This window comes from Tachypleus tridentatus, chromosome 12 (genome assembly GCF_004210375.1).
Source record: "Tachypleus tridentatus isolate NWPU-2018 chromosome 12, ASM421037v1, whole genome shotgun sequence".
NCBI lineage: Eukaryota > Metazoa > Arthropoda > Merostomata > Xiphosura > Limulidae > Tachypleus > Tachypleus tridentatus.
In genome coordinates, this window is record NC_134836.1 from 100,948,893 (window position 1) to 101,009,840 (window position 60,948).

At 35.0% G+C, this 60,948-nt stretch overlaps 2 protein-coding genes and 1 non-coding gene across 3 annotated transcripts; 1 reads left to right on the top strand and 2 right to left on the bottom strand.

Annotated features, from left to right (window-relative positions):
* Nucleotides 1-10,086: 10,086 nt before the first annotated feature.
* Nucleotides 10,087-10,158, bottom strand: TRNAY-GUA (transfer RNA tyrosine (anticodon GUA)). The gene has a single exon. It is a non-coding gene; the product is annotated as a tRNA-Tyr (tRNA).
* Nucleotides 10,159-15,073: 4,915 nt separating this feature from the next.
* LOC143235705 (uncharacterized) lies at nucleotides 15,074-16,774 on the top strand. Its single transcript, XM_076473917.1, has 3 exons — nucleotides 15,074-15,208; nucleotides 15,945-16,428; nucleotides 16,467-16,774. The coding sequence occupies exons 1-3, from the start codon at nucleotides 15,191-15,193 to the stop codon at nucleotides 16,772-16,774; spliced, it is 810 nt and encodes a 269-aa protein (XP_076330032.1). The 5' UTR covers nucleotides 15,074-15,190.
* A 27,867-nt stretch (nucleotides 16,775-44,641) lies between these two features.
* Nucleotides 44,642-60,085, bottom strand: LOC143234163 (uncharacterized). The gene is made up of 3 exons (XM_076471291.1): nucleotides 59,752-60,085; nucleotides 58,181-58,338; nucleotides 44,642-45,098 (listed from the first exon to the last, which is right to left on the bottom strand). Exons 1-3 carry the CDS (start codon nucleotides 59,807-59,809, stop codon nucleotides 44,892-44,894), a joined length of 423 nt encoding a protein of 140 aa, XP_076327406.1. The 5' UTR covers nucleotides 59,810-60,085; the 3' UTR covers nucleotides 44,642-44,891.
* Nucleotides 60,086-60,948: the final 863 nt, after the last annotated feature.

Sequence of the window (60,948 nt, forward strand, 5' to 3'; positions counted from 1 at the left end):
ATTCAGTGCTGAATAGCTGACAGAGAATGATCTCGAACTTATAAGTTTTCAAGAACTTTCTGGAATGTTGTAGAACTTACAATAATTTTCTAGAATGATGTAGAACTTACGAGAATTTTCAATAACCTTTTAGAATTTTATAGAACTTTCCATAATAATGTATACATGCAGGAGTTCACCACTCACCACTTCAGTTTAGTTCAAGCTGCCTAAGCGAACTCATAGACCTATATGATTTTATCAGAGATGGCGTTCTCCAGACGTATTCTGCTATGTATGTGGCCAATTTATAAAGACAAGAACGAAAAAGTACTATGTGACAGCATCTGTTAAAATATGTGAAGCCTACAAGACATATTTCGGCATGCCTGTCGGGGATCAAGACAAACCCTGGGGACCTGCGAGCACTGCAAAAAAAAAACTCTAGAAGGTAAGACGGATAATTTTTGTCTTCTTGAATAGCAAGATTTTATATCATACAAATTTTAGACTTTTTAAAATTCAAATATCTTGTCATTTTTTTTAAATTGCCAATAGTATAGAAAAAATATCATATATAAAATATTTGTGGATGAAATAAATTTATTCTTTCTAATAACAATTTTATTTTGCTCTTTTGCAGGATGGTACAGAGGGGAAAAGAGAGCCATGAAGTTCGTTATTCCAAGAATTTTGCGTGAACCCACTGACCACTCAAGCAATTGCTACTTCTGCATGGTGAACCCTTCCAAACGTCGGGCTGGCAAGAATGCATCTGCTATCATGTATCTGGACCTTCCATCATCCATCGCCCCAGTGCCACCCTGCCCTGAGCTCTCTGTATCCACTCCGCCAGAAAGAAAGCACCCATCCTCAGAAGAGAGCAGCAAATTAGAAGAGATAAACGTTGAAGATCCAGATTACAATTTCAAAGGTGCATCTAGTGAGAGAAACCCGTACTACCCTAACCAAAGAGACCTCAATGACTTGATCAGAGATCTTGGTCTAACAAAGTGGGGCCTGGCATGGCCTAGCGCGTTAAGGCGTGCGCTTCGTAATCTGAAGGTCGCGGGTTCGCGCCCGAGTCGCGCCAAATATGCTCGCCCTCCCAGCCGTGGGGGCGTTATAATGTGACGGTGAATCCCACTTTTCGTTGGTAAAAGAGTAGCCCAAGAGTTGGCGGTGGGTGGTGATGACTAGCTGCCTTCCCTCTAGTCTTACACTACTAAATTAGGGACGGCTAGCACAGATAGCCCTCGAGTAGCTTTGTGCGAAATTCAAAACAAACAAACAACATCTAACAAAGTCGAATGCCGAGACTATATTTGGGGGCTGATACGTGAAAATGATTTACATTATAGTCGCAAGTCTCGAAAAACAACTCACTTCTAATTTTTTGTATAACGTTAGTATAAATACGTGTAAATCTTGATTCATATGTTGTTTTATTCAGACCTTATGTAAATAAAAATGTGCAAATTTGCCCATTTTTAAACAGAAAATAGGTTATTTTCTAAATTTCATTATCCAGGTCACAAAAGCAAAGTTTGAAGGAAATAATGGCCATTTTCTGTACTTTTACAACATAAGCAATTAAAGAATAACACATACTATTCATAATGTTATTTTTCCGTGTGCATTGGTTGTCGATTGAAATACATATAACACAAAATTCAGTTGCGTAAGTGTTCTTCACCCGTATTTCCTATCTACCTTAAGAAGATGTTCAACTTATTCTTACGGTTACAGAGCATTAGAGAAGACGACAAAACGTTTTGGAATAAATCGAAATACCATTATGCGCCAAAGATGTGTAGAACAGTCAATTTACATGCAAAATCCATTTAGTAACAGTTAGTTACATTCCTGTTGTTCGAGAAGGAATAGAACCGACATGGCAAGGTTGCGAGGGAGCTCGACTCGTAACCTGAGGGTAGTGGATTCGAATCCCAGTCGCACAAAACGTGCTCGCTCTTTCAGTCCTGGGGCATTATAATATTATGGTTAATCCCATTATTCGTTGGTAAAATAGCAGTCCAAGAATGGGCGGTGGGTGGTGATGACTATCTGCCTTCATCTAGTCTTACACCGCTAAGTTAGGGAAGACTAGCGCAGATAGCCTCGTGTAGCTTTGTGCGAAATTAAAAAAGAAACAAACAAACATCAAGAAGGAAATATCTTTTAACGTAGATTATTATGTAACCAAACCACTAAATTAGTAAAAAAACTACAAATATTTAGCTGATGTTATTTTGCAAATTAAAGATACAAAATATATATTACCTCGAGGTATTCTATGTTTCGCAAAGGGAAAAAAAAAACATGTATTTTTTCCCTCTGTTTGCTTGGTTTGATACTTCCTTATTACGACTTTTCCACTTCTAGGAAATGTTATGTAGTTCTTCAAGCAAAAAAACATCTTCTGAATTACTTAACTAGATAAATGAACCCATATTTATTATTACCACGTACTGGCTGTTGTCATTGTTATTAGGATAACGTTCTGTGAGGTGGATTTAGTTGGGTTATGATTTATACAACCTGTTCAAAAACAGCAGTAATGTATGAAGTGATGACTCAAATAAACATTCATGCTTTCAGGTAAAATTTCGAACAGTAATTAAAAGAAAATCACCTAATCAGAGTTGTTTAATTTGTTTATTTTTCAATAAAACGAATATTAATTAAAATAAATTAACAAATGATTTAGAGATTGAAGTAGAAATGTGGTTTTTATAGTTCAGCAATTTTACGATACGCAATTTATATGTAGATCTTACGGTCAATGCACAGAGAACATTTAATGACACAATACTGGTGTAAAAGTGTGAATTGTTTGCATTAAATAAGAAATACAGTTCTCAATTCTCTTTCTTGACATAAACATATATATATATATATATATATGTATATCACCTTATGATTACAAACGTTTCAACTGGAATCTCATTGTATTTGTGTCAGTTAAAAATATTGAGGCCAGAAGCACAAGGTAAGTGACAGAAGCGGTCACCCCTCCTTCTTTTGCCTTGAAATTCTTTATCAGTATCAGTCATCGTTTTGTTCTGTTTGATGCTGTAAGAAACCAGAGCACAGTTTGTTTAAACTGCCCGAGGGAAAGTTCAAACACCTTCGGAGACATAGAGTAAAACGTCACTCCTCGTGCGGACGTTCTATTCCCTTTTCAATCTCTAACAATTTTATTAGACACTAAAGGCAAAGACCTGAAGAGTTCTTATTCGATGTAGAGTTTAATTAGAGAAGTGACTTTTATTATGGACGTTTGATATCACGTCTCTTGCGTTTCAATATCTTAGTTCTAAAAACAGTGGGAAATTTATGTAAACATGTGGCATGGTAAGAGAATAGTAATATAAAAAACTGATGATACGTTACAAAGTTGGAGGCTAAGTTGGAGTAATATTATTCATATAAAAACCACATCAATAAACACAATATTGTGACAACATAATTAAAAATACAGATAAAAATATAAAAAGTTCGAATGTCAATATGTTTAACTCTGACCATTATCACCCAAGTGAGCTATGCTACGCCGAACCACGAAAGTTAAAACGCAACAGATCATAAAGTGTAAGTAAACAAGTGATGTCTTGTTACGTTTTAACGTTTTTGTATGGTTAAGCTCTCTCTCTCTAAGTTGGTGCTGCTGTTTTTTAACATAAAAATTAACTTGATGAATGCTTAAAAAGCTATTGCTTTGTATTGATAAATAAAATATATATTTTTTTAGTTTAATGACAACTGTGGATCGAAAAATGAAATCAAACCACTGTAAATCAACTATGCTTAAACAGTGTCATATGTCAGCACTCTTTCCTCTTTCCATAAAATCTTTGGTAAATCTTACAAACAGTTTATGCACTAATAAGCCATAACAATTTCTTTCACAGAATATATTCCCCCTTCAGAGGTCGCACGAAAACACTATATTAATAAAATCACTAACTGGGTGAAGATAAAATAAATCTTTACACATAATGCAATTATTTTATAAATGTGTATCTACACATATAAAGATATCTTACACATGAATACCGCTCAGAAATGTCAATATTAATGACACAATAAATTAACTTTCTGCAGTCCCGTTAAGAATCAAATAATTGAAAGTCTTTTTTAATAAGAGAAACAAATAGGCATTATTAGATCACGATAACTAATTCAAAGAAAGACTAAACCTTGAAATTAGAGCTTTCGAAACGGTTACAGCGTGATAAATAGTTTATACGATGAAGATACATCTCAGAGTAAGCTGATTGGATCAGAACAAAAAAAAAAATAAGTGTGTTTGTGAGTGTTTTCTTATTGCAAAGCCACATTGGGCTATCTGATGAGGCAACCGAGGGGAATCGAACCCCTGATTTTAGCGTTGCAAATCCGTAGACTTACCGCTGTACTAGCGGATGGCTCACAAAAAAACAACTACAACAAAAAACCTTATGTTCAATAAATCTAAATCCAAATTTCTTATCTTACGACAATGTCTTAACACAGGTGATGTAAAGGAAAAACTGTTGTCATGTAACAGCGAATAATTTTGTTTCGTTTCAGAAATTCATTTAAAGCTATACAAGAACTACAAAGCTGTGCCTTATTTTGAACTCGTATATTAGAGGGACTACAGATGGTCAATAACACACACCGACATCTCTTTGGCTTTTCTTGTCTGATTAAATACTTAGACTTGGCTGCCAATCATATAACGCATTCACAACTCTGAAATGGGAGGCACGTTCTTGCGACAACGGGTCACAATCATAAATATACTGATTCATAGTGTAGGCATGCTAACCACATGGTCATGCCCGGCCCCTGTGACTGTGAGCTTTCCACAATAACCATTTTCAGTTGCACACGTAGTTTGAGGACTAATGATACTAAATGTTCTAAGAATGACAAAAATTACTGTATTGAAAAAAAAAAACAATGAACAAAAACATATATCACGTGACGTTTTAAGATATGTGTAAGGAAAAATAATATATGGGACAAGTGGTTCTCATCAAACCGTTGATGATAGATATGATATGTTAATTACCTTCGATTAAGAATATCTTAATATAATGGCCCGGCATGGCCAGGTGGGTTAAAGCGTTCGACTCATAATCTGAGGGTCGCGGGTTTGAATCCCCGTCGCACCAAACATGCTTGCCCTTTCAGCCGTGAGAGCGTATAATATGACGGTCAATCCCACTATTCGTTGGTAAAGGAGTAGCCCAAGATTTGACGGTGTGTGATGATGATTAGCTGCCTTCTCTCTTGCCTTACACCCCTAATTTACGTACGGCTAGCGCAGATATCCCTCGTGTAGCTTTGCGTGAAATTCCAAAACAAACAAACATATCTAATTATAACTGTAGGAAAATTAGCTGACTTCTAGATGTCACAAATACAATTATGTACCACAGAATAAATCAACACGTTTGTTTTGATTGGTTTTTTATTGAACACAAAACTACAAAATGAACCATCTGTGTTCTGTCCAACTCGGAAATCGAATCGCAAATTTTAACATAATAAACGAAACTAGTCGTACTTAATAATAATAATAATAAATTTATTAAGCAATAAATTAGACACAAAAAATCAAATATCAATATAAAACCATCAACAAAGAGTTAACTCGTCCTGTGATGGTTAAACACATAATAATGTAAAATCAAAACTTACAAAATCAATATAAAGTTCCCAGAATATTATCATCAGTATTTAAGATCCATTGTTTTAAGTATTTCTTTTGATTAACACGATTAATAGAAGATCTTATACTATAAGGAATAAAATTATGAATACGAGGTGCCAAATAAAGATATTGATGAAGTGTAACTGTTTTACGTGGTGTGGGTACATTAATTGGAAAAAAAGATTGAAGTCGTGTAAAATATGAAGTGACTTTAAAAGGCCTATTAAAAGAAACATGCAATGTAGATAAAGCTAAAAAATATAAATAAAGTTTATCATATGAAAGAGGGGAGTTAAATTTACTGAAATCAGTATCAAGCCTATGAGTAAAAATAAGAGAGAAAACACTTTTTTGCAACTTGTGAATAGGAATTAAAAAAGTCTTATATGTGCCACCCCAAATTGAAATACAATATTGTAAGAAAGATTGAAAGAGAGCATAATATACACTTAACAAAATATGATAAGGAGCACAATGACTAAGTTCAAAAATTAGCATAGAACTATATTTTAATTTATTAACTAAAGAATTAATATGAAATTGCCAATTTAATTTTCGATCTAAAATAATTCCTAAATATTTAACAGAGGAAACTTGAGTCAATTTGGGACACTTACAATTAGGGTAAGTATAACAATCACTAGAATGACACCATAAAGGTTAAACTGAAGAAGAAAAGATTTAGATATATTTAAGGATAAGTCATTACAGAAAAGCCAATTTTTAATTTTATTAAGATCACTAGAAATAATGGCTTCATTAATTAGATTTGGCTTACTATAAACAACAGCAATATCATCGGCATAGGCTTGGATATCTCCAAAAAACTGTTGGTAAAGAATATCATTTATATAAATGAGAAATAATAAAGGGCCCAGAACAGAACCTTGTGGTACTCCAACATTAATTGTAAGCCAATCACTATAATTATTATGGATACAAACTGATTGCTTTCTATTGTGAAAGTAAGAAAAAAACCAATCAAAAACAATGCCTCTAAAACCATAATAAGATAATTTATTTAACAATATTTTATGATTAACAGAATCAAAAGCTTTGGCTAAGTCAAGAAAAACAGCAATTGGATGAAGATCAGAATCTAAAGCTTCTGTAATACTTCCCACAAGTTTAGCAACAGCAACCTCCGTTCCAAGCCCAGGCCGAAAGCCAAATTGAGAAGGAGACAAAACTGAATGTCTATCAAGAAATGATAAAATTCTAATCTTCATAGATTTTTCAAATAGTTTAGAGAAATGTATTAATAAGGAAATAGGTCTATAATTCGTAAAATCAGAAATATTACCAGATTTATAAATAGGAATGACCAATGATAACTTTAAAGCATTAGGAAACTTCCCTTGAGTAAAAGATAAATTAATTAAAAAAGTCAAAATTGGTGCAAAAGATTAGCATTAGCTTTCAAAATCTTAACCGAAACACCATCTACACCATTAGAAGCTGAATTTGATAAGGAGAAAATATTATTCATAGTTTCAGATACAGTAACAGGATATAGGTAACAAGAAGAAGAAGGAGCAGGAGGCATGCCCTGAGAACAAAATTTAGGATTGGAGCAAGTAGATTTAGCAACATTAACAAAAAAATAATTCAAATCAGATAAATCAGTAGTACCAAAATTACAAAATTTCTTATTTTTTTTTTAACATCAATAATAGAGTTAACAATATTCCAATTCTGTTTAATAGTTTTAGCATTCTTAAACAGGTTATGATAATAAGTCCATTTAGTCTTACGGGTCAAGCTAACAACATAATTCCTTAAACACTTAAATCTAATCTTTAGATAAATATCATCAGGAAATTGATGTACTTTCTTTTTAACTTATCTCTTTTAATCATTAACAAAACCAATTCACTGGTAATCCATGGCTTAATTTTTCTAAACTTTCGTGACACAGAAACAGTAGTAGTACAACTTTGAATACAATCAGTTAACACTTCAGCAAAATTATCATAAGCAACATTAACATCAGAACAATTCATAACACAGGACCAATCTGAAAAATTCAAACAAGAACTCAATTCATTAAACTTAATCTTTTGAACATTTGAGACATGTTCTAGATCCGATAAAATGTCTATACATAAAACAATTGGAAAATGATCGGTCAAAAAACTCTCAACAATATAAGAATAACAATTTTAATAGTATTTCCACTAATTAAAAATGATCAATACAAGAATTAGTAACATTGGTTATCCGTGTAGGAGAAGAAATAATAATACGAAGATTGTTCTCAGACAAAAACTTAAAATATGCATTTTATAACAAACATCATCAAATGCCAAAACATCTATATTAAAATCACCAACAAGTATATTAATATCATATTTGTATAAATTCAATTCTAATGAAAGCTCATCAATAAATTTCAATACAGGCAATCTAGGAGATCGATAAACAACAAAGAGATTAAATTTCTTATTTTGAATCATACAAAATAAAATTAAAGCATCAGACTTAATGTACTGCACTTCTTTTATCATAGTCAGTATCTCAAATTTAACAAAACTGCCACTCCACTAGCCTTATTTAGACCAGAAGATGAAGAATAAAAGGAGTAACCTGGAATCGAAAAGGAAACAAATCCATCCTCAACAAACCAAGTTTCAGAAAAAGCTATTATATGAAATTTAACAATGCTTGATTGTAAAAAAACAAGAAACTGGTCAAAATTTTGAGTAAGACTTCGAATATTAACATGTATTAAATTTAAATGACCAACAGAAAAACATTTGGTAAATCAGAAAGAGAAGACAAAGTTGGTGTAACACCAACAATATCATCAAAATCATCAGCCATTGCAGTATTTATAAATTATTAAGATCAATCAAGCAACGTAAAACAATGGGCTGAGTAGTTTCTGATTTCCTAATAAGAATATTACCATTCGATACCCAAAGAAATTTATAGCCAAGATCTTTCTGTTTTCGTTTTGCTTGCATGAAAATATCACGATAATATGGGAGAGATGTTCGTTAACATAAACTGGATAAGATTCATTACAGACCTTAATATCATTAGTATTAAGAGAGCGAAATTTAGTTTTCTTAAGTTTAAGCAGATCAAATTTAATTTGCTTACGACAAAACTTAACAACAATCTGTCTCGGACTCTTATTTTCAGTTGTTTTCTTTCCTATACGATGAACAGTGTCAATATCTGTAGGAGCACAGTCAACCCCAAAAGTAGTTGTAATCTTCTCAACAACTTCTTGCAAATTCTCATCAGGCTTCTCTGGAATACCTCCAATCAAAACATTATAGTTATAAGAATATTGTTCCGCTTCACACATCTTCCTCCGAAAACTTGCCATCTCCTTCCACAATTCTTCATTTTCATGCTTTAATGTTTTATTTTCCTGTTTACACTCCTTAACTTCAGCTCTCAAAGTTGTGATATCCTCACTCATAGTTTCTACCTTCTCTGAATAATATTGAAAGGAAGTCACTAATTCTTCGACCTTTACTTTAATTAAGTGAAAGTCATCAAGTCTTGACAAAATTTCAGTAACTTTTGTCTTAAGCCACTTCATATCTGCCTCCCCCCATATTTAAATCAAGCTCACTATTCTCAACAAGATTAACTGTCTCCCCCTCTAACGAAATGGACACAGTCCTTCTTAATGGAGTTTCACTATTTAGGCTTAACTTTCTTTTTCTCATACAAAAATCACATTCATAACTTTTCCCAATTTCATTTAAATATTCCAAATCCTGTTCAGTTAAGTTCTTACATCTTAAATGATACCATTTTTTGACACTCACCAGAGCAATGAAGGGCTTTATCACCAACTTTAATATAAACTTTACATTGAGCACAAAATCTACGTGGCATACTGTACTGACATTTCAGTAAAAGCGTGTGCACCGATAAATAACAAGACATATCTTTTTACTTTTGTTTCTCAAATAATGTTTGGAAATGCTTAGGAGTGCATTTATAACGATTATCTCATAATGGAAAGGTTGTTATTTGTCTTTACTGGCTTCTTACCAAACGATATGATTTTAGATATGACGCTCAAAATATTAAATAAACATTAGATGACTGTAAGGAAAACATGGACAATTCTGTGTCGGACGGTTTTACTTGTTTGTTTTTGAATTTCGCACAAAGCTACTCAAGGGCTATCTGTCCCTAATTTAGCAGTGTAAGACTAGAGGGAAGGCAGTTAGTCATCACCACCCACCGCCAACTCTTGGGTTACTCTTTTACCAACGAATAGTGGGATTGACCGTCACATTATAACGCACCCACGGCTGAAAGGGCGAGCATGTTTGGCGCAAACGGAGATGCGAACCTACGACCCTCAGATTACGACTCGCACACCTAAGTATGCTTGACCATGCCGGGCAGAAAAACCGCAATAATCATACAGGTCCCACCGAGATTTGAACTCGGATTACTAGATTTACAGTCCAAAGTGATAACCATTACACCATGGAACCGATTAATTTATTGTTCAAAAACTTTCACGACTACATTTTATTCCTTAGGGTATTGCTTAAGTTGACTGTAAACAACATTAAGAGTATTGACTACTAATAGTTTATCTATTGAAGTTATTATTATAACACATAAAACTAGTATTAACTGTGTACCAGTTCTGTATGCAACAAGCCTTTAATTTAGTTACATTAGTTTTTAACTGTTTTCTTTATAATATGAACACCTCTCGTATCTGTTCTCATTGTTTGTTGTTACTTCTACAGTAATTTCTTTTCATTATGTTTTCTCTTCGGCTATTACAAAATAATAAAGGCCATATATTACTTCCTGGAGCCAGTTCTACACGTTTGTTGTAGGGTATGGTAAGAGAGGTAAAACTTAAACACATCACACACTTTGTTTAACATGTTACTTCACTTATGTTAGTTTTAAGATTGTTACATTTTCAGCGAACGTTCAAGTATTAGTTTAATATATATATATATATATATACGAGGTCTGTTCAAAAAATACGCGGACTGTTTGAATTGCGCGGCTCCAGTTGGTTCCAGGGGAATCCGCTTGGTGTCGCTAGGTTTGCACAGATCAGCTGATTACGACGCCATTTCCCTATTGCAGATATCTTCATTTGTGTATTAGCTACGTGGTTTTAAGTAAAGTTCGATTTTTTCGTTTGGCGGATTTCAGAATGAATGACCTGAAGGAGCAACGACTTGCTGTGAAATTTTGTGTTAAACTTGAAAAATCTGCGACTGAAACTTTTGATATGCTTAACACGGCTTACGGTGATGTTGCTATGAAGCGTACGGCATGTTTCAAGTGGCATGAACGTTTTAAGGATGGTCGACAGTCCATTGAAGATGATGAGCGTCCTGGACGTCCTTTCACGTCAACTGACGTCCCACACGTCGACAAAATCAACACCCTGGTGCGGGCAAATCGACGTCTGACTGTCAGGGAGCTTGCTGAAGAGTGTGGGATATCAGTTGGATCTTGTTACGAGATTTTGACCGAGAAATTGAAGATGCACCGCGTTGCTGCGAAATTCAGCTCTCAGAACTCGTGAGTTTTTGGCCAAACACTCGATCACTGTTCTCCCCCCCCTACTCACCTGACCTTGCTCCTTGCGATTTTTTCTTGTTCCCCAAACTCAAAAGACCCTTGAAAGGAAGAAGATTTGAGACGATTCCCGAGATTAAGGCAAATGCGACGAAGGAGCTGGAGGACATTACAAAAGAAGCGTACCAGGACTGTTTCAACAAGTGGAAACACCGTTGGGATGAGTGTGTGCGTTGGGGAGGAGAGTACTTTGAAGGGGTCCCAGACCTGTAACTTCTAAATAAAGTACATTTTGTTTTATGACGTCAGTCCCCGTATTTTTTGAACAGCCCCGTATTATTTTGTTTCATCATAAGCGCATCAGGTTTTAGTTATAAACAGAAAACATTACTGTTACTGCACCAAATAAAGATTTCACGCTCATCTCACACCGGACAGTAGGGCTGGCTTAAAAAGGTTTCTTTCGTCAAAAGATGTGCTTCGGAAAACTGAACAAAAAAAGCAAACAGAAACGGGTATGGTATATTAAATTCCAGTTTTTTTAATCGAATACATTCTACAATATTATTTCAAGTAGGCAGTTAATGTTTCTGTATGACCCTGCATGGCCAGGTGGGCCAAGGCGTTCGACTCGTAATCCGAGGGTCGCGAGTTTGAATCCCCGTCGCACCAAACATGCTCCCTGTTATACGCCGTGGGGGCATATAATTTGACGGTCAATCCCACTATTCGTTGGTAAAAAAAGTAGCCCAAGAGTTTGCGGTGGGTGGTGATGACTAGCTGCCTTCCCTCTAGTCTTACACTGCTAAATTAGGGACGGCTAGCGCAGATATTCCTCATGTAGCGCGAAATTTTAAAACAAACAAACAATGTTTCTGTATTCTCTAAGTACATTATACGATTGTTACTTTCATTAACCGTATTGGTTATGCTATCTAGCAAATCGAATGTTATTACTTTTGAATTAATGTTTATTACTTTACTTTTATTTTAAACATTTTTGGCAGTGTTAGCTTAATATATCTATTTAGGAGTAACCTAATTCTTATGTCCAGGTGGTTAGGGTGCTCGACTTGTAGTCTGAGAGTCAAGGATCGAATACCCGTCACCACCAAACATATTCCCTCTTTCAGCTGTAGGGGTATTATTATGTTACATCCAATCCCAATATTCGTTGGTAAAAGATTAGCCATAATAATGAAATTCATTTTTTAACATTCTGTTTTTATCCCCGTTGCACCAAACATGTTCGCCTTTTTAGCCGTGAGGGCGTTATAATATTACGGTCAACCCTACTATTCATTGGTAAAAGTTGGCGGTGGGTGGTGATGACTAGCTGTCTTCTCTTTAGTCTTACACTGCTAAATTAGGGACGGCTAGCGCAGACAGCCCTCGTCTAGCTTTGCGCGAAATTCAAACAAAACAAAACAAAACAAAAAACTGTCTTTATCTTAAAATATAACATAAGAAAAATTGCAATAATTTGTCTCGAATGCAACAAAGGAATTACCGGTATGTGGCTCGAACACAACAAAACAATTACCAGTATTTGTCTCAGACACAATAAAACAATTACCGGGATTTGTCTCAAACACAACAGAACGATTCCTACAATTTCTGTCGAGCACACAACGATAAAAATTAAAAGTACTTGTTTTAAACACAACAAAATAATTCCAAGAATGTCTCGAAGACAATAAAAAATAACGGTATTTACCTCGAACAGAACAAAAGAATTATCAGCAGATGTACTGAATATAGCAAAAGAATTATCAGCAGATGTACCGAATATAACAAAAGAATTATCAGCAGATGTACCGAATATAAGAAAATAATTACCAGTGTTTGTGTTGAGCACACCAACAGAATTACCAGTATTTGTCGCAAGCATAACAAAATAATTTCCAGAATTTGTATTGAACACAACAATAGGTCCCTCACTGATACAGCAGCAAGTCTACGGATTTACAACGCTAAAACCAGGGGTTCGATTTCCCTCGGTGGACTCAGCAGGTAGCCCAATGTGGCTTTACAATAAAAAAAAACACACATCAATAGAATTACCAATATTTATGTTGTACGTGGCAAAACATTAACAAGTACCAGAGCGAATATAGCAAATTTAAAGTATATCTCTTTAGAAGGAAAATATTTCTACACGTATTAAACGATTAACAACTTTACTATAGTAATATTTAGATTGTGAAGAACAAGTTGGTTGCTTCAGTGGGTGTTTTTTTCTTCTTATAGTAAAGTCACGTTAGGCTATCTGCTGAGTCCACCGAGGGGAATCGAACCGCTGAATTTAACGTTGTAAATCCGTAGATTTACCGCTGTACCAGCGGGAAGCTGTTTATTTTAGTCTTGAATATATTTAACGCTTGTCTAATTTGTGCATTTAACGAGAGTTTTTGAAGTATTCGTATAATATGTAATACAAAAGTTAATATGGTTTGTTTAACTACCAGGCCCGGCATGAGCAGGTGGTTAAGGCGCTCATTTCGTAATCTGAGGGTCGCGGGTTCGAATTTCCGTAGCACCAAACATGCTTGCCCTTTCATCCGTGAGGGCGTTATAATGTGACCGGCAATCCAACTATTCGTTGTAAAAAATGTAGCCCAAGAGTTGGCGGTGGGTGGTGATGACTAGTTGCCTTCCCTCTAGTCTTACACTACTAAATTAGGGACACATACTGTAGATAGTCTTCGTGTAGTTTTGAAAGATATTCAAAAATAAACTACCACCACAGAAATGGATATGATTGGATTAAAATATGATGATGAACATACTAACATAATTATGGAAAGTTGGGTCACAATTAAGACCCACGGGGCCTTATATATGACAATCATTCTCACTATTCGTTGGTAAAAGAGTAGTTTAAGAGTGGGCGCTTTCCCTCTAGCATATCACTAGTAAACCAAAGACTTATTGGTGTTTTTGTATGATGTCAGATTAATTATATATTAAAAATATCAAGGTTATTCTATTTTTTTTGTGGAAAGTTACTAACTACAGTTTTATGTTAATAAAAACTTTCGTGTTGGTTTATGCGAATGATAACCAGAGATATTGTTAAATGATAAGTAATTTAAAAATAACATCCAGAGATTCAGCGATAAGCTTAAAAGCTTTTAAGACATTTGATTCCTGCTTAATACAAACAAATTAACAAGATATTCAACGTACCTGATGATGACAGATGACAGTTTGTATTATACACAACATGGCTATAATGTGGCATGTTTATGATACTAGCATGGTTTATAGAAATAGAAAATTTAAAACGTTGTAGCTACTAAGAGATAGTATACGTTTGAATTTCCTGCTCATGACAAAGTTAAGCTAATTAATTACCCAATAATGAATATTTAATTTTGTTACTCGTTGAATTCACAGTGTATTACAGGTCGTGTATTAGGTGATCGAAACATGACATTAGTAATTATTTGTTTAATTATTGATGCGTAATTGCAGAGACGTATCAGCTCAGCGTTTCTCTGGTCCCTCTAATAAAAGATATTTCCTACTGCACAGATGTTCATGTTTGCGGACAAATATCAGACAAATCACCCAATTAAAATCATACGCCTCTTTTTAAAACGAGTCCGATGCACTTTAAAAATCATCCACGTGAAACGAGGTCTTGTTTTTTTTTTGCTTTTGTTCTTTTTCTTCTCACATCAGATTTTTTTTTCGAGGTTTACGTACAAGTAGAAGACACTGGGAATACGTTTAGTTACCTGAGTAAACTGGAACATCGGTGACTTTCCGAGAGCGTTACTGTTCGTCACGTGACTTTCCAATCTCCAGCTATATAATGAGGTTTCGGTCATCAGTGAAACACATTGCAGCATTCTGTATACATTTTACACACACGCACACAATTAAATCAAGCCAAGTAAGCTGCTTTGCTTTAAAATTTAAGTGTGAAACACGTGGAAACATAAACCACGTAAAACGAATAGAAATATGGGAATCAGAAAGTTGGTAAGTTTGGACGTTGGAGAAGGAACAATGAACTTACTACATTTGAATAACTAGTTAATTTAACCATATAATTAACTCGTTTTGCGGTGAGTTTTCCAATTAAGCCAGATGGTATTATAGCATTTTATCACAGTCATTTTGTAGAAACACTATTTAATCAGAAAGTAAATTGAAAGGTTACGCCTTCGTATTACTCTGCCCCATAAAAGTATTCTTTTGTATTTTTATTAAATTATCAGTGTTTTATTCGAAGTTCGTCACTAATATGTTCTAACTGTATCGATTCATCTATTAAAAGTTGTTTTTATCTAAAATTCAAATATGTTAAACTTTTTGTATGAGAATTGCCCTTTGCTATACTAAGATATTATTAATAATACCCTAAGGGTTTTGAGCATAGTTTCATTTGAACTTTTTGCAATTTGAAATCCATAAACATATAGTTATCTTCTAAGCTGACATAAAGTTGTATGCTCTTAGTTTGAGTTTTATGACTTATGCTTGTTTAAGAAATTTTATCTGTAGCCTGTTAATTAGGTTTTCGTTGTTTTGTTTTTACCACTATGATCATAGTGAAAATAGATACCTAGTGGTGTTACTAATGTCTTAAAAAAATAACTTGGTTCTGTTTAAATCCTTGTTTATCACGTGTATAACATGTTATAAAAAGTGTATGTTAATATATTTTAAAGAATTATCGAAGTTGTTTGTTAAACGTTAAACTTTGTTTGTTCAGGTGAGAATGCACTACCTAGCAGTTTTCTGTGCAGCCTTGACACTTACGCGATCAGAGGAACTGACAGCTGAAGCCGCTAATTTAAAAAATGATTTAACCTCTTCAGAAACAGGACAAGGATACAGCACCAGTAGTGGTGGCTATGGAAGTGGAGGACTAGGAAGTTTTGGAAGCGGAGGTTATGGAGGTGGCGGCTACAGTGGAGGAGGTTATGGAAGTGGAGGGCTAGGAGGTTATGGAGGCGGTAAACACATTGGAGGAGGTTATGGAAGCGGAGGATTAGGAGGTTATGGAGGTGGTGGCCATAGTGGAGGAGGTTATGGAAGCGGAGGATTAGTAGGTTATGGAGGTGGTGGCCACAGTGGAGGCGGAGGACTAGGAGGTTATGGAGGAGGTTACGGAAGTGGAGGACTAGGAGGTTATGGAGGTGGTGGCCACAGTGGAGGAGGGTACAGAAGTGGAGGACTAGGAGGTTATGGAGGTGGTAACCAATGGAGGAGGGTACAGAGAAGTGAGGACTAGGAGGTTATGGAGGTGGTGGACACAGTGGAGGAGGGTACGGAAGTGGAGGACTAGGAGGTTATGGAGGTGGTGGACACAGTGGAGGAGGGTACGGAAGTGGAGGACTAGGAGGTTATGGAGGTGGTGGCCACAGTGGAGGAGGGTACGGAAGTGGAGGACTTGGAGGTTATGGAGGTGGTGGCCACAGTGGAGGAGGGCTTGGAAGTGGAGGTCACGGTGGAGGAGGCTACAGTAGCGGAGGCTATGGCGGAAGCAGTTTTGGAAGTTATGGCAGTGGAGGATATGGTGGCAGTGGTGGCTACCACTAAATTGAAGATACCAAAAACTTTCATCCATTTCTGTTGTACGGAATTAGAAGTGTCATTGTATAAATGTATACATTTCGAGAGTCACGTAGAAATAAATGCATTTTATTTTTTGTGTTGCTAAAATAATTATTTTTTTCTTTTAATTAAATCTAGGCCTACCAAACATTTAAAACAAGAATTCTTTTACACTCGCTTTTACTAACAATTCACAAAATTGCACAATGTAGTTTCAAAATTCCAATAATTCGAAAGTTATGATTTTAGACACAAATACTGGTAACTCTTTTATTTTATTTGAGACAAATTCTGGTAATTCTGTTCGATACAAACACGGAAATTATTTTATTATGTTCAGTTCAACTGCTTTTGTTCTGTTCGAGATAAACACCGGCAATTATTTTGTTGTGTTCGAGACAAAAGAAAAATATAACAAAAATTATCCACAGTAATTTATAAGTTATATTTTGTTCTTCTATCCACAGTAATTTATAAGTTATATTTTGTTCTTATATCTACAGTAATTTATAAGTTATATTTTGTTCTTCTATCCACAGTAATTTATAAGTTATATTTTTTTCTTCTCTGTTTAAACAATACAATATTTTGGTGCAAGTAAATACGTTATTTTAAGAAATTTCAGCACTAATCATAATTTAGAGTATAAAAAAATAAATAAATTTTTAACCGAATTAAAGTCTTAAATGCAAATAAAGTGAATAAGGTATTAAAATATCTAATTCTTCAAACAAAGAAAAACTACAAATATATCTTAACTGAACCCTGATCTTGGGATCAGAGTTGATGTTTCTATTTATATTTGAAAATCAGTGATTAGGATCGTTTTATTAGTTCTTCAATACTGGTTTCAACGAATATGGGAAATGTTATCAACCATATAAATGAAACATAAATGAAGAAGTCATTCTAATGTGTATGTTTATCATTCATGTCAACCACACTGGGATTTCAAAGACTGACAACATACGTAGTCGTGCATTTTAAGGACTATTATTTTCCCCTAGATTTCATGTTTGCTTGAAAATTGCAATTTTCAAAGGTTTTTTTTCGTTGAAATATGTCAATAAATGCGTTTTAAACGATTTTTAAAATGCAGTCACAAAACAAACTTAAAATAAAATCGAAGATTTTTAATTGTTATAAAATTTCTACAATAATAGAACCTGGGACTAGTTTTGGTCGAGGCCCGGCATGGCCAGGTGGGTTAAGGAGTTCAACTCGTAATTTGAGGGTTCGAATCCCCGTCGCACCAAACATGCTCGCCCTTTCAGCCGTGGGGGCGTTATAATGTAACAGTCAATCCCACTATTCGTTGGTAAAAGAGTAGCCCAAGAGTTGGCAGTGGGTGGTGATGACTAGCTGCCTTCCTTCTAGTCTTATACTGCTAAATTAGGGACGGCTAGCACAGAGAGTCCTCAAGTAGCTTTGTGCAAAATTCAAAAAACAAACAACAAACAGTTTTGGTCATTTTTACTCTCCATTAATTTGGAGTTGTATCGAAATACTGAGATTAAATAAGTACAGTAATTCGTGATGACGAGAAAACTCACTTGTAGGGAAAAACATGTGTTTAAAAACGGCTGGTGTGGATTGAGAAAATTTCTCAACCCATACCAGCCGTTTTTAAATATATAAGTACAGTAATTGTCCAGACAGCTTTTCATGAAAGACTAAATGTGTAGTTGTTGGCCAAATAAGGGTTGAAATTATTGACGTCAATGATGGCTCAGTCGGTACATTATGTAGCTATGCTGCGGGAATAGTAACTATTGGCCAAGGCAAGTACTCAGTTCCAGGGAAGATCCAAGTAAGTATACCACATCAGCCGTGGTAAAGTACTACAATGATGAATTGGGAGGAGCTGACTCATCAGAATTATAGTTGCACTTTAAAGGAAAACAAAATTGGTAATGGATGACCTCTAATGATAAATGGTTTAAACATTGTTTTCGTGTACTGGCTGACGATTATTGCAAATTTGAAGCTGCACAAATGTTATTCAGAAGAATTTTCGTAGAACATTTGTTCAAATCATGATAGTTAGCCATCTTCAAAGTCCTCTCAAGACCTGTTCCGTCTTCTATAGTTCGAACAGATAACAGCGGTCATTATCCAGTTCAAGTATCTGCTAGACGATGTACATACTTTAAGAAAAATTGTCACGTGAAGTGTATTAAGTGAGAGAAATCTTTCGCGACCATCGTGCTTCCAAATTTTTAATGAAAAGTAGTGAGTAATATAACCTGAAGGACAACAATGAGAACTATTAGAAACATTGATCTGCGGGTTTCGTTAGTTTCATAACTTTGTTACAAGATGCAGTAGTTTCTTTCAATATAGCAACACGAGACGTTGTACCTTACCTTTACTTGTTTTGTATTTAGTTTATGTAGGGATCTGACCAATGACTACATATGTATTTATTTCTAGAAACCAAGAAGAACTTAAGTGACGAAAATGAAATTTGAAACACTTGATAAGAGTCACAATACATGAAACTGTAACAAATATAAGGGTATTTAGACTTGAAAAACATAGTATGTTGAGCGTTTCACTACCATGTGAATGGTAACATGTTGAGAGAAATTTATCATGGCTTATAACAATTAGTAGAGGAAACATACATAAAAACTAGAAGATGAAAACGTGGATATAAAGAACAAGTAGAAGACTGGAAAGGAACATATACAGAACATATGGTTTTTATCTGGGTTAAATATATAACGAAAGTTTGAAATATTTTTCTCGATTAGAACATATTCAAATCCAAAGACTTAAAGGCAAAAACAAAATAGTTAAGACATGAATCTTAACGCAACCTAGTTTAAGGCTCAAAGGAAATTTGGCAAATTAACAACTTTAACATTGTTGCCTCGACTAACTGTCAATATAAACTGGGCCCAGCATGGCCAGTTGGGTTGAGGCGTGCGACTCGTAATCTGAGGGTCGCGGGTTCGAATCCCACTTGCACCAAACATGCTCGTCCTTTTAGCCGTGAGGGCGTTATAAAGTGACGGTCAATCCCACTATTCGTTGATAAAAGTTGGCCAAGAGTTGGCAGTGGGTGGTGATGACTAGCTGCCTTTCCTCTAGTCTTATTACACTGCAAAATTAGGGACGGCTAGCGCAGATAGCCCTCGTGTAGGTTTGCACGAAATTCAAAACAAACCGATCAAGACAATGGTCTATTTGATGTCACTATTTTTTCTTTTCCTATTGAAATAATGAAAGAATTAGAAGAAACAAACATTAAAAAACAAACTCCATGATATGTGTTATTATTTATTCACTTAATGCTCCTAGTGGCATAGCGGTATGTGTAATGAGCTCACATTGCCAGAAATCAAGTTTCGATACCCGTGGTGGGCAGAACACAGATAGCCCATTCTGTAGCTTTGCGCGAAATTAAAAACAAAACAAAATAAACTGTTAAGAGTGACTTGTTTTCCATAAAAATAAAAGTAGTTTTTCATTATTGACGCTGTATATATTTTTTTTCAAATAAACACGTTTATTTATTTTAATGAGGTAAAAAATGATATCAGTTACCAAAAAACGACAAAAAATGTTTGTTTGCTGTTAAACATAAAGCTACACATACTTACACATACATCTGTGCGGTGTCCACTGCGGGTATCGAAACTCAGATTTTAACGTTTTATATGATGAAAAGAGGAAATTCATTAGCAAGAACCTTTGTTTTTATTTTTTTTCTCGAAACACTTGATATTAATGTAGGGTAGCCATACATTTCCGATTTCTTGGCGGAGTCCCAGAGAAGAGTGTCACCGAAAGTGTCCCCGGTTCAAAGTAATCCCTCCAGCAATACGCTTATATTCTATTTCTTATATTATGAAATCTGCAACAGAAATACATTAGAAATAAATACACAGACGGATTATTATTAACAGTTTCAGGTATAGAATCTCCATGTGACAACATAGATCTTGTCGCCATAATATGCCATAAAAGATACTCCATTTTTTTTTTAGAAGTGGTGGCATGACATTCAGTATGTAGTTGAGTGAACTGTTAAAAAGTAAATATGACATTGGTATTACTGTTAAGAAGTAAATATGACATTGGTATTGCTGTTAAGAAGTAAATATGGCATTGGTATTGCTGTTAATAAGTAAATATGACATTGGTATTGCTGTTAAGAAGTAAATATGACATTGGTATTGCTGTTAAGAAGTAAATATGACATTGGTATTACTGTTAAGAAGTAAATATGACATTGGTATTATCGGAAAAAGATACATGTTACTTGTATCTGGAATTATGGTGAGTACAGGAATATAAGTATCTTCGAATTTTATTTGAAAAAAAAAGAGGATAAATTTATATTTATCACACAATGGTAATACAGTACAAGTATAATTGAAGTAATAACGCAAGCCTTCAAATTTAAACTTCATAAAAGTAAGTAACTTTGGTTTTAATAAACAATTTTCAATAATCCAGCTGTGCAGAGTTCGTTTTTGGAATTTCGCGCAAAGCTACACGAGGGCTATCTGCACTAAACGTCCCTAATTTAGCAGTGTGAGACAAGAGGGAAGGTAGCTAGTCATCACCACCCACCGCCGCCAACTCTTGGACTACTCTTTTACCAACGAATAGTGGGATTGACCGACACATTATAACGCCCCCACGGGTGAAAGAGCGAGCATGTTTGGTACGACGGGGATTCGAACCCGCGACCCTCAGATTACGAGTCGAACTCCTTAACCCACCTGGCCATGCCGGACCTCGACCAAACCTAGTCCCAGGTTTTATTATTGTAGGAATTTTAGAACAATTGTACGATTTTATTTTAAGTTTGTTTTGTGATTGCATTATAAAATTCGTTTAAAACGTATTTATTGATATCTTTCAAAGGAAAGAAACTTGTAAACTTTATTTAAAATTGCAATTTTCCAGCAAACATGAAATCTAGGGGAAAGTAATAGTCCTTAAAATGCACGACTCCGTATGTAGTCTGCACGACTGCAGATTACGAGTCGAGCGCTTTAACCACCTGATCCAAAAGATTACGAGAGAATTTGTTATCGATTGAAATGTGCTGCTGTCTGGTATTAGTTGTGTGCTTATAGACTTTAAAGGACGTATTGTTAATAGGGTCATAAAAATAATAATATCCCAAAAATATAACGTAAAATGTATACTTTAATTTTTGCATTACAATAAGTTCAAATATAAATTACATATACACATATTAGTGACATTTAAGTATGGATAAGAATGCTATTTACAAATCCAAAGAGAAGAATACTATTTACAAATCCAAAGAGAAGAATACCATTTACAAATCCAAAGAGAAGAATACTATTTACAAATCCAAAGATAAGAATACCATTTACAAATCCAAAGAGAAGAATACCATTTACAAATCCAAAGAGAAGAATACTATTTACAAATCCAAAGATAAGAATACTATTTACAAATCCAAAGCACTTATACTTACATTTTCTTGAAGTGTAGTGATACATGTAAGAATTCACGTAATATTGCTGATTGTATTATTCTAAAACTTAAAATACAACAGAAAAAACTAGAAAAACGAACTAGCTTTTCAGTTCCTAATGGTTATCTGGAAACATTTTTAATGTCCTTCAATTGCATACTCGAGCTATCTGTTAAAGTAAATTCGTTTAACAACAAAGAACTATATTTAGATCTAAATTCGAAAAGAAAATGCTGAAAATTTATCAGTCAGGACATGAAACTTTTAAACAATATTTATCTCGCTAACAGTGAGAAAAGTGTCCTCATAATCTTACTTATGAAAAATACATATAAGTGCACGCTATTCTTGTGAAAAAAATTTATTTCTTATAATACAAAGGGATTTTGTGCATAATATTAGTATACAGGTCTTCATAAGCTTTGATCTACAGATTGAATATTAATGTTGATTATATATATATTTATAACTGTGTTAAATGCTGTTATTTTTCGGCTTGTAAAAACGCGATATAACAGTTTTGTCAGTTCCTGCTTGGTAAACAGACTACGTTTGAATCAAAATTGTACAAACAGAAGTTGATAAAGTTGCTGCTAATACAGCAACTTGGTTTAGAATATTAATGTATTTCATTTCTGTCAAGCGCAATTACTAACGGACGACTAACAATAGGTTCATCACAAACTAACCGTCCTTCAGTTATTTGGAATATATTATTTTCGTGTGAAATGAGAGAAGGCATATCATTACGAGCTGTTTTTTGCATCTCGATAACAAATTAATTTAAGTCCATAAATAAATGTTACTGAAATAATTTTGTATTTATGAGATAATTACTATGGTCATCTATTGTCATTCGTAATTTTGAAATGCTCGGTAAAGAGAAAACAGGTGACCCGGCATGGCCAGGTGGGTTAAGGCGTGCGACTCGTAATCCGAGGGTCACACCAAACATGCTCGCCCTCCCAGCCGTGGGGGCATTATAATGTGACGATCAATCCCACTATTCGTTTGTAAAAGAGTAGCCCAAGAGTTGGCGGTGGGTGGTGATGACTAGCTGCCTTCCCTCTAGTCTTACACTGCTAAATTAGGGACGGCTAGTACAAATAGCCCTCGAGTAGCTTTGTGCGAAATTCCAAAACAAACAAACAAGAGAAAACATGCAGTTAGGACTACCCTAACATCTAAGCTAATGGAATGACTATCACTTTTATCACGCACTCACAGCTTAAACTACGGAGAATATTTTATGCTATCACAACCAAGCTCGTCAGCTACAAAATTCAGAGCCATACCTTATGCTACATAAAAACAAACAAACGTGGAAACAATAGTAGATTTATTGAAATAATACGTCATTGAACACGTGAAAATATGTAGATAAAGCATGAAAAGAGATAATAAATGTAATTGTAACAAGTTCTTAATCCATACTGTGAATTCACAGACCTCCTTGTTTGGTGTGTACGTCTGGTGTAGACAAATTAGTGCATGTTTCTTTGTCTCACTGTTTGTTCGCATTTTTTGGAGGGAGGGCCTGGTGGCTTGACTCACAGTCTGAAGGTTACGGTTTCGAATCCTCGTCACTGAACATACTCGATCTTTCAGTCATGAGGGTATTATAAAGTGATGGTCAATCCGATTATTTGTTGGTAAATGAGTAGCCCAAATTTGATGGCGGGTTGTGTTGAGTAACTGTCTGTTTCACTCTAATCTATCAATGGCGGGTTGTGTTGAGTAACTGTCTGTTTCACTCTAATCTATCAATGGTGGGTTGTGTTGAGTAACTGTCTTTTTCACTCTAATCTATCAATGGCGGGTTGTGTTGAGTAACTGTCTGTTTCACTCTAATCTATCAATGGCGGGTTGTGTTGAGTAACTGTCTGTTTCACTCTAATCTATCAATGGCGGGTTGTGTTGAGTAACTGTCTGTTTCACTCTAATCTATCAATGGCGGGTTGTGTTGAGTAACTGTCTGTTTCACTCTAATCTATCAATGGCGGGTTGTGTTGAGTAACTGTCTGTTTCACTCTAATCTATCAATGGCGGGTTGTGTTGAGTAACTGTCTGTTTCACTCTAATCTATCAATGCTAATTTAACCACGGCTGGCATAAATAGCCCTTGTGTTGTTTTGCATGAAATTCAAACCAAACATGCTTCGTAAACAACAAAAAAAAAACTTTCCGCGGCTTTATTTCTGTCATTGTTTTCTCTAATAACCCGAAGAGATTACACACTACGTTCTGACAAAACAAAACAACATCAAGATACTCTGATTAGGTAAAAAAAAAAAACTATAAAGGTATAAATATGGTCACATTATAATCAAAATAAGTGAAATAAATATGTTTGGCAGGAGCTTATAAAAGTATCCCTTTAGTAATGAAGCCAAAGCTCGCTAAGACAACCTGTATCCTTCCTTCAAGTGGTCAAAACAAATGACAGCTGTTTTCTGCAAAGATTTTAAAAAGACTATACATACTGAATGTGTTCTGGTGAATGAAAATTATAACTGACACTTCCCGCGAAATAAATGATTCTAAAAACACTTAAGGTTACGGAACAGGTAAATACAAATTGCTAATAGTTTGTTTAGTTTGGCTGATGGCGAAAAAATCAGCAGCACCTTGTAATTAATAATCTGTAATATGCTGTATCAAGTTCAGATAATCAGAGTGGGAACCGGCATGACCAGGTGGTTAGGGCGCTCGATTCGTACTTTGATGGTTGCGAGATCGAATCTCCGTCACACCAAACATCCTCGCCTTCTCAACTGTAAAGGTGTCATAATGTGACAACCAATCCCACTGTTCATTGGTAAAAGAGTATCCCAAGAGCTGGCGGTAGGCGGTAATGACCAGCTGCCTTTCCTCTAGTCTTATACTGCTAAATTAGGGACGGCCAGCGCAAATAGCCGTTGTGTAGCTTTGCGCAAAATTAAAAAAATAATCCAGTAAAAACAGTCAATCAGTGTTAATGGTTTCATATGAGGTTAAGAAAAAAAGCTGCGAACAGCTAACGTAATCCCGTAAAAACAGTCAATCAGTGTTAATGGTTTCATATCAGGTTAAGAAAAAAAGCTGCGAACAGCTAACGTAATCCCGTAAAAACAGTCAATCAGTGTTAATGGTTTCATATGAGGTTAAGAAAAAAAGCTGCGAACAGCTAACGTAATCCCGTAAAAACAGTCAATCAGTCATATGAGGTTAAGAAAAAAAGCTGCGAACAGCTAACGTACATATAGAAACTATTTTATCCTCCGTAAGTAATGTTCATCCATTAATTATTATAATTACTTATTTTTCTACCTTATGATTTCAAAGTATTTCAAACAATATTTCAATTTCATGTACAATGCATCGATTAGTACAGGTTTTAATTTCAAACAAAACTGGGCCACCTGTCTGTTGTATCTTTCAGAATCTTACTAAGTAACAAAACAGATACTTGTATGGTATATTAACAGAGTTGTTGTTGTTGTTTTGAATTAAGCATAAAGCTACACAATGGGCTATCTGTGCTCTGCTCACCACGGGTATCGAAACCTGGTTTTTAGCGTTGTAACTCGGCAGACATACCGCTGAGCCACTAGGGGGAATATTAACAGAGAGGCAAACAACAATCTATAGACATAAGAAAAACATTTATTGATGGTGGAACATACTTCATGTTCTGACAGAACATTTGTCTGTCTTCTTCAGGTATCATCAGTTCTAAGCAAATAAAAGTTTTATATCGTTATAAAACAATATGGATTTGATGTGGTGGAAGTATATTTCGCGGGTGACAGGATATAGGTGGAGGTAAAGAGTACGAACGGTGAATGGATCTTGCCAAATACGGCTGTTGTTAGGGCCATTATTACGGTTTAATGAGAGGTTATTTATTTTGATGATTTATATAATTTGCCTAGTCTCTTTCTTTTATTTTAGTTTTAGATTAATAAAGGGAAAGAATTCCGTTTCGAAGTATTTTGTGAACCGTTTCACACTGATAATATGTTAAGGCAGATATCACCTCTAAGTATGGGATCTTAGTGTTCTTTGCGTCTTGTTTCTGAGAGACGTGACATTTGTCCTACGTATTTCTTTTTACATTCACATGTATGGGACACTGTATGAATCCTGTTTTTGTTCTTCTAATAGGGATTCTTTCGGATTAGGTAGTGAGATATTAATTTTTTGTGAAAATGTGAATACAGTTTTTACATCAATGCTCAACTTACTACAAAAATCTAGTTATTTCGTTAGCAATTTCTGACTCGAGAGGGAATACAACAAGTTCGTTACTTTTTGCGTTGTTGATAGGAGAAAGGTTAGAATTAACACAATATTGTTCACTATTTTGAAGTTTGATACAAGTCATACTTCTGATATTTGGGTTGAAACTTTGAATTAGTCCTATCTTCTTGGGAAGTTCAATTCAATAAGTTTTTTTTTTGTGTGTGGTTGCAAAGTTGTATAGCACAATTTACGTAAGTGAAGTCGGTGGATATTTTCTGTGATAGGTGGAGTTTAGATATGTGTGTTAATATATTTACTGAAAGGGGTTTCCTGTACAAACTGGTGGTAACTGTTATTTTACCTTTTCACATTCACATACAGAAAGGGGACATAACTGTTGGATTCTATTACATATATGAAAATTACGACACTAGGTCTTGATGAGTTCAAGAATACAATGAAATTGAGTAGCGTCTCTCTCCCATGTGGCCATAGACTGAAAACATTGTCTACGTATCTTAACCAAATGTCTGGTGTCTTGGTGTGTATGAATAGTCCTTGTAAGGTATGTATAAATATATATATAAAGGAGATTAATAAACCATTCATAAACATCACGGAAGTGTAATAATACAGGTGTTAAATCAAACAGAAATACGTTTGTGTGTTTTCTTATAGCAAAGCCACATCGGGCTATCTGCTGAGCCCACCGAGGGAAATCGAACCCCTGATTTAAGCGTTATAAATCCGAAGACTTACCGTTGTACTAGCGGGGACTAGAAATACGAGTATGAGGTACTAGAAGATTAGATAACGAAATCACCTGCACTGTGCCATTCTACCCTATACTTAAATAAAATGGGATAAGCTAAAATGAAAATAATAGTGACAAGAAAACAATAGTAACCAGTCAGAGTTTGGGTCATTTTGTATTTCACGCAAAGCTACACGAGGGCTATCTGCGCTACCCGTCCCTAATTTGGCAGTGTAAGACTAGACGGAAGGCAGCTAGTCATCACCACCCACCGCCAACTCTTGGACTACTCTTTTACCAACGAATAGTGGGATTGACCGTCACATTATAACGCCCCCACGGCTGAAAAGGCGAGCATATTTGGTGTGACGGGGATTCGAACTCTTGACCCTCGGATTACGAGTTGAGTGCCTTATCCACCTGTCCACGCCGGGCTAGCAGCTAGGAAAATTATAATTTAGATACTCAAAAATTTTATAAAACTAGCTTTTTGTCGTTCTTACACGTTTCCAGTACTGGAGATAACTTTTATACTAACTCTTTTTTAAGGTCCCCACAGATCCTTCTATTTTAGAACAACTGCAATAATGTGTTTAAACTAGCTCTCCTGTTGGCATGGCAACGAACCGTTCTGTAAAACTCGGTGTTATTGCCTTTATGTAAAAACTTCAAGTCGTCAAGGAAGCTGACGTATCACCCCGGTGGCTCAGCGGTAAGTCTGAGGACTTATACGACAAAATTTTGGTTTTCGAAACCCGCGATGAGCTTAGATTAGATAGTCCATTGTGTAGCTTTGTACATAAACAAACAAGGCTATTATACAATTATTAACGTTTTCTTACACTCTCATAGATTATAAACAACTAAAACATAATTAATGATAAAACATAAAAAAATATGTTTGGTTTAAGTGTTTAGTTTAGGGACATAGACATAGTTATTATAAATAAGACAGTACCTCATCTGCCACAACTGACGAGCTACTATTGTTCAAACGATATTAAAAAAAAAAAGATTTCTCATCCGCGCCTCTATCTGACCACTGCAGCCTAGGATTGCATCCCTGAATTTCTAACTTCCCCCTCTATTTTCAAGTTTGGATGAATATTTTAAAAATAATAAATAAAATAACTTCCTTCTCTGATATTTTTGAAAATATCTGATAAAAAAACCTGGATTGTTTTTAAACCGACCTTTTATTTTGATTATCAGGACGTATTTCAATGATTGTTATCAGAAGAATAGTGTGGTTAAGCCTAGATGAGCGCGATATTATAGGCTTAACTTAAACAGATACGTAAAGTTACGGTTAAATGCAGCCAACGTTAAGAAATAAAATCATTATATCTTTAAGATGTGGTGAAGTTCGTTAAATATGGACTAAACGGATATAATAACGCTTAAACCATTCAAAATATTTGATTTCATCCTATTTGTTCACAAACAGCGTTCACCCCAAATATTAGAATCTTTAACCATACGTCCACTGTGTGTTTGCCTTCTTCCGTTCAAAGACGGTGCTGGTTTATTAATATAATAAACTTGTTAGTCTTATTGTGACGGCACCCCAGTGGCTCAGCGGTATGTCTTCTGACTTACAACGCTAAAAACCGGGTTTCGATACCCGTGGTGGGCAGAGCACAGATAGCCCATTGTGTAGCTTTGTGCTTAATTCAAAACAACAACAACAACAACTTATTGTGTCATAATATCATACAAACTATCAATTAAAAAATCATGCTTCGCAAAACTAGGCATTATTTATCGACCATACCTGCATATGAAATTTTAAAACAAAGTTGTTACTGCATCATAAAATAACCAATACTTTAAGCTTGTAATCAAAGATCTGAGTATGATTATATGTCAGTTTAGCGCCCTATGGCCTATAAGTCTGTGGTTATCTGAAACTTAGAATGCAATAACTTTGTTCCAACTTCAACTGAGATGTACCTGTGGGATTTGTAAAAAATAATTAATATGGTTTGGTTGTTAGTTGAATGTTTCACAATGGGTTATATGTGCCCTCTGGTACAGAAAATGGAATGTTTGTATCGTAAATCTGCAGAGATAACGTTAAGTCACTGGGGGACTATTTTTTTAATCAATACTTATTACGTATTACAATTTCAAATAACCTGAAACTGAATTAAATTGTAATTTAGATTTGGAAGTTAAATAAATATCGATATGTATCGAGTTCGTGGTACTTGTCAAAAGATTAATACATAAAGCTTTCTTTTCTTAATACAAATATATTTTAATATACAAACAATAACACAATTTACGATAACTACAAATAACGATCTACGTACAACAGTTTTACAAACTCACAAATATTATAGAGTCTTCTACCTGGTCTGGAACTTCCTTAATACTTTATCATAGATTCACTATGAGCGACTTAATTTCGAGTTGATGTAGACATAATTCACTTAACAACTAGCTCTGTATTCTTTCTTCGCCCACCACACGCCGAGTTTTTTCACGCTGAAGTTATAAGATGTCTTCATGAAAACATTAATGTCAGACGTGAATCCACTGTAATTAAACGGTTTGTACTGGTCAGTATATCTGAAGTTCTCAATTAACAGACTTTAATAACAGTTACAGCTTCCGAGGTTTATATTATACCAGCTATAGCAAACCAATAATATACACTGTCTCTTTGCGCGTCGCGTTGATTATATTTATAGGCATGAGGAAAGCTTTTACAAATTTCACTCTGAACAACAGTATAGACGATATATTAGTGTTTACGTAAACACATATGTTGTTGCTTCTTACACACATGAATTTTCTATAATTTTAGTGAATAGGCAGGAGTTTAGTAATACAGATTTAACGGTATAAGACATTTACATGCCTAAACATAAAGTTAACAGAAACAAATATCGATATTAAAACAGATAGTAAATCAAGCATACGTTCTTTAAAGATCGAACAGTGTTTCAAACCAAATAAAATATGTCTAATATTTAGACCCCAATGACAAGATGGTATGTCTGCGGACTTAAAACGCTAGAAACTGGGTTTCGATGCCCGTGATGAGCAGAGCACAGATAGCCTGTAGCTCTGTGCTTAAATCAACACTAACATTAACGATGCTAAGACGCTGTACTTTCATAATGCAACAATTTTTTAAAATTTCTTATTTGTTAAAATGAAAATCAAGCATAGTCTCTTTCAATAAACATTGTCATCTGCGCCTAAGACTAAGATGGAAAAGATAATGCAAAGTATAATTTAAAACATATTTTTTTTGTTAAAGCTTTAAATAATTTGTCTTATTTAGTAAGCGCGAAGCGACACAATATGGGATCTATGCTACATCTAGTCAAATTCCGCTTTTTAGCGTTATTGCTCGCCGATTTACACCAGAACAACCATAAATTTGTTTGTCTCTTTGAAGCTAAACACAAAGCTACACAGTAGGCTATCTGTGCTCTGCCTACTACGGGTATCGAAACCTAGTTTCTAGCGTTGTAAGTTCTCATACATGCCACTGTGTCGCTCGGGAGTACAACCCTCAGATATAATATTTAATGAGTACGTTTAAAGTTTATTACACTTTCATTAACTATTTCCATTATGGAAAGGAATACATCAAGGAAAAGTGACATGTGTGGAAATGGCTAACAAACCGAAACAAAATCTAGTTTCAGGAGATTTTTAAATACTATATCATTTGGTATAGTTTCCTGCAAACTGTTATGCCGTGAAATGCTCAAGATTTTGTATTGAGATATTGTTTTTTTTTAAAGCATATCAAAAATACTTAGATCAGAAATATGTTAGTGACTTAAAACTAACTAGAACATTTGAGTATATTGAATTATTTTAAAATTACAGAATAATAGGTTTCATTTTTAAAGGTATTTCAGAAATATTTTTTTTTCCCTTTACCATAAAGTAATCATAAACACACTCAGACAGAAATGAAATACTTTAAATGATGTTCTGCAGAAATATAATAGGTGTAGTCTTGTTAATAAAACGGAACCTCTCAAATACCATTTTAAACAAATACAATATCACTAAAAATACTATGAATATTGTATGTTTGTTTTTGTGCATATTTATACAATGGATCATCTGTAATCCACCGGGAAGACTGGTCCCTGTATTTTAGTATTATGATTAAAATCTACATTAAAAGACCTGTTCATGAAACTACCGTTATCTTATCAAAATGCTCAAGCTATATTTTGAATCTTATGAACATCATTATAGGCTAATCGCAAAATTCGGTCATGCCCCATCTGACGAGGGTGCCTCTTGTCAATAGCTCTGGCACATAATTTATATTATATAATGTTCCTCCGTAGGGCTTCATATCGAAGGACACGTTTCGGCTCAGCAGATTTTATATACTCTTCAAAAAAAGAAACGCAAAAGGCAGATTTTGAGACAAATTGTTAACAAGTTTATTCCGAGTAGTTCTGTATGACATGTGTGAAACTTTGCACATTCACTGCTGAATATCCAAAGTCTGCAAAGGCGAAGTCCACGCTCACTAGTTGAAGTTTAACGTCACTCAACGTCAATAACGAGTATGCCCCCCGTGAGCATTAATAACTGCTTAGCATCTTCTGCCCATGGAAGCGATGAGATGACGAATCACATTCTGTGGAATGGCTGTCCACTCAGCCTGCAAAGCTGCTGCAAGCTGAGGTAGAGTCTGCGGTTGAGGTCGTCGCAGTCGCAGACGTCGGTCCAACTCGTCCCAAAGATGTTCGATGGGGTTTAAATCTGGTGATCTGGAGGGCCAGAGAAGAACGTTGATGTTGTGGTGTCTCAAGAAGACAGTGGTGAGTCGGGCTGTGTGAGGACGGGCGTTGTCATGTTGAAAAACGTCGTTGACGTCCACCATGATGGGTTGCACATGGGGCCTAAGAATCTCGTCAACGGTTGCGTACGGTCTGATCGGAAATCCTACGCAGCCCTGGTAGGGTTGAGGCAGTAGACGTCGCAGTGGTAGTCCTATCCCGAAGGTGACGTAACCGGATGTAGCGATTTTGTGCGGGCGTGGTCACACGAGGTATGCCAGATCGTGGACGGTCACGAGTTGATCCTTGTTGTTGGTGACGATTCCATAGCCTTGTGATGGTGCTTGGGTGGACATTCACAGCTCTGGCAACATCTGATCGAGATTCGCCTGCTTCCAACAACCAAAGGCGTTGTTGCGTTGTGCTTCAGTTAGTCTTGGCGTAACTGTATTGCGTGTCGGTGGCTTAACACTCAGCTATGGAAACCGAGAACCCGTCACTTTTATAGGGATTTTGCACATGTTGCACTTGCAGAACATGCAGATCTCTCAAACAAATTTATTGGACACGAATGCGTTTTGGCGAAAAATCTGTTGTTTTCCTCCGTTTTCAAAGTGCACAACTTTTATTGTCTTTTTGGTCTGACAATCAGTGCCTCAACACGTGTAACATCACATACTCTGAGCTTGTAACGTTATTACATATATTTCTCTTTAAAATAAAAAAATATCCTATTTGCGTTTCTTTTTTTGAAGAGTATATAAGCCATCTAGTTAACGAAGACAATGGTTTCCCAGCACTCTTCTCATTAGTTTGATTACACAGAAAGTGATAAGTGCTACACCCAACGACTTAACAAGTAGGTCTTTCTGTAGAGAAAGAGAAGAATCCGTTTCACTATCCAGATGCTTGAGATATGCAATGGTTAAACGTTTGTGTTAAGAAAGCAGCTCGTAAAGACGTGACTTTTATCGCTTTTTCATATAGATACCCCTTTAACTATAGTGTGCAATTTTCGAGCACATATTTACAGCTTTTGCCATTGAAATTATATTAATGGAATCTCACCTGTTAGAAGATGCTGTACTTACTTACTTACTACGACGGGGTATGACTTGTTACAGGTCCCTTTCTGGATGGTCTTGGAACCCTAAGTGGATTTATATTTATTTGTTTTCCAGTGCCACAAAGTAGATGGTATATTTCCGTCTTGAAAATGTCATTCTCTGATCTAAACACATATTTATAATATAAGTGTATATGATATTTTACATTAAAAATAATTGTTATCTTTCTCCAAAACAATTAATTTGTCGTAACATGTTGACACTTTTTTTTTTACTAAACGCCAGTTTCATAATTACTTCTGATATATATACCATTCAGCTGCGCGTGCGTGTCACGTACTTCTTGATTTGCGTGTTCGAAATGTTGTACTAATCAAACCAACTAATTATGTAGAAATAGAATTTCTAACTTACGTAGAAAGAGGCATATTACTAACGTTGTACGTTGAATACAAAATCTAATAACCATAACAGTCTCTTTAGTGAACACTCGCATCTGTTTAAAATATCGAGACTCAGACCGAATTAAAAATGAGATCAAGATTTGAACATTAAGTAAAATACGTCTTTGAACATTTTGAGAACTGTCATAACAAAATTAAACTTTATTGAAAGGTTGTAGTGGTAAGATAAGATAATTTACAAAACACAAAAAGTAATAGAAGCCAACAGAAGTCAAGACATTATAACTCATAAACATACATTACAATGTTTATTTATTTTGTTGAATTTTAGACAGAGCTAATTAGAAGGTATATGCTTTAGTCGTAATTTTAGACAGAGCTATTCAGAGGGTATAGGCACTAGAAGATTGGTTTATACTAAAATATACCGCCCAAAAAATTACAGCGACTTTTTCTATTTAGTACTCTTCATTCGAAACGTAGTGTTCAATTTCATTTTAACAATCCACTATTTTGCAACCAAGATCTATTTTCTAAACTATTTTTCAGTCAAAGGTAGTAAGTGAGTTTCCAAATATTAAGTATTTATGTTCCGTAACGTGAATTATCAAAACAGTAATATTGGTAACTGTTAGTACTGTTACTAGTAGCTACAACACCAGTGAGGCTTTCAAGCGGTACTGTTCTATTAAACCTGACGTTGAGCAGTTGCGCGGAAGGTCTGTAAGACGAGAATAAATGTGTTTATGTCAAAACTGTGTTTTTAAGTGATTTTATTTTATTAAATAATAAAAGCAGTAACTATGTGGTATAAATTGTTATGTTGACGAATTTATGTGACATTGGAATACAATAAGAAAAATGATAATTTAAATAAATATTTATATCTGTCTCCAGTAAGAACATAATAGCAATTTGACGTAATTGACCACAAGACATTTCGCCGCATATTAGAACTGATAAAAACTCAGTTAATATCAATCATTTATAACATGTCTATTATTAACATACATTACGTCTTATTACGAATCAGTCTGATGATCCATGTAACTGAGGGACAGCTCTCGCCACCTGGAATGTGCAGTGGAAAAAGTGTGCAGTGGAAATTCTTTCATGTTGTTACTAACAGCCCGATATGGCCAATAAAAGACGATTTGTTAAAAAATACGATCAAACTCACGTTACAAAAAATTATGTGTAATGTAACATAAACGTCTTATCTACGAAACAAGTACAATGCACAAACTGAATCAATTTGATGTTTCCATAAAAATTATTTTTTACTGTTAGTTGTGATTACATTAACAGTATTAACAAATCGTAAAGGATAAGCCCCCACGCTAATACAGCGGTAACTCTACGGATTTACAATGCTAAAACTTGGGGGTTCGATTCCCCTCGGTGGACTCAGCAGATAGCCCCAGGTGGCTTTACTATACGAAAACACACACGCGCGCGCGAAGGATAAACAAGAAAAAAACGACTCGAAAAAGGCAGAAAGGTCACAACAGAAGAAACTGTTGTTTTATTAAATAATAAAATGAAAATCTTCTGTAAAATATATCGATTTCTTCTCCTTCTTTGAAGATAATCAGATAATTAATTATAATTCTGGTAGTTACAGTTCAACAAAATTTATTAACTGGGGATGACGACATAGTTTTATTTATCATAACATTTAGGTATTAAAGAAACTAGTATCAAAGGATATCGTGCATTTGGAAACAAAATATAAAAATATCACCATTGCGAGTCGTTTGGTATCAAAGAGAAACAAGGTTTTCTTGTCTGTTCTAGTATCGTTGTAAACATTACTTTGCTAAACCGAATAAAGAAATGTATATTCATTAGGCCTAAAAAGTAGCAATAACTAGAGGGACATACAACAGAACGCATATCTCCGTCATGCAGCGTCGATTTTAAAAAATATGAAAATGTGTCTGTATGTCCTTCGTTATCAACGGACATGGACCATTTTTTCACAGAATAAACAACAAAGAATTAATATTTTAAATATGTCCACCGAGTTTCGTTAAAATTGAATCTTTTATGATTGAGATATAAAGTAAAAGTATTGTGAAAAATCGGCCCTCAAGGTAACAGATAGAGATTTTTGGTCAAGCCCTCCAAAAACTAAGCAGTTCTAACTCACAGTACAAATGTGTAGCAATTTTTGTCCAAATTGATTCAGCCGTTTACGGGAAACCTTACTAACAAATACACACAGGAGCGCCTCCAGTGGCTTAGCGGTATACTTGCGGACTTACAAGGCTAAAAACCGGGTTTCGATACCCGTGGTGGGCAGAGCACAGATAGCCCATTGTGTAGCTTTGTGCTTAATTCAAAACAACAACACGCAAAGCGAAAACATAACCGCGATCCACCTTCAAACATGTAAAATAATACAATTATTACTGTTAAATATGGACAAGTTACATGAAAGACTGTGTTGCTGTTTTTAATCAGAGTATGTGGAGTTTGTTAAAAAGTGTTTGTTTGGAGGGAAAACATTTTCTGTCTTCCTTATTTTTTACAGTGACATTTAATTTAAACTGCCTTATTAATTATCTCACAAAGCTTCAGTTTTTATGGAGTTTGAGACTGAAATAAAAATAATTTTTTTGAAGATTGTCAGGCAAGGTAACACACAAACAAGATGGCTCAGTGGTACGTCTTTCGGCCGCTTTTATCTTTCATGAATCGTCCAATCAAACTGACTTGTGGTCACTGTCTTTCGTCTCTCGCTGATACAACGTGTAGTCTATGGAATTATAACGCTAAAGTCAGGGGTTCGATTTTTCTTAGTGGACTCAACAGACAACCCGATGTGGCTTTGCTATAAAAAAAAAAACACATACACACACTGTCTTTCTGGAACGTGAATACAACAGGTCTTCCTCTTGGGGGAAAGGTGACGTAATGGGTTAAAGTTTGCTTGTAGTTTTCAGCAGTCATGGTGGTATAATTTTACTGTCGGTTGAAAGGTAATAGACCTCAAACACTATTGGCTGTGGTGTAACCAACTCTTGTGTTGTTCTCCAACATTCCTCACTATAGATGTGGTACTTTGACTGTGATTATACCATTTAACACAAATTTTGTTCCTGAATAGTACGTGTTATTTCTTAATTGCTTATGTTGTAAATGTATAGAATATGGCCATTATTCTCTTCAAACTTTGCTTTTGTGACCTGGATAATGAAATTTAGAAATTAACCTATTTTCTATGTAAAAACGGGCAAATTTGCACATTTTCATTTACATAAGGTCTGAATAAAACAGCATATAAATCAAGATTTACATGTATTTATACTAAAGTTATACAAAAATGGTTAGAAGTGAGTAGTTTTACGAGATTTGCGAATGTAATGTAAATCACTTTCACTTATCAGCCCCAAATATAGTCTCCCATCATGTTTTCGTTATACGATCCTTTGTAGCGACGTTCACAGTCCAGTATATCTTGGTGAAAGCGCTCGCCATGGTCCTCTGAGTATGCTCGCATGTTCTCCTTGAATTTATCAATATGAGCGTCAAGGATATGGACTTTCAGGGACATCCTGCAGCCCATTTTGCTGTAGTTCTTCACCAGATCCTCAACCAGTTCCACATAATTTTCAGCCTTGTGATTGCCCAAGAAGCCCCGAACCACTGCGACAAAGCTGCTCCAAGCTTTTTTTCCTTCCTACTGAGCTTCTTGTGGAATTCTGTGCACTCCAAGATTTTCTTTATTTGTGGTCCAACGATGACACCAGTTTTGACCTTTGCCTCAAACAGCTTAGGAAAGAAGTATCGAAGGTAGTTGAAGGCTGCAGACTCCTTATCAAGAGCTATAATAAATTATTTCATAAAACCCAATTTTATGTGAAATGGTGGGAACAACACCTTCTGGAGGTCCATTAGTGGCTCACACTTGACATTGTGTCTCCCCACAGAGAACTCGGTTAGTTGTGGCCAGTGCTTCCTGTTGTAGTGCGCTTCGGTGTCCCTGCTGTCCCAAAGGCAAATATAAGCCTCCTTGGAGACCCATCAGGGATGTCACCGTTTTGAAGTCTCCAATAACCTCCCAGCCATGGTCATCATACTTCAAGGCTTCTAGCAAGGTCTTGACCTTGTTGTATTCCTCTCTGAGGTGCACCAAATGAGCCAGGGAAAGAGACAGATACTTATTCCCGTTATGGAGCAGCACAGCTTTGAGGCTTCTGGATGAGCTGCCAATGAAGAGGCATCACTTTGCACTTCGTAAAGAAACATACGAACAAAATATTGATAATATGGAGATACTTGTAATCAATGATTTTATATTAGATACATTTACTTCGTACATTTGTAAGACTGAATGACATAAAAGGTAAAAAAGATGAAATACACATTATATTACAGAAGTTTCTTGAGTCATTTTTAATTAGCCATATAATAACCTCATTAATTTAGTTTTCTGAATATTATTATTGTATTTCCTTTAATTTATTATTTGATATTATAGAGTGGATCAACTGTTTAATGATCATATCATATATTTCTTTTTCTCTCACCACAGTTAGAATTCGAAATATAAAAATTACATACATATCATATCATAAGAGGCTTAACTGTATTTCTTTGATTAGCTAACCAAAGTGATGCTGATGATCCTAGAATAGTTTAAACTGTAGTTCATTACAGAGGGCGTAACAAATCATAGTACGTATTTGAGGTTTCTGTGTTACGGATTATATTTTGTGTTTGTTTTTGAATTTCGCTCAAAGAGGACTATCTGCGCTAGCCGTTTCTAATTTAACAGTGTAAGATTAGAGAGAAGGCAACTAGTCATCACCACCAACCACCAACTTTTGGGCTACTCTTTTACCAACAAATAGTGGGATTGGCCATAATATTATAACGACCTACGGCTGAAAAGACGAGCATGTTTGGTTCGATGTGTATTCGAACTCGCGACCCTCAAATTACGAGTCGAGCGACCCTAGCCACCTGGCCTTGCCGGGTCTTAAATTCTATGTTTTATCATTGGTGAACAGAAAAGAAATCTGTAATACAATTACAGATTAGCTATTTTCTTAACTTTAGCCATGGAAATGCCAGTCTCAACATAACACAAAATCTGCTCCTACTGTATGATGCTAGTCTCTTTTTCGATAACTCAGCATGTTTCTATATATCTTGGAAAGTCCCCCAGTGGCTCAGCGGTATGTCTATGGACTTACAACGTTAAAAAACGGGTTTCGATACCTGTGGTGGGTAGAGTACAGATATCCCATTGTGTAGCTTTGTGCTTAATCCAAAACAACATATCTTAGAAAATCTCTTGTTCGGAACTCTTCGTAATTTTATTATTGTTTTTACAAACTGTCTTAACACCAGTAACTAGGTTAAATGACTGGCAATGCCCACTCAGTTTTAAGGTGTAACATAAAGGATCACACAAATTGTATTAAGTATACTTAGACACTCCAGATATTCCTTATTGATAAACATTCTTTAGTATGGTTCTAATATTTATATATATTGTTGGGTATAAATATATATTATGAAACAATGGTATTTTGTTCTGGATATTCTTGGTGGTCGGAAACGCTTAAAGTATTCAAAAAATTACTAGTTAAGAAACAAAAACAACGTATTATTACGGAAAGGAAGCGACACCACAATATTTAGATCCCATTTTGGTTGTTGTTTGTTATTAAACACAAAGGGATATCTGTGCTCTGCCCGACAAGGGTATCAAAACCCGGTTTCTAGCAGTGTCAGTCAGCAATCATAACGCTGTGCCACGGATCATGGCGGCCATTTTGGTCTGCCGAGATAAATAAGAAAAGGTTTTAGAACTACTAACACATTGTAATGGATAACGTTATCAATAGATTTTCTTAACGTTTTCTATTAAAATAAATACGACCATAAACTACAGTTAATTAAAACTTTTAATTAACTCGAGATTTTGACTTACGCCTTTATCAAGGGTAAGACATCTAGAGTTGAATTAACTCAAACTTGCAGTCTGAATAAAACACAATACAACAGTACAAGTGCATATCGTCACGTGATACCATGCGATACAACCATTTGTCAGGAAACATTATATCTAGGTTTTATGAAACTGTCTGTAACGGATAGATTGTTGCTACAGAGAAGCAATAGACCAAAATGAAGGAAACTTAGTGTATCGCAGTGTGAAATATCTTTTTTAATGTCAAAAAACAAAACACTGGTTTTGCAGTTAATTTCTGAGTAAAGAGACCCTTTCATATCGATGTTAAATATTAAAATGGCACTCATATAAAATTAATCAAGCTGTTTATTAGAGATATGAATGCATAATCATCTTAGCAGTCAGAATATCGCAAGTATTACAAACTTTGTAATAAGTATGAATAATACTATAGAAACAATATAATAATAAGGTTAAACTATAAGCACTGTGTTTATTATACATCCCAAATCTTCTGTGTTTGTTGTTGAACCCAAAACTATAGAATAGGCATTATGTGTTTTGCACCTCAGAGGTATCGAAACTCGGTTTTAGCGCTATAAGTCTTAATACTCACCGCTGGGCCAGGGGTGAAAGCCCCAAAACTTAAGTTAAATATTACGTAGATTTCAATAGATTCACTGTGTTACATAATCAGTCTTCGAGCATAAATTGTTTTTTCTGTCAATACATTTTTTTGCTTCACAGTGTCATTTCCAGTGTAGTCTAGAACTGAGAATTAGAAATATAACGTAAGTATGCAGTCTATTTAAGTCAACTGTTTTCATTGTTCTTAAACACAAGGCTACACAATGAGTTGTCAGTGTGCTGCCTACCACGTGTACCGAAGTCCGATCTGCAGCGTCATGAGGCTGTAGACTTATCGCTGAGCCACTTGGGGCATCAAATATTTTATGACAATTTTTTATTCAATACAGAGTCTCGTGACTAGTTTAAAAGACTTAAGTTTTTGTTGTTTTTTACGGGTAAATGAACTGTATACGTAAGTGATTGTTAAACATATAAGACGTTATTTATAAAGATTCTGCATTTATTCAAATTGCACTAAAACCTTCGTTTATTATAACACTCTTCGTTTAGAAACCTAAGACTAAAAAACAAAGAAGAAAACACAAAGCATTATTTTTTTTTCTTTAGTAGTTATATTAAGTTAAAGTTATCAGAATCTTAGATAGATTAAAGGACCTAAAATGATGGCTTGGCATGGCCAGGGGGTTAAGGCACTCGACTGGTATTCTGAGGGCCGCGGGTTCGAACCCCGTCTACACCAAACATGCTAGCCCTTTCTGCCGTGGAAACGTTATAATGAGACGGCCAATCCCACTATTCAATGGATAAAACAGTACCCCAAAAGTTGGCTGTGAGTGGTGATAACTAACTGCCTTCCCCCTAATCCTACAGTTCAAAAATAGGGGCGGCTAGGATTCAAAAAATAAGAAAATACGAACCATGTATCGTTCAAAAAATAGTTCGTTTTACCACACCAAAATTTTTGAAGCAAATTTGTTTAAACTCTTATCTTTGAAGATTTTATTTGTTAGCAAATTTATAAAAGTTGTTGTTTGTGTGTTAAGCAAACAATAATTAAATTGATTTTAGAGCTACTTTATAGGTTTTGAGTCAAATCACTGGAATAAAACTTGTAACAAGTTGAGTTAAATCAAATTATCTCTTCAGTTTGGAGAAAGCTGTGTACGAAGCCTTGACGTGAATAACTACGATTTATGTCAACAGATGGCAATAAAATACAATAACTGTGTCAACGAAGCTTTGGTTTCGCGGGAAAGCTAATCCGTGGGCTCCTTCAATACGTTCTGCATTAGAATATAACCTATAATTTTAATGCTAAGTAACCAGAAGAAGCATAATTTTAAGGTAAATTCTACATGAATTTTTCATTATTCTTTACGTAGAAAAACAAACATTTATTTAGCAGACAGTTTTGATATATAACAAATTAAGCTATATGAAATACAAAATATTGTAAATAATTTTATTACAGTTTTTTATATCGTATTTTGAAAAACAAATTATGAGTGATTCTTGGTAAGCAGCTTGAAATTATAAGATATTGACTGATTGACTGATGTGTTGGGATTCATTTGTCGTGTGTGTTTTTTCATATTGCAAAGTCAATTCGGGCTATCTGTCGTTTTGCAATCGAACCCCTGTTTTTAACATTGTAATTTCGTAGACTTACCGCTGTCCCAGCGGGGAACTAATATGATTTATATTCATGTTGTTAGAATCCTTTTATTAATTCGGCTCAGTTTTCGTATTTACCAGTTCCCCTAGTGGCGCCCCACAGTGGCACAGCTGAGTATTTGCGGACTCACACCGTTAGAAGCCGGGTTTCGATGCCCGTGGTTGACGGAACACAGACAACCCATTGGGTAATTTTGTACTTAATTCTAAACAAACCCATAGTGGCTCAGCGGTTAATCTGAAGGCTTGTAACTCTAGAAACTGGTTTAGATACCTCGTTATGTGGTTTTGCCCTTTACAACAAACAAACAGACCTTATTTAATCAATTTGAGTTTCTTTCCTGAATAGAAAACAGAATAACATCAACTTTTTGGGCCATTTAGACCAGGTTTCCCTAAAAATATATTCTGTCATACGATGTTCTCAAGCACATATTAAACAAAATAATGGATCGTGTGTGCTCTGCCCACCAACGGTATCGAAACCCCTTTTTTAACCTTTATAAGTCCGTAAAGTTACATCTGTTCTACTGAGAGCTAGTACACGATAAAGCGTTTATGTGTAACCTATCCTACTTGCTATATGGAGTGCGATGCCACTAATTTCAAGATTTATTATAGGGTTTTTGCCTTATTTAATAATAGAAAATAGTATTAATAGTGTTGTTTTGAAGTGTTGAGTTTTAAAGCAAAATAAAAATATTTATATACGGAAATATTAGGAAACGTTGACAGTGTGAAATCGAAATCTTTCAATGTCTTTCATATTGATTCACTTGGAAAGGTTTCATCTGCTAACGAATACCAATTATTGTTTTTAAAATATAAAGTCATAGTCAATGTATTGAGCCTGGCATAAACTGATGGTTAGAGTGTTCAACATACTATCTACTGATGGCATGAGGGAATCCTGTCCGTGAACATGCTGACCCTTTCAGCGCTTAGTTCTTTATAATGTGAAGGTAAATTCCACTATTCCGTAATAATGAGTAACACACAAAAGTTGGCGGTGTTGACTAACTGAAGTTCCTCTAGTCAATCACTTTAAAATTATGGGTAACTAGCGCAGACCACCTTCGAGTAGCTTTGTGTATAAACTCAGCAAATAAACTAAAGTTTCTCGATTGTTTGTTTGTTTAGAATTAAGCACAAAGCTACACAATGGGCTACCTGTGCTCTGCCCATCACGGGTATCAAAACTAGGCTTCTGGCAGTGTGTGTCCGTAAACATTCTATGTTGATGTGGGTGGTGATGATTAGCTGCCTTCCCTCTAGTCTTACACTACTAAACTAGGGACGGCTAGCGCAGATAGCCTTCGTGTAGCTTTGCGCAAAAAACAAACAAACAATTACTGTTGCAAGTTTGTTAACTAGATAATTAATTTCTTTGTGACATCTATTAATATTGCAGGTTTGATGACTTACGATAGAGAGTAACGTAGTTCTGACAATATAATATTTATGTGAAACGATAATTTTGCGAAAACAGCGTTGAAATATATATTGTTCTTTTAAATAAATAATACAACAAGATCAAAACATCGTGTTTTGTAATTCCGTTTTTCTACAGGCTTCGAGATTTACTTCTACGTATGTAAAATATTCAGTATCGTCTGTATACCAGCGACTGGCTAACGCATCATGTGGTGCGCGTATATTGATTGTCTACGGCTTGTACCATTTCAGACAGAAACTTTCCATAGCAGCAGGGCTAAGCTAAGCCATAAACTTGAAAAATCGGGACGAGGTAGAAAGCTTACGACTTAGTAACTAATCCAAACATTCAATAGAAAGAAATTTCTGAATATAAAATATTTTTTTAGAAATATTTTATGCTTTACTAGGCCCAATCAGTTATCTACTCGTATTAAGATTGTTTATTGTTAAGCGCGAAACTACTCAGCAGATATTACAGATATGTTTGTGCAGATTCAATTCATAATGTATAAGTTGGAAAATAAAGTAGATTTATTAATTATTACTGAGATATAGATGAAAAGTAAATAAGTAAATTGCTTTTATTGTTGTACATTTGTTTGTTTATTGTTAAGCACAAAATTGATCAATAGATTTTTTTGTGCTGTACCTAACAGGTATATCAAAACCTAGTGTTTAGCATTATAAGCCTTCAGGGTTAACAGCTGAAGGCCATATATTTAAATATATTGTTGCTTTCAGGAATAAGCCAGGATTGGAGTTCAAAGTTATTGTAGCTTATGTTTCATCGAAAGTTGAATGTTGATCAAATAAAAGAAAAATATTTTAAAACTAGTAACAATCAATTGATTGTTTATTAGTTTGTTTTTGGAATATAGAAGTGTAAGGCTTGAGGGAAGGCAGCTAGTAATCACCATCCACCGCTACTCTCTTACCAACAAATAGTGGGATTGACTATAACATTCTAACGACCCCACGTCTAAAAGGGCGAGGATGCATGGTGTGACGAACAGTCAAACTTGCGGCCCTCAGATTACGAGTCGAGCGCCCTAACTACCTATTCATGCCGGACAAATATATGATGGGAAGTGGGAAGACACAAGGAAGATAATCCTGAAGTTGATGAATAACAAAGTAGTTTAAGAATAAACTTATTCATTTTTCAATTATATGCTTTAATCTTTTTCTTTTGTCTTTTCGACTTCATCTTTAGCTACTAAATCCAGTTTATAAGTTTCATCTCTTTAAAGTGAACCAAAAAAAACACTTATTTCTGTTTTTATGGACAGCTCATGATTTGAAAACAGTCCTTTGTTTACGAAGTTCTTGCCAAAATTGTGTTATGGAAATATATTCATATTTATCTTAGTAACGTTATCCATTCAATAAAGATAGAAGTTGCTAAATCTTCGTAATATTTTATCTTCCGATCAGTCAGAAGTTAATTTATGCACGCTAAAACCGGGGTTCGATACCTCAAAGTGAACAGAGTGCAAGTAACCCATTTGTAGCTTAGCAACAAGCAAACAACAAGTATAAAGTTTGAAAAAATATTTACTAGCTTTTACATAACATACACTTAAGAAAAGCAGATAAGATTCTTGAGATTAACTGAGTTTTAATGTTCATAATTTCGGACATTCGATCGCTAGTTCCAAAGAAAAAATCCATAATTAGCTAACATTGTGTTTTAGTATTTCATTTCATTCTGTCGTAACTGTCTGTACTGCGTAGAGCGTGTTTCGTAAATAGCAGAAAATCGATTTTTGTGAACATTGTGCACGATTCAAACAAAGTGCTTGCAAGTTCTAACCACAAGACGCACAGTTTTTTTCTCAGTATTCTTCAGGCCCACAGGCAGGGTGTTCTTGCAACACGAGATGCACGTTGATTTCTCGATACCAAAACCCCTTTCAGTACAAAGTGGAAAACAGTTTTCCACACAACGACGTTCAAAGATGCTTATTTGTCCTCCGACAAGAGTTATCTCTGTCTGTAACGAAAAAGAAATAATCCATTATATGTTTAGAAATTTGCATATACATAAGTTAGATGCTAATCTAAAGACTCAAACCACATAATGTGAGGATTTATCAGTGTCTGTGACGAATTAGACAAAATAAAACAATACTTCATCAACATCAATACGTTTTCTCCACAAACCGTAGAAAACATTATACGTACACACCTAGATAAAAAGCAAAAATCAACCAACAAAAGTAAATATATCACACGAATTAAAAAATTCACGAAACCGTATACTGCTGCATACCATATATTCCTGACGTCATCAGAAAAATAACCAACATTTAGTAAAAACTAGTAACAAAATATGACATTCCAGTTAATACCAAATTTATTCAAAAACCAGGCACATGGTTTGTATCCATAATAATTATAGTGATTGGCTTACAATTAATGTTGGAGTACCACAAGGTTCTGTTCTGGGCCCTTTATTATTTCTCATTTATATAAATGATATTCTTTACCAACAGTTTTTTCGAGATATCCAAGCCTATGCCGATGATATTGCTGTTGTTTATAGTAAGCCAAATCTAATTAATGAAGCCATTATTTCTAGTGATCTTAATAAAATTAAAAATTGGCTTTTCTGTAATGGCTTATCCTTAAATATATCTAAATCTTTTCTTCTTCAGTTTAACCTTTATGGTGTCATTCCAGCTTTTCCTTCTATTTTTATCATTCTCGTGATTGTTATACTTACCCTAATTGTAAGTGTCCCAAATTGACTCAAGTTTCCTCTGTTAAATATTTAGGAATTATTTTAGATCGAAAATTAAATTGGCAATTTCATATTAATTCTTTAGTTAATAAATTAAAATATAGTTCTATGCTAATTTTTGAACTTAGTCATTGTGCTCCTTATCATATTTTGTTAAGTGTATATTATGCTCTCTTTCAATCTTTCTTACAATATTGTATTTCAATTTGGGGTGGCACATATAAGACTTTTTTAATTCCTATTCACAAGTTGCAAAAAGTGTTTCTCTCTTATTTTTACTCATAGGCTTGATACCGATTTCAGTAAATTTAACTCCCTCTTTCATATGATAAACTTTATTTATATTTTTAGCTTTATCTACAATGCATGTTTCTTTTAATAGGCCTTTTAAAGTCACTTCATATTTTACACGACTTCAATCTTTTTTTCCAATTAATGTACCCACACCACGTAAAACAGTTACACTTCATCAATATCTTTATTTGGCACCTCGTATTCATAATTTTATTCCTTATAGTATAAGATCTTCTATTAATCGTGTTAATCAAAAGAAATACTTAAAACAATGGATCTTAAATACTGATGATAATATTCTGGGAACTTTATATTGATTTTGTAAGTTTTGATTTTACTTTATTATGTGTTTAACCATCACAGGACGAGTTAACTCTTTGTTGATGGTTTTATATTGATATTTGATTTTTTGTGTCTAATTTATTGCTTAATAAATTTATTATTATTATTATTATAAACTAAGGTCTATACAATGTAAAAACTTTCCTGACAAACACCACACCAACATTATTTATAAAATACAATGTGATAACTGCCACGACTTCTATATTAGAGAAACAAGTAGAAAAATGGAAACCAGATTTAAAGAACATAAAAAGTCGCCTTCACAGGTTTTCGAACACTGGAAATCAAATAAAGACAACATAACCTTAGAAAACACCCAAATACTAAATAAAGAAACAAACGCAAAACTAAAAAAGCCTTACTTATACAACAACTCGAGCCCAAAATAAACCAATTTAAGGAACAATTTTATACCTATATTAATAAATATAATTAAACATCTAAGCACGCCCTCTACATTCCTACACTCAGTTACCTCTTTCTTTCTTTGTGAAGCTGACGATGACCGAAGAAGGTTGAAACGTTGTTCGCTCCTCTACATATATATTTTCTCAACCCAAACCAGCCGTTTTTACATATATATTTTACATACATAAGTGTCTGTGAAAGTTAAATAGTTATTTTTTTAATTTTCTTAGTGTGTGCTACAAATCTCCATGTATAAAAGTAAAACATTTGTTTGTCTACTTTTCCACAAACCATTCCGTAGTCTTTGGACCAATGTCAACCAATTCTGGTAGGACGTTACATTGGTCTAAGGGCATGTCATATGACAGGCCAACCTACACTGGCCCACGTCCACAGCAAATAGATTTTTGTTTAGTTTATGACTGTACAATCTTGGACCAATTTTTACTTCTAAAAATTTTATTTTGAATTTTTCACGAGGAAAAAAACCCTTGTTTTTCACAGGGTCATTTCTACGTTGAATGTTCCATGAAGGAAGAAAAACTTTTAATATGTCTTAAGTGTTGGAAGTGCTCAGACTACCAACAAACACTGAAAGTGTAGAGTAGAATAAACAAAAGTAATGAAGTAAAGTGAAGAAAAGCATAGGAAAATAAAGTAACAATAACACCATTTCTGTAATGTAGTATAAGTTGGAAATCCTGAAATATTATCAGCGGTTTACAAGGTTATCTTCATAAATAAATCTGTAGAAGGATAACATAATGAAAAGGCTAAGCACCACCTGGTTGTAAATGCTCTCGTTTTTACTTTATATACTGCTATAGTAAGAAGTGGTAACTCTGAACGGGTGACAAGAGAGTAAATATCTTGAACTGATACCTGTAATGTCTTCATGTGAAACAGAATATCCTACCAAGGCATTCACATCATTTCAGGTATAAGCATAGCTGAGGGTTAACCAACTATTTACGCTGATATCCAATAAATAGTCAGGACTGTTTTGGTCTTCTCATAGCTTATGTGCTGCAGCTCGTGCAAATGATACCATTTTTGAGGTATTATCCTGGAAGGAATAATTGAATCATTTGTTTTGTCTAGAGTGCACTGGGTATCTCTAAAGAAAATTCCTATTACTTGCAGAGTAGCAAAATAGACAAGGCTTTTGTAGCTCAACAGGCGCAGGAGAGCCAGTAACAGGTGTTAAACAATGTTGTTACAGTTTCAATAACTATTGGAGCTCACGTCATGTCTGTTCACTAGCTTGAAGGAGTAAAATGAGTGGCTTGCAGTGAAAGGTTTAGTGATGATCTCAGCTCTATCAGGACTGTAGGTCTTGGTATGTGTCTCGCAGGTTAGAAAGGCAAGATATACAACTCTTGGGTGATACAGTATTTTGCCAGAAACCTGTTTTGTCTCGTTGTATATCAGGTACTCTTGGTGAAACCACCACTACTCAGGCCGTTTTACATTTTTGCTAACTGAAATGAATCAGATGTGAACAGTGTAGTAACTATTTGATTTACACAGGTCTCCATTAAAGGTGGGTATCCTTTTTGCTAATATACACACACTGTTGTCTTGTGTTATTCAATAAGGATTGTTAATACTGTATGTTTCACTTATTGTTAGACTCTTCTCTTTAACAAACTCAGTTAGTTTTAGAGAAATTTACTTCATAATAGTTTCTGGTTGAATATCCAGTTTTATAGTAGACCTTTCTTATTTACTCTTAGGAAAATTAGTTTCATCTGAAAACACTACAGATTAAGTAGGAACGAGAACTATTTAGTGTCATGACCACGGGATAATGTGTGTACAGATATATTATATTACCCTTAACGTGATGTTTTGTGTTATTGGGTTCAACGAAATTCTTCTTGTTAATAACTGATATTTTCTGCAAGTAGAAGCATTCATGACTAAGGAGGAGAGTTTATAACAGAAAAGAGATGGTTGTATGAAAGAGTTCTCTCTTGGATGTTGAAACTATGCCAATCCTACAAAGAATCCATGATTTTGTTCACTATTCAACACGCAAATTCAGAAGTATCAGTCAATGGTTGGTATGCACAGAATGGAAGATTGAATGTTACCCCTAAGAATCAATCTCAGCATAAGGGAACTAAGGATGACTGAGGGTCACCAAGGTTAAGTAGCACTTGGTAAACTTGAGACCACATAGAGCATTCAACCAGATAGAATAACCGAACTCCATCCTTACAGACTAATGAAGATAGTGGACCATTAGGCAGTTGTGAGAATCTGCAAACTAGGAGGTATTCTGACAGGGCGACCAAGGATTATGAAGAAACGTGGAGTTTTGCAGAGTTTATAAAAGAGCTGCCTAAAGCAACTTGTCACTATGTAACTCTGGACCGAGAATTAAATATTAATCTGTAGCAACCACACTTTACCTGTGATTTTGATGGAAGAAAACTACAGTTGTAGCTACTGTGGTTTTCCATAAAACAGTGTACCTTACCCAGGTATATACATTGTTCTGAACTCAAGCCACAACAAGGTTTAACAAATCATACATAAATCGAACTTTCTGGTCCAATCATGGCGGCTTCTAAAGAATGAGCAGGTCCTCCCACGGGTTTCAGCTGCATCAACCAGCAACTCAGTGGCCAGGCCCATCACTAGCTTCTAGTTTTGCAGGTATAGTAGCAGGCTTTATCTTCTGCTTTTGGTTCTCTTGTACCTCATTATCCTTCCAGTATGGATAGTTCACTTTGTAGTGATCCAACATACCACAGAGAAAGCAAATGATTATAAGGTATTTCAAGTAAAGACATTACTTTACTAAATGGATATACCAACTTTGTTATGTTGAACGGTGCTAAACTAGACACGAGAGGAAAGACAAAACTCTGACTACAGCTAGCTGTCTCTAACGGAGTGAAAACATTCATCCTCTGGCATCTGTTCTGACACTGGTATCCTTGGGATGCATTTACTCAGAAATTATTAGACAGTTTTATCTGTGCAACCAGTTAAATGATGCTTTATGGAGAGGTACTCATTGTTGTTTACACTGAGCCTAGAAATAGTGAATTGTACAACTGTTAGTTATTGTTAAGAATTTTATACAATACTACAAGAGAGTAGTACTATCTGCACTATCTCTCCCTAATTTAGCAGTGAAAGACTAGAGGGACGGTAGCTAGTTATAACCACATACCATCAACACTTGGGCTACTCTTCTACCATAAATAATGTGATTGGCCATAACATTATAACGCTATTTACGCCTGAGAGAGCTAGTATGTTTGATTGGATGGAGATTTTAACTCGCAACCCTCAGATTGCGAATTAAGCAACCTAATCACCTGGTTATATCTGGCCGTGTAGAATTATATGGAAGAGAGAAGTCTGTACTTTTATATACTAGACATGGGTGGAGAGACAAGTCTCCTACTATTTCTAGGAAATCTCACTCACAGAATGAAAGTTGCCATCTCCAAGCTCATGCTTGGCATGGTCTAGTAAGTAGAGCATTGGATTTGCAATATAAAGGTCGTGAGTTCAAATCCCGTTCCTGAACATGGTCCTTTAGGCCGTGGAGGCAGTATAGTGTGACAGTCAATTTCATTAATCACTAGTAAAGAGTAGCCCAAGAGTTGGCAGTGGATTGCACCGACAAGTTGCCTTCTCTCTAGTCTATCACTTCAAGTTTAAGAATGGTTAGCACAGATAGTCCTCGAGTACCTTTACGCGAAATTGAAATTTCTTAACTCATTTCTGAAATTAGTATTCTTGAGTATTATTGGTCCATTTAGCTCGTGCAACTGAGGAACAGGTGGTTTTGGGAATAGTTAGCCAATGTAAACAAACAAAATTGAGCCAGGGATTCACAGACTTCATAAGTGCATATAGTGGAGGGATTCACAGAACCTTCATATTCATATATATGGTATGTACAACCCAGTCAGAGCTGACTAAAACAGGATACATTTCAGCACTAGATTTTTACTGGTTCGTTCCTGGAAACTAACCAAAATCATCAGTGCATAATCATCACTACTGGCTGAGGATTATCCACTGGTTAATACTTCAAAAGTATGTAATTAATGTGTCAGTAGAGCACTGGATAGCTCGATTTGGAGCACCAACATAGCTGGCTATGGAGCCAGTTTCAGCAGCCAACAGTTCATTGAGTTGTGTTAGTGTGATAAATAAGGGCATTTTGCTTTATCACCACCAACAGAACAGAAAACAGCAACTATAAAATATATTCTTACGATGTTTTTAAATTCAAGATGAACTTATTAGGATAGATCTTCCTTTCGCATAGAATGGATGTCCCACAGACTTCACAAAACTGTCTATATTAATTGACGTCCATGAGGTTACATCTCAATAACTAAGAAAGGGTGACATAAGTCAGAAGAAGTGTTATTGCAAGATGCTAAAGGAATGAATGTACCAGAACAGAGATTCAGCGTGTAGTTTGTACACACCAGAGTTATGAAAACTATTCAGTTCTGGTTGGAAGGGTCTATACCTTGTATTTCCGTGTATCAGTCATTGATACGTGGGTTACTTTGAACGTGATGTACAAAAACACATGGAACACGTTGTTAAACTACGTCTGTACACTACATATGACACTTTTGCGCACTGGATTGAACAGGAGTTCGAAGTCAAAGGTGGTAAGTCCAAGGAAGATAAGGATGGCGTTGCCGTTTCATATTACATTGACTTAGCAAATGAGGAAAAGAAGAGCTAAAAGTACCGATCTGACTGTTCATGATGAATTAGATGAAGGAATACTCGAATTAGAAATGGGATACAACTCTGAACGATACAGCTATAATTAATGAAGTTTCAACAGCTAGAATGGTCATTTTACGGAAAATTTTATGACTGCAAAGAAGTATTCTTTGGTTTTGGGCTATCAAGTGACATTTCAAATGCAATGTATGCATGACATTTTATAATTTCAACTTCATTGCTAGCAGTTAGGAAGGATGGTGTTAGTAAATACCTAATGCCTAATATATAACCAATTTGTATGACTGAAGATAATAACTAGGAGTATGAAAACACATTGTAACTTTTGTTTCTTGAGATATCAGGTGGTATTTTATGATAAAATGTATGCGCAGCATTGTGTGACTTGACTACTTAAGATATTAAGACAATTTGTTGACCACAAGGTGAATGGGATTGATGCGGGTTTGCAACCCTTATTTTAAAAGTTTAGGATATCTTTTTCTCGTAGATGCAATACTTAAAACATCAGCAGTTTAGGAAACTGAAGGTGATAGCTAGGTATTCACAAAATCAGCGGAAAGGGCGTGTAACCCTTGCTATCAGAGCTACTGAGTAACTTTACAAAGCATAAAGCTATTTATTTTCTGAGAGAACCACTCTCCTTTTATAGCAGAGTGGCAATAGCTCTATAGAACATGGTATCTGATCATTACCCCTATATACAATGATGTGAAAAAGTTAGGACACTCTATGAAAGCCTGTGTATATTTGTAACATTTTTGGATATAAAGATATTTAACCTCAATTTCAACAATAATGAGAGATTATAGGAATAAAACTAAACAATTAAAACTGAAGAAAAGACTTTTCAAAATCTTTTGTAAATGTAATTCTACGAAAATGCATATTCTAACTGAGGAAAAAGTTAGGACACCCTCCCCCCTAATAGCTAGTGTTACCCCCTTTGGCTGAAATAACTGCAGTGAGACGCTTCTTGTAGCCATCTACCAGTCTCTGACATCGGTCTGAAGAAAGTTTGCCACACTCCTCAATGCGGAGTTCATTCAGCTGTGAGATGTTTGAGGGGTTTCTTGCATGTACAGCCCGTTTCAAGTCACCCCACAGCATCTAAATGAGATTAAGATCTGGGCTTTGACTCAGCCATTCCAGGACTCTCCATTTCTTAGTTTTCAGCCAGTCCTTGGTGGATTTACTGGTATGTTTTGGGTCATTGTCGTGTTGCAGGGTCCAGTTCCGCTTCAGCTATAATTTTAGTACAGATGGTCTCACATGATCCTCAAGCACCCTCTGATACACAGTAGAATTCATGGTGGATTCTATGATTGTGAGCTGTCCAGATCCTGCTGCAGCAAAGCAGCCCCAAACCATGACACTTCCACCTCCATGCTTCATAGTTGTATGGGGTTCTTTTCCTGGAATGCTATATTTGGTTTACGCCAAACATGTTTTCTGTTCTGGTGTCCAAATAATTCAATTTTGGACTCATCTGTCCAAAAAACATTATTTCAGAAGTTCTGGTCTTTGTCTACATTCTCTATGACAAACTTTAGTCTGGCCTTGATGTTTCTCTAAGAGAGCAAAGGTTTCCTCCTTGCACACCTCCCATACAAGTTAAACTTGTGCAGTCTCTTTCTGATTGTAGAGGCATGCACTTTCACATCAACAGTAGCCAGAGCCTGCTGTAGGTCCCGTGATGACATGTTAGGGTGTTTGGAGACCTCTTTTAGCATCTTGCGGTCTGCTATCGCGGTGAACTTGCTTAAACGACCAGACCTGGGCATGTTGGCAGTTGTTTTGAAAGCCCTCCACTTGTTGACTATTTCCCGGACAGTGGAATGGCTGATTTCAAAATCTTTTGGGATCTTTTTAAATCCCTTGCCAGACTCATAAGCTGCTACAATTTTCTTTTTGAAGGCCTCAGACAGCTCTTTTGCTCTCACCATAGTGCTCACTCTCACTTCAACAGTCAGGAGCACACCAAACTAAATGTCTGAGGTTTAAATAGGGCAAGCCTCATTCAAAATGCTGAGTAACGATCTTCTAATCATGTGTACCTGGTGTGATACACCTGTGTGTGAGTTGAGCCATTTTAAATAGGAATAAATGTGGGGGTGTTCTAACTTTTTTCCTCAGTTAGAATATGCATTTTTGTAGAATTACATTTACAGAAGATCTTGAAAAGTCTTTTGTTCAGTTTTAATTGTTTAATTATATTCCTGTAATCTTTCAGTAATGTTAAAATTGAGATTAAATGTCTATATATCCAAAAATGTTACAAAAATACATAGGCTTTCACAGGGTGTCCTAACTTTTTCACATGACTGTATATCTAGAAGATTAAGAATTTTTCACCCGCATGGCCAAGTGGTTAAGGCACTCGATTCGTAATCTGAGGGTCGCGGGTTCGAATCCCCATTACACCAAAAAGGTCCACCCTTTCAGCCGTGAGGGCGTTATAACGTGATATTCAATCCCACTATTCGTTGGTAAAAGAGTAACCCAAGAGCTGGAGGTGGTGGTGATGGCTAGTTGCCTTTCCTCTTGTCTTATACTGCTAAATTAGGGACGGTTAGCGCAGATAGCTCTTGAGTAGCTTTGCGCGAAATTCCAAAACAAACAAACTAATATACACAATAATAAGAACATAAATATTAAAGATAATTTAAATAAAATTTCAATCTTATTTTGGTTGAATTCTGCAAGTGATGATTTACTTACTGATACGTGAAAATAAACATATCAAGTTTAACAGCAGCATTATACGGTTCTACAGGTATCAAGATTTAGTTTGTGAGTGAGTGAGTCACGCAAGTGACAGGCCAAATGTTTTAAGCTACCAGCTGAAATGATTATTTGTAATGTGGAAATACATACATGGTAATATTTTTGTAAAGATAAATATATTTGTAGTTTCCATACATATATAGATGTTATATAAGATCCTTGAAGAATGTTTAATAATGCACATGGAGTGATTACATAAAAATTAATAATGTAAGAAACGTGTGAATTGAGGTTTAGCATGTGATTTGAATATTAAAACTTTGTAATATAAAGCTAATAATGACTATTGATATGATGAGTATTATTTGAATATATGGTACGCCTCCCGTTCCTATTCTTGCTAGTAAGTGAATGTTTCAATTTTAACATTTAAATATTTTACAGGAAGTGAATTTTTATGGAAGAATAAAGAGTAACAACGAGTATATCTGGTAGAAAATATAATTTTACCAGTTGTGTTTTGGTAAGAGTCGTGTAAGATATTTCAATTGGAGCAGACATTCATAAACAGGTGAGAGCATGAGTAGTCCTAGTAAGTAGGGCCCTCTGGTGGAACAGAAGTAAGTTTAGAAAATTTTACAACCCTAAAATCCGAATTTTGGTTTCCCATGGTGGAGAAAGCAGACGGTTCAATAAAGTTTTATTCCAGAAACACAAACAAATAAAAACAGTAAATGAAATTCACGAACAGTAGCTTAGATACCATATTAAATGTGAACTTGATGCATCTAGTGTTTTATTTTATTACGATAAAAATGCTTTCATTCAAGCAGACTTGAATATTTATAAGTACATTGTTTTTGGAATATTTTCTCAACATTATTTCAGTACATGTATAATCTAAATGAACGAACACGTAGGCTGTGAGTGCACTGAATATACCAGTAATGGATGTGGAGCAACTGTGACCATAAATAATTCATAGAAGCTGAACTTCCACGTGACTTTACACTAAATAGACTTCTGTCATTAACTCACATCTAACAGAAGTCAGCTGGATTGCTTAGAAAACTCTGGAACATGCTAATGAAATACCTCATTAGAGGATACACCCTGATATAATGTTACAATACCTACCTGTAGCTGAGATCCATTTGAGGCTTGGCCAACTTTATGAATGTCATGGTGAGATGAGTTCCAAAATGGTTCTTGCTACTTCAAGAACCATGACCACTGAGTTTGATGTAACCACCATGATGGGCGTATTCAGATGACAGCCACTTTAGTGGTACAACAGACTAGTCAACTGTTACTTTTACCACTTCCATTGTCTTGGGAATTTGTCGTCATTATGGAATGCCAACATTAACTGCAAGACCAACCATCTTCCCAGTGGAGACCAAGCCAGAGTTTCTACTATAACAGCAGTCAAGTCACAACCTTCTAAGAAGCTCCACAGGAAGCTCCAAGGTGTAATATTAAATTTTAATAACGAAAGTCATGTAGGGATGATCTATGTATCATCCTTATAATCTTCTTTATATTATATTTGGCATTTATAAAACATTTATAACTGTTGTTTATTATTTGTTTTGTGACATTTTTCCCTTGACTGAAAATTAATTTATTCTACCAATTTGAGTAATAAAATTTAATACAGGGTGTTCGGAATGTCACTGTGCATTTATATATTCATTAACAGACATGTTTTAATATAGAATACAGGAGGTAAATATGAATGACAATTATAAACAATGTTGAAAGTGACCCCCGTTGGCATCAATACAGGCTTTGATCCTTCTTATTTTGTTTCTAAACACCGCTATCAGTTGATGGCTTGAAATGGACTGAATAATGCTGTTATCGCTGCTTACAAAACTGCACAGGGACTTTCTGAATACCCTGTATAAAGTGTATTGATCTTTCTGCTCCTTCACTTATACTTAACACAAGGGTTAACTCTCTAAAGACACCGATTATATAGTGTACGAAATATTAACCCATTCATTTACTGTTTACCTATTGTTGGCTAGTAATTCCTGTAGTTAAGCTTTTTAAATACGAACACCAAATTTTTGTAAAATAAAGCTGACTTCAAGGGGTAATTGTAACATTGCTTAAACTGGAATTATGGTTTTTTTTTATTTATTACGGATAAGAGATGACATCAGGTACAGCCTAGAAACAGTTAAGAGGCTTCTTGTAATGGTAAAATGTATATATAAATTATCCACTAGATAAGCATCATAAGGGAATAAAAACAAATATGATATCTAATTTACTATAACTGCCCTCCCAAAGGCACAGCAATATGTCTGTGGACTTACAATGCTAGAAACCTGGTTTCGATATCCTTGATAGGTAGAGAACAAATTACCCATTCTGTATGTAGCTTTGTGCTTAACTTTAAACAAATAAACAAACTTTACTATAATTCCAACGAATACATCAGTAGCATCAACGCTACGTAATATTTGAAGCTTATTTGTCCCCAGCTGATAAGAAATAAAGTCTACGGAACTGAAATGCTAAAATTCAATGTTCAAGTCCTCGCAATGGACAAAGCACAGATACCCTATTGTATATCGTTACGTTAGAATGAATACAAATTCTACAGATCTGTGAGTTCACTGAGGTGAGTAAAATAAGCGAAATACAACTAAAAACATCATAAGTATTAATATACAGTCTACCATTATAACAACCCTTGTTTAGTTTTTAATTTGCCCATATTTTTTTCAAGGTAACCTTTGAAGTACAAAATTCCTAAAAACCGGTATAATTCAGAGACATAGAGCGAGTCAAGTGATAGAGTTGGCTTCACATTTATTTTTAATCCATTATAAATCTCATCTTTTGAATAATTTATATGCGCACTCTCTGATTTATCCTTGCCCAGGTTTACTGACGAGGGCTGAAATTCCCCAAAACGTGTATATCTCAGATTCACAAGTGTGATAAATTATGTTTTATATATTTATTTTTAGTGTAGTAAACAGCTTGTTGTTGAATGGTTTTCAATAAACAATTAGCATCAGTGCTATATACCCTCAAGTCCTACATACACTGTGGTCACTAACGAACATGTTAAAACAACGTGTACAAAATGTTCATGGGTTTCTTTTTAATGAGCTCTCCTACTCCAAATTATTCACATACCGGTTAAGCATCACAAAATGTTACAAGTTAATCATTATCAGTAATTTTTTTCCCCAAACTCCTGAACTTATAAAGTAAATTAATATTATTTTATTTCAAAGCCCAGTTATATTGTAATGTTTTGAAATATGTTGCACCCACCTTCATTGTTTCTGGGTAAAAAAAAATATGACTTCTAAAGCGGTTCATATGTCAAATTATAAATAGACGTTATTAGAATACCGAGATATAATCTATTATTTCACACACACGTATAATTTGCTCATGTAGGTAGATGAAAATTAACCAGACAATAATTCAAGTAGAACATAAGTAAAACACTTACACGAATAACAGGTTTTAGTTAACAGATGTTTGTGTTTTCGGAGAACAAGATTACACTGTAGGGCGTGATAAACAATAAATAAGTAGTCATATAATAGCTGAATTAGTGTTAGGATTATAGGATAGTGTGAGAGTTTATGGAGCAAAAAACTAGTCATATATAAGTTGAGTTAGGGTGAGAAATGTTGGGATATTCGGATTGCATTGTAGTTCTTGGACCTTATGAAACGAACAATCAAGGGGTAATCACGTAGTAACTGGTTTAGGATAACAAATGTACATATTAGAATATTATGTGATAGGCAAAGCAACATAATGCATGATTAAAGACGAACCTGACAATAATTAGAGTTAGGGCTACAGATGCTTTGGCTGTTTGTATCCTTAGGATTAATACATTCATTATCCAGGGAATAATTCTCAACGCTGAAGTCCACTTTACAGGTGTAACACTTTAACTGCTCGACTTCTGGTTCTTTGGAAGACTCCATGCCTGTTACAAGGAAAAAATATACTTTGATAAACAATGGAAAAAATTAAATAATGTTTTGCGTTCTATTATCTTCTATTTTATCAATTTACATGCTTGTTTTGCTGGTCCTTATATGTTAAAAATTAAATAGTTATTTTTAGTGATCCCATAAACATCCGGTTGCCGTCTACATGGTTCAAATAGAGGTCGCTTTCGTTATAGATACTCATTTGAATTTTTGTTTGTTTGTTTTGAATTTCACGCAAAGCTACACAAGGGCTATCTGCATTTGCCGTCCCTAATTGAGCAGTGTAAGACTAGAGGGAAGGCAGTTAGTGATCACCATCCACAACCAACTCTTGGGTTACTCTTTTACTAACAAATAATGGGGTTGAGCGTGACCTTATAACGCCCCCATAGCTGAAAGGGCGAGCACGTTTGGTGCGACAGGGATTCGATCCTGCGACCTTTGATTCATTTGAAAAATTATAAGTAACTAATGATATATTTGACGCGATATTTTCCGATTTTTTAAATATATATTTCACTCAATATAAACGCTGTGCCCAAACAACTTAAGAGCAAAATTCTTTAAGTATGAACAGCACAAGGGTCTCGAGCTTAATAAAAAAAAATCTATCGTAAGAAGGTGTACTTTGTCTTCGATATCTTCATACAAAAAAAGAGGATTTTTTTCTGTCTGTTTTACAGCATGCTTTGCATGGTTTTACTAAACTATCGATACGTCGTTTAAATCCCATCAAATCACGAATTTATAGTTTTTCGTAAGGTACAGTATTTTTTACATATTAATATAAAGTAATCGAGGTTAATGGATGATTATCAGCAGCTCAACTCATTAAGTAATATTGTATATTTGTCCGGTTCACTCGTATTTCACTTTTATATATCACGACTTGCAAAAGTCAACGCCTTATATACATACATATGAGAACGGCCATGTTGTTTAATTTGTTGAGCATTACAAAAATAAAATCAGTTTGGAGTTATTATAGGTACAACAGAAATAAAAGTATATTTACTATAATTCATATTAGAAACACTGAGTTTTTTGAAGTAAGTGCCAGAATATTATTGTACCTTCTCAAACGTGTAATCTAAATGTGTGGACAAATGTTCCACTCAATGATAAAAATAATTAACTATATAACTTACTTTATTTCAGCTTTTCGAGGTACCATTAGTAACAACACCATTGTTGATTACAATTACATATAATTTATTAAAGTGTTTTTATCACACTTTTATCACACAAACACTGATTAGTTTATCGCAAGAGAAATATTGCAGTGATCAAATTGCTTCTATTAAAGTCTTGTTTTATTCGGTTGCTCTTGCAGGGTATAACACGTATTTAATTAAACTTATTCAAACAAGCTAGGTTTAAAATATTCAATTAAAACTACGACTTACACACACGGCTGGACTTCAGAAAGGCACAGGTCAACAACAGAAAAATACGAAATGTCATCCCCTTAAAGTGGCGCTAGCTGTATCGATGGCAGAGTTCTTATTTCTAGGTTCGGTTACGTACAGGTTATATCCTTCCTCAATAGGTATGTATTTCCATAATACACAATACAGTATGTACAGTGGGTGTGACTCGATGTGGAATCACCACGTGACACTAATAAAATAATAGTCTCCCCATTCGTGACTAATAATTCATTAAAATCGATTTACTGCCTACGTTCACAGAAGGCACATTGTTTTCTTTTTTGTACCACACCACTAGATGGCAATGCTGTGCTATACAGATCTGAACATTGATAGGCACGTTATATAAAATTCAACGTCAACTTGCTGCACTGGTCTTCCGTATAAGTTGGAATGAATGTTTTGAGCCTAAGTTTTGAGTTTATGACTTTATGTATTAGACTGTTGTATGACAGTGTTTGAAGAACGTTTAAAACAGCACATTGAAGTGAAATTTTTAAGTTTGTTTATATTTAGATATTCGCGCAAAGCTACTCTAGGATTATCTGCGCTAGTCGTTCCTCCTACTCTAGGATTATCTGCGCTAGCAGGCCCTCCTTTTTTTTTATGTGATAAACTAGGTTTAATGCAGCTAGCTACCATCATCAACAACATTTCGGTTATTTTTCTGATTCTTATAACGCACACATGGCCCCATACTAAAACGGGACACAAATTCTGGATCTGCAAATCAATAATTTCGTATGCTAGCTTCTAAGTTACACTTTAACCAAATTTTCAAGATTTTCAACAACTATGTTAAGTAAATGGAAAACGCGAAATTCACAAGTTAATATTACTAACTTAAGGCTTGTAACATGTCTAATTTTCCTTCGGGCTACACTGTTTATACAAGCAACTTCGGAACTGGTTGCTTCAATTCGGACGTTCTGTAGAAGACCATGTATTATAATTCAAATTTTTGTAGCGTGTACTCAGAATAATGCTCTACGTTCCTACTATCGACTACACGTACATTCTATGAAGCTTAACCAGTAATTAGGCTTGTTTTTATTTACTATTAAGATTTAGTTTCTTTGTTATTAAACACAAAATTGTACTGTGGGCTAACTATGTTCTGTCCATAGTGGGATCAAGTCCAAAATTATAGCACAGTTTACTGCTAATCTGTAA

What these genes read in the sequence shown, in the direction of transcription:
- LOC143234163 (XM_076471291.1), bottom strand. Translation starts at nt 59,809, where the DNA reads ATGACATTTCGTATTTTTCTGTTGTTGACCTGTGCCTTTCTGAAGTCC. An exon ending in TCTGAAGTCCAGCCGTGTGT is followed by an intron (nt 58,339 to 59,751) that starts GTAAGTCGTAGT and finishes TCCTTGTAACAG; the next exon opens with GCATGGAGTCTTCCAAAGAA. An exon ending in CTAACTCTAATTATTGTCAG is followed by an intron (nt 45,099 to 58,180) that starts GTTCGTCTTTAA and finishes TTTTCGTTACAG; the next exon opens with ACAGAGATAACTCTTGTCGG.
- LOC143235705 (XM_076473917.1), top strand. An exon ending in ACTAGGAGGTTATGGAGGTG is followed by an intron (nt 16,429 to 16,466) that starts GTAACCAATGGA and finishes AGTGAGGACTAG; the next exon opens with GAGGTTATGGAGGTGGTGGA.